Consider the following 72,089-nt stretch of genomic DNA (forward strand, 5'->3'; position numbering starts at 1 on the left):
TGGAGTTAATGATCTTTATGCTTTGAATATTTATGCTCCAAATAATGATGATCCTTCTTTCTGGCAGAAGATCACTAAATTACTTTCCCAAACGCCTCATAAAGGTAATTTATTAGTGGGTGGAGATTTTAATTTGCCGTTAGATCCTCTGTTGGATAGGAATTCTGCTTTCGCCCTCCTAGAGCTCACAAGCAATTGTTAAATATGTGCTCCTCTGCTAATCTTCATGATATCTGGCATCTTCATAATCCTACTGGCAGTGAGTTTTATTTTTTTTTCCTCTCCTCATTCTAGTTTTTCTCGTATTGATTACCTCTTGGTTCATTCGTCTCTGCTACAATCTTCGTCCTCGCCGTACATTCATCCTATTCTTGTTTCAGACCATGCTGCGGTTTCTTTTTCCCTCTTAGATCTTGCTCCTAAGAAATCCTCCCCTTTGTGGCAATTAAATACGGAGATTCTATATGATGACGCTACTGTCCGCGCCTTGCAAGCTGAAATTGAGCAGTTTTTTTCTGTTAATGAAGGTTCAGTTGACTCTCCAGTGGTTTTGTGGGACGCATTTAAATGTACGCTTCGTGGTTACATCATTAAAGTTATGGCGAAGAGGAATGCTGTCATTAAGAAGGAACTTTCTGATTTGGCGGATAGTATTAAACAAAATGAACTTCTTTATCGACAAACGAGAGACTCACAAGTTTTACAGTCTATTAAAACTTTAAAATACTCATATAATGCTCTTGTCACTAAGAGGGCTCATATTGGGGTTCAGGCACAAAAGTCTAAACGGTTGCTCTTGAAGAATCGTGCTGGTAAGATTTTAGCTGCCACATTAAAGTTTCAAGATTCTAGTTTTAAGTCCTCTGAAATTTCTTCTATCTCTGATTGATCCGGCCTTAAAAAATTTCAAACTAAGGAGATCCTCGAGGTCTTTCGCGATTTTTATAATACTTTGTATACTCCTACTAATCCATCGTCCTTTGAGGATTGTCAGGAGTGTTTAAAAACTATTCCTATTCACTCTGTATCTGAGGAAGATGGGGAGAAATTAGGTGCCTCAATTACAGCTGAGGAAATTACTCTTGCTATCAAGGCTACTCGGTCTGGCAAGGCTCCGGGACCTGATGGTTTTACCATTTTGTTTTATAAAACTTTTCTCCCTTTCATGGTCCCTCGCCTAAAGGCCCTTTTTGATGTATTCATTCAACAAAGTGCGGTTTCGGGTACAGCGGCGGATGCTACTATAGTGGTAATTCCGAAGGAGGGGAAGGATATCACGGACCCTAAAAACTTTTGTCCTATTTCCCTACTTAATATGGAGGCGAAAATTTTTGCCAAAATTCTTACTAAACGTTTGGAGTCCTATATCCCTTCTCTGGTTCATCCATCACAGATGGGGTTTGTTAAAGGTAGGCTTGCTAGAGACAATATTCGTACCTTTCGTCATATTATAGGTGCAGCTAAACGTTCTACGCTTCCAGCTGCAGCTTTAGCCCTTGACGCCGAGAAGGCTTTTGACAAGGTCTCTTGGCCTTTTTTTACATGTTGTTCTGTTCTTAGTGCTCATAATCTTGGGGATTCCTTTATTAACATGGTGATGTCTCTTTATGCTCAGCATAGAGCGAATATTAGAGCAAATGGGGCTACCTCTGAGTTTTTTAGTCTTCGTCAGGGCACTCGTCAGGGTTGTCCCATGTTCCCGCTTTTGTTTTTACTGGCTATTGATCCGCTCCTGAGGTTAATTGATCTCCATCCAGCCATTAAAGGGTTTACGTTTGGTTCACAGTGCATAAAATCAGCGGCTTACGCAGATGATGTCCATATTTTTTCTGATGATATTGTTTCAGCTATTCCTGCGATCACAGATACGATTGCTCTTTTTTCTAAGGTCTCTGGGTATACTTTAAACAGAGACAAGACGGAGATGTTTCCCCTCAATGCTTATTGTTTTCCAGCCCATATGGGTACCGCTGGTTTTAAATGGCAATCTAAACAACTCAAATATTTAGGGGTCTGGTTTTGTAGTACTTTATATGATACAGTGGCCTATAATGAGGCACATACCTTAATTAAAGTTTGCCATCTTTTGTATACTTGGTCTCCTAAACATATTTCTTGGTGGGTCGGGTTCAAACTTTAAAAATGATGATTACTCCTATTATTAACTTTATTTCGTCTATGCTCCCGATGAATTTATCTCCTTCCTTTTTTCGTGAGATTGATTCTATAACCTCTTTGTTTCTTTGGAATGATAAGAGGGCTTGAATCGCATATAAATCCTTGAGGAAACCTTATGATATGGGTGGTTGTAATTTTCCAGATTGGAGAAAATATCAAGTGTCTTTTTTGGCTTCTCAGGGAGCTTTGTGGTTTTCCTCACTTCCTGGTCATACGCCTTCTTGGATGTGCATCGAGCAGGCTCTCTCTTTTCCTCTTCCGGTCTCTTCATTTTTAACCACGTCTTCATTATCTATTTCTTTTTCTCGTGCTAATATATTGGATACCGTTGCAGCAGTTAAATCGGTCGATAGGAAAGTGGCTACTCCGATTCATAAATCTAGGTGGTCGTCTTTGTGGCGTAATCCTAAAATAAAGGTTCTTATTGATCCCCCACTAATTCAATATTGGTCTTCTAAAGGTATCACGTTGGTCCGTCATCTTTATGACTCCAATGATGACCCGTTACCCTTTTCTTCTTTAGCTCGGCCATTCTCACTCTCTAATCTGGATTTTTACACTTTCTTGAAAATTAAAGTCGCTCTTGTCAAAGTGCGTCTAGTTCCCAATTCCCCTCTGATTACTTTATTTTCTTTGTGGCTCAAATCTGGTCACATTGCTTCACACATTTATACATTTTTAGCCTCAACTTCCTCGGATTCATGTACTATTACACAACAAAAATGGTCCCGTCACTCTGGTACGGAGATCACTGAACATGTGTCTTCGGACACTTGGCAGTTGATAGGTACATTCTCTCTGCGCAATAAAATTGCTCCTTCTTTATTTCAATTCAAATTCTTTTCCATCAACCTTCTTCATTGGACTCCTATGCGGCTGTGTTCTCTCCATTTAAAAGATGATGATTTATGTTGGAGTTGCGGATTGGCTGCTGGTAACTATCCCCATATGTTTTATCATTGTTCACTTCTAAAACCCTTTTGGGATCTTATTCATAAACATCTTATGTTAATTTTTCAAATGAACTTTCAACTTTCCTTTCCTATGATCTTATTGGGACCATTGGCTTCTCGGGAACCTCTGCCGTTGGATACCTTAGATATGCAATTGTTGGATCTTTTACTGACTGTGTCAGTTAAGGTGATTCTTATGGATTGGAAGTCTTTCGCTTCCGTTTCTTATCACACATGGTGGGCATGGGTCTCCTTTTTAAGAAGTGCACACACTTCTGTTGATATGGCTCATCTCACTCCTACTATTTCTACTAGCGTATGGAGGGCTTTAGATACTTATATGGATTTGGCCTCAAGGGGGTTGGTTGACCAATATCCCTTTGTGACGTCCGACTGACTGGTGTTTGTGGTTTTTTGTTTTTCTGCACCACCAAGAGAGATCCTTACTTTACATCTTTCTTCTTTCTTCCTCTCTTCTTCCTTCCTTCTTTTCTTCTGTCCTGCTCCCTTTTCTCTTTTTCTTCTGTCCTTCTGTTTTTCAGAAAATGAGACAGTTCCTGTTTTTCTTATGATTCATTACTGCTACTATGTTCCTTAACTTTTATTTCGTCTTAAGATGTATGAATTGTGGCAATTTATCTGCTATTGATGGCATAATATGACGAACTTGTGGATCTTTCCTTATCTTTAATTTTGGTATCATTATGAATTGTACCTACCTGTTTGTATCTTTTTAAAACCTTAATAAATTTTTCAATTATAGAAATACCAAGCGACTCCTCATCTCAAATCCAAATTGATACAAAGTATAATATATGGTCCTGTACTTAGTGTAAGGCAGGACCAATTTGATATTCAAACAGTAAAAAGTTGAAGTATATCACCGGTACAGCAGAATAACTCTACAGTAGGAGGATATGAAAACTATAAATCTAAAAAGCACATCAATCAAATTCATACACATAACCTATCCTCACTACATTCCTCATTCGAAAGCAACTTACAAACGTCTATCTCTATATCAAACATGCAATCGGATAAATGAGACCTTCAGATCGATCTCATGACCATTATGGCAACACACATTTCCAGTATTAACTCCAAAAAAGATATGCTTATCAAACAGCTTGTGAAATCCCAAACACTTAAGAGCATGGATCTTCAAGGCAATTTCAAATGCAATCAAATAATAGATACATTAAGTTCTTTGCCATCTATATTATCAGACATGCTGAAGAAATGAGACATAAGGAAGATCATACATTTTCTCAAATGCAAATCCCAAAGGAACAGATACAACAGCAGGCACACTTAATAGATAACACAATCAAAAAGGAAATACAGAAACAATTGGGAGGACAACGAAATGTGACTGATTGTGCCAGCCCAAATGGAATCCAAAACAAGCCATCCCCGATTAATTTACCATCAAATGGCCCACAACCTTTACCTATGATACAGAAACCTTATTTACTCAAGTATTAACAAAAAGACAACAAATTGTGCTAGAAAGGGAAGAACAAACACGAATGGTTCGATGAAAAAAAGATGTAAATAGCAAGAAATTCTATTCAGTGTTCAATGCCACCCAGAAAAGATAATTCTTCCAGAAATAACGTCTCAGAAGAAAAACTCACACTACTGGACGGATCATCGGATGGAACATTGCGGGCTCCACTCAACAAGGTAGAAAATACAATTTGTGATGACACCGAAAAAAAGTTGAAGACAAGCCAGAAGGATAAAAATGAACAAATCCTACCCAAACAAGTTGTGTATCCAAAAGAAACAGATGCAAATACATTTTTAAAAAAGGGCAATCTGACAGACTACTTGCAAATGGAGACATCGAGTTCCGGCGATCAAGATGTTGAATATGACACATCATCAAAGAATACAGAGTCGGCTGGAAAATATAAAGGTTCCATCTAGCAATTTTTCTGAACAGAACCATTTGGAAAGGGCCATAGTCACCAATAGCAGTACAATTGAGGCTTCTGCAGTTTCAATGATTTCCACACACAATAACAAAATAAAAAAACATGAATGTGTAATAACATCAAGGGCGGAGAAAACAATTGTGATCACATGCCCCGTATTAGAAAATATTACTGTGAACGAGCATCAGTGTGCAAGAAAAATCGCTCCGGCCCCCCCCCTTGACGACAAAAACATAAGAAATGAGACTGCAAAACATGCAGGTCATGAAATGAAATACTGTCTGAACACATTTCACCATCTGAAGCAAAGGATACCAGTGACCAGTGGCAAATCTCCCCAGTGGGGAGAGGAGATAGCCTAACGGTTAGGGCGGTCGACCTCAAATCTGGGGAACTGGGTTCGACTTTCGGCAATGACACTGAACAGCCTGTGATTCTGGGCAAATCACTTAATCTCCCCGTGCCTAGCAAAAAATGAATGTGTTCTTGAATGTGTCCTCATGTAACGCAACTGGTGCTATGTAAAGCACTCTGATACCTGATACCTTCGGGTCAAGTTGTAAAATAACAAAAATAACATTAATTCCTCTATACAGTTCAAGAGGCAAGCAAGATATTTTAAATAGAGAAAATAGTTTGAGGCTGCTTGCTGAGGTACGACCATTACGTTTTATCAAAACAACAGATTTATTATCGATGAAGTTTTTGCCGAACACACATAGCGATCAGCCTGAGATTACTGTAACATCATGGAAGCCGGAAAATATAGCAAATCAAATTCTTAGTGCCAAAGAGCAATTCGAATCATGGGGCACATCAATTATGAAACCTACTCCGCAGCGCTACCCAGTTCCAATGGCACATTGGGATAACAGATATAGCGTTCATACTCCTGTATACTTGATTTGGCAGTACGCCCGAGGATCAACGGGCACAGGAATAGTAACACCAACAGAAAGAAGACAGAATCACAGGCACTGGTCACTGCTAGTATAAAAAAACTCAAATATCCAATGACCAAATATTCAATCAATCACTCAAGCATACAAATTTGTATAGCGTGCTACTCACTCGCTAGGGTCTGAAGGCGCTGGGAGGGGGGAGGAGTCGCTACTGCTCGAACAGCCAGGTCTTGAGTTGTTTCCTGAAGGCGAGGTGGTCCTGGGACAGCCGTAGGTGGGTGGGGAGGGAGTTCCATGTCTTGGCCGCCAGGTAGGAGAAGTATCTTCCTCCGGCGGTGGCTTTGCGAATTCGTGGGATGGAGGCGAGGGCGAGGCTGACGGATCGGAGCTGATGGGTGGGTGTGTAGAATGTGAGGCGGTTGTTGAGGTATTTGGGGCCCATGTTGTGGAGAGCCTTGTGTGTGTGGGTGAGGAGTCTGAACGTGATTATCTTGCTGACGGGGAGCCAGTGCAGATCTTTCAGATGGGCAGAGATGTTGCTGTTACGGGGGATGTCCAGGATGAGTCGTGCCGAAGTGTTCTGTATGCGCTGGAGTCTTTTCTTGAGTTTGGCTGTGGTTCCAGCGTAGAGGGTGTTCCCGTAGTCCAGACGGCTGGTGACGAGGGCCTGGGTGACCGACTTCCTGGTTTCGGTGGGGATCCACCGGAAGATCTTTCGGAGCATGCGCAGGGTGTTGAAACAGGATGACGAGACGGCGTTGACTTGCCTGGTCATCGTGAGGGAGGAGTCCAGGATGAAGCCCAGGTTGCGTGCATGGTCTGTAGGCTTGGGGGCGGGGCCCAGGGCCGGGGGGCACCAGGATTCGTCCCAGGCAGAGGGGGATGGGCCCAGGATGAGTACTTCCGTCTTGTCTGAGTTCAGTTTCAGGCGGCTGAGCTTCATCCATTCCGCGACGTCTTTCATTCCTTCCTGGAGGCTGGCTCTGGGGGTGGCGGCGTCGTTGGTGAGGGAGAGGATCAGCTGGGTGTCGTCAGTATGTAATGTATAACACATGACAGTGATTGGGTGAGATTAGCATGTCCTATTGAAAATTCAACAGGACATGCTAATCTCACCCAATCACTGTCATGTGTTATACATTACATATCGACTTCGTAGTGATTATTCATCTCTTTCCTTCTTGTAGAGTAACCCCCTGACGAAGGGCTCCCCCATAGCCCGAAATGCATTGGGATTTGTTATCATGAAGTGATTCACAACCTTTGTTGAACAGACTGTTAAGATAAAGCATACATCTTTGGCTACCATGGAAATAATGTGTTGAGCCACAAATCAAGAATTTGAAAACATTTTTTCGAAAGAACTTTATTAAAAACACTGAAAGTGAACAAGACTCCATAGTCTATTTGCAGTGCTAGGAGAAGCCTGCCCCACGGCAGGGGCAGCTTTGAAATAGTTAAAGGTTATAGTACCTCAATTAATATGACAACAGTTGCACTAATTGCGGAAAAAAATAAACACCTAAAGAAAAAAATACAACTCTGCTATTGATCTGAAAGGTGCTTTCGATCGAGTGGATCGACCACTCCTATGAGCTAAACTAAGATGGTGGGGTATTCAAGAAAGATTATTAAGAGCAATTGAAACGCTATATACAGAGGCAAGGTTTCAAATTAATGTGGGAGATGGGACAAGAATATCAAGGAAAGTACCAACTACAAAGGACCTTAAGCAAGGGTGTATGCTAGCACCACATTTGTTTAACCTCTTTACTGCTGATTTATCTACCCAGCTGGACCAAGTAAATTTGCACGCTCTAAGGCTAGTCCCATTAATGATATCCCATCTGTTATACGCTGATGATATCGTGCTGCTGAGTCACACAGAAGTTGGACTACACAGATTGATGAAAGAAACTACGGCATATACAAAACTCATTAAATTGGAAATTAATATTGCTAAGACTAAAATCATGTCTATAGGAAACAATCCCTATGCCTCACTAAATATCAAGCTGGGCAATGCAATCATAGAAGAAGTCAGCACTTACAAATACTTGGGTTTCAATTTTGATGAAACTTTTAACTCCCATACACACCAGCAGTACATGGTTAGAAAAAACAATGCTGTAATGCACTCATTCTGTTTACTTGTAAAAAAACTTGATGGCCCCTCCTATCAACCACTGCTTTCTGTTACCAAAGCAAAATTGCTTCCAACGCTAACTTATGCAAGTATGGTGATGCATGGTAAGGATTCCAAAATGTTGCATAGACTACAAATAAAAAAATGAAAAATGGTCTTATGTCTCTCCTGTAATGCTTCTCCTGCTCAAAGAAGATATCATTTTATTAAATCCATACACAAAATACGAAACAATGAGTCCAGCCCTTTATTCAGCGCTTTATGGGAATCTCTGATTAACTATGTGAATTCAAGTTACAACAAATATTTGCTATTATCATTACAAATATCTAATACGGGTGACTTATGGAACTTGAATCTGACATTCCATTTTTTTGCCAAGCAATGAATACAGCAGTAAAAATTAATTCGCAAGTTGATGATTAAAACATATTGCCCTGTTGAAGCTCTTTTTAAAACACTTCACTTCAAGATTTAGCTTTGATCTAGACTCCTCGCATTGCTCTAAACTAAATGTATATAAGAATTTTATTGAATTAGTAACATTCCAGAAACCTCAGCAATATATCGCTTTTAATCTTAATCATGGCGTTAGAAGAGCGATCGTTCTGCTCCGGTTTGGCATATTACCAGTCAAAACCGTAACATCTAAATGGCACTTAAAGGAAAGCCCGATATGTAACTTGTGTAATGGCGGAGAGCAGGATCTAGAGCATTTATTGTTTGTATGCCCAAATCCAAAAGTGGTGATGGCAAGGAAAAAGTTTTTGCAAGCTATATACATCAAATGTAAAATTAATTTAGCAAAGGAACTGATCGTTGTATGTAAATTTCACCCGAATGAATTTGTCTGTCATAAATTTTACACATTTTTAAAATCATTTTTAACTTTGTATTAACATGAGAAATTTTAAATGGTGTAAAAATTGAATTTTATGCTTAAAATATTTGTGGTCCTCAGTTGAGTACCAAAGCAAATAAAAATAAATAAACTTGAAACTTGAAACTTGATTAAAACATATTCTCTCAGCGATCACATGCCTGGATGCCTATTCAAACATATGTCACATTGCAACCTGCAACATATTACATCTAACCTATCCAGCATATCTCAAGGAAAGATTGTTGGCTATACGCTTAGGAGAACTGCCATCCATAATAGATAAACTGCAATGGAGATATAAAGGCCCAAAAACGTGCAGATTATGTGGTGCCCTAAAAGAGGGCTTCTTGCATTTGGTCTGCATATGTCCCATACTAAATAATGTACGACATATACTTTTATAGGACCTATTAAATGAGAGAGGGATTCGCACATGTAGAACTGCTATCATGAGAAGCCTGGACCCCACAGACCCTCAGCTAAACTGCAAACTTTTGAAGTTTCTACAAATACACGAGAAAGCAGTTAAACAGAACTCCAAGCAGATAACATCAGTATGAGGAACTTGGCCTATATTGTGAGAAAAATACATTGATATGATATTGACACAGCTGTGGGACATTGATATTTGGAGCTGCGGATATTTTTTTAAACAAAAATAGTAGTTCATTTCATACTGATGCACATGCCACTTTATAATAACTGAGAAGAGGTTAGGAATTGAAGGAATTTTATAATAACATACCGCAAAGAAGACCAATATATATTCCCGTTTTGTGGCAGTATTAATCAATGCTTTTAAGAAAACTGATCATTTAAATATGTACACTTAATTTCTATTAATTGTAAAACATTGTGGAAGTTTTTATTAACTAATAACAATAAACTTAAACTAACTTGTACACTATTTTTTAATTGTACACAAAACGTATTGTTCTCACTAATATATAATGCAAAACACATTTGTACGAGAACCAAATGGAAAAAAGTTTCTAGTGTAGGTACTTGGGAAGTCTGCACACAGCAGGAAGAGAAAAGGAGGGGTGTACATCCGCTCAGGCAGTGGTGCTGCAGACATTGAATATTCACTATCTTGAGTTAACACCTCTCCTTAGTGAGAGTTGGTACCTGGACCTCTCGGAGGCGGTGCCTCTGATATACCTTTTAAATGGCATGTTTATGAGGATGCAAACACTGTGAAAGCCTGCACTTTCTTCCCCATGGCAACTACTGGCATCTCTTCAGTCCCCCGCTGCGGCTGTCCTGAAATCACCACCAGTGCTATAAAGGCACAGTATGCTATCTATGCATAGTTCTGGTATGCTCATTTATAGTAAGGTAGATTCTGTTGTAAAGCACCTGGGGCAGCCTGGGACTCCTTCTAAGCTATGAAATCCAGGCCTGATTAGTGCATAATGTGCTGAAAGATAAGTTGCTCTGAAATGCACAGCGCACTGCAAACATGCATCTCAGCCCAGTACATAAAAGTGTGTCTCCACCACCCAGATCACCCCTCCATGGGGAGCGATAAAGTAGCCTATGTCTTGTGCATGAAGCTGCTCATGTCTGATGCATTTCAGCCTTTGCGCCATCCTTAGACATCCACTCTCCCCTACCAATCAATCAATCAAAGTACTTGTAGAGCGCGCTACTTACCCGTGAGTATCCCAAGGCGCTGAAGGGAGGAGGGGTGTGCTGCTACAGCTCGAAGAGCCAGATCTTGAGGAGTCTTCTGAAGGTGAGTAGGTCTTGGGTCTGCCGTATGTGGGTAGGGAGGGTGTTCCAGGTTTTGGTGGCAAGGTAGGAGAAGGATCTGCCACCGGAGGTCGTTTGTTGGATGTGAGGGACATCGGCGAGGGTGAGGCTGGCGGAGCAGAGCTGGCGGGTGGGGTGTGGAAGCTGAGTCTGCTGTTCAGGTAGGCTGGTCCGGTATTGTGGAGTGCTTTGTGTGCGTGGGTGAGGAGCTTGAAGGTGATCCTCTTGTCGACAGGGAGCCAGTGTAGGTTTCTCAGGTGGGGGGTGATGTGACTGATGTGGCGGGGGATGTTGACGATCAGTTGGGCGGAGGCGTTTTGGATGCGTTGCAGTCGCCATAGGTGTTTGGCTGGGATTCCTGCGTAGAGTGCGTTTCCGTAGTCCAGTCTGCTGCTGATGAGGGCCTGTGTCACCGTTCTTCTTGTTTCGGTCGGTATCCACTTGTAGATCCTGTGGAGCATGCGGAGGGTGTTGTAGCAGGAGGAGGAGACGGCGTTGACCTGCTTAGACATGGAGAGGGAGGAGTCGAGGATGAATCCTAGATTGCGTGCGTGGTCGGTGGGTGTTGGTGCTGTTGCCAGTGTGGTCGGCCACCAGGAGTCGTCCCAGGCTGAGGGGGTGGATCCGAGGATGAGGACCTCTGTCTTGTCTGAGTTCAGCTCCAGGCGGCTGCTCCTCATCCAGTTGGCGACAGCCTTCATTCCCTCGTGGAGGTTGGTTTCGGCAGTGTGTGGGTCCTTGGTGAGGGAGAGGATGAACTGGGTGTCATCGGCGTAGGAGATGATGTTGAGGTCGTGATGGCGGGCCACTAGTGCGAGGGGGGACATTTAGATGTTGAACAGCATCGAGCTGAGGGATGAGCCCTGGGGGACGCCGCAGATGATGTCGGTGGCTTCGGATCTGAAGGGAGGTAGATGGACGCTCTGGGTTCTGCCGGAGAGGAAGGACGTGGTCCAGTCAAGGGCCTTCTCTTGGATTCCGGCTTCTAGGAGGCGTGTCTTTAGAGTGCGATGGAAGACCGTGTCGAAGGCGGCCGACAGGTCCAGGAGGATGAGGGGTGATGTTTCGCCGTTGTCTAGTTGGCACCTGATGTCGTCTGTGGCGGCGATGAGGGCTGTCTCGGTGCTGTGGTTTCATCTGAATCCGGACTGGGACGGGTCCAGGATGTTGTTGTCTTCCAGGAGGCGGGTCAGTTGCATGTTGACGATTTTATCAATGACTTTAGCCGGAAATGGGAGCAGGGAGATGGAAGTTCTTGAGTTCCTTGGGGTCTGCTTAGGGCTTCTTGAGGAGGGCGTTGATTTTGGCGTGCTTCCAGGTTTCCAGGAATGTCGCTATTTTGAAGGAGATGTTGATGACCTTCCGAAGTTGTGGTGCGCTGGCTGCGTCTGCTTTGTTGAATACGTCGTGTGGGCACGGGTCAGACGGAGATCCTGAGTGGATGGAGTTCATGACCTTGCGTGTCTCGTCATTGTTAACGTTGGACCAGGAGGTCAGGCGGTTGGCGCTGGTGGTGTTCACTGAGGAGGTGGAGTCTGGCGTAGTCGGGGCGGTCGTGGTGTTGAAGCTGTCGTGGATGTCAGCGATCTTGTGGTGGAAGAAGATGGCCAGTGAGTCGCACAGTTCTTGTGAGGGCGGGATGTCGTTGGCGTTGGTGCTGGGGTTGGAGAGTTCTTTTACAATGCTAAAGAGCTCTTTGCTGTCATGTTCGTTGTTATCCAAGCGGTCTTTGAAGGAGGATCTCTTGGCTAATCTGATGAGGTGGTGATGTCTGTGGGTAGCATCCTTGTGGGCTGCGTGGTTGTCTGGAGTGCGTTCGTGGAGCTATGTCTTCTCCAGTTTTCGGCATGCGCATTTGGAGGCCTGGATCTCGTTGGTGAACCATGTGGCTCTCTTGCTGGTGTGGCTGTTGGAGGGTTTCTTGAGGGAGGCGAGGGTGTTGGCACAGTTGTCGATCCACTGTCTGAGGTTGAGGGCTGAGGCATCAGAGTTGGTGGGGTCGGTGGGTGGGTTCTTGGCAAGGGCGGGGAGTAGCTGGTCTTCGGTAACTCTGCTCCAGCAGTGGCGAGGCAACTGTTGGGTGTGATGGTGCGTGGTTGGTTTCTTCAAGGTGAAGTGGATGCAGCGGTGGTCGGTCCAGTGGAGTTCGGTGGTGTGATTGAAGGCGACGTGGGAGACTGTGGAGGAGATGGGGTCAAGCATGTGGCCGGCAGTGTGGGTGGGTGTGGTGACGAGTTGTCTGAGGCCGAGGTTGGTGAGGTTGGCGAGCAGGGTGGCAGAGTTGGGGTTGTCGTTGTTCTCGAGGTGGAAGTTCAGGTCCCCAAGGAGGATGTAGTCTGTGGAGGCGAATGCATGGGTGCTGGCGAGGTCGGCGATGGAGTCGCTGGACTGAGCCCGCAGTCCAGGGGGTCTGTAGATGAGTGTTCCACTGAGAATGGTGTTGGGGTCAGTGTGTATCTGGAAGTGAAGGTGTTTGGCGGTGTTTATGGTGTCGTCTGCATGGGTGGCGACCTTGAGGGTGGACTTGTGGACGATGGCTATTCCTCCTCCGATTCCATTGGTGCTATCCCTGCGGGTGATCTTGTAGCCGTCCGGGATGACTATGGTGATGTCGGGCGCCGAGGAGTCATTCCACCAGGTCTCGGTCAGGAAGCCCAGGTGTGGGGCGGAGGTGTTGAGCAGATCCCAGAGTTCGACGGCGTGTTTGCGTACAGAGCAGGGGTTGAGAAGTATGCAGTGGAGGTGGTTGGGTCCGGTCCTTGGAGGTTTGGTGGTTCTGTCGCAGGTGAAGCTGCAGGTGTGGCAGGAGAAGGGTCCATGGGTCGTTTCGGGGCGGCCTGGAAGCAGGCGTGGCTTCGGCCGGCATTGAGTGCGTGGAGGCTGCTGACGTCATAGTGGAGTCTGGTGTCGTGGCGCTTGTAGGGTCCAGGGGTTCTGGCGCTGGTAGCAGTCCAGGCGAGGACGGGCGCTGGCGGGCTTGCCTTAGGCATGCCAGCGGCGCGCCCGCTGCGCGTGGCTGCTTCTCCGCCTGCATAAGAGGAGGCTTGGGAGGGAGGAGCAGCTGGGAGGTGGGAGCGTGGAGGCTATTGGTTGTGCTGGGGGCGGGGCCGCAGGGAGGCAACGGCGGGGGGGTGGGGGAGAAGACGGTGGCAGAAGGGGAACCAAGAACGGCAAATCAGCAGGTCTGCAGGCGACGAGTGGCGGTGTGGGGGCTACCTGCCTGCAATTGTTCAACCAAAGCACACGTCTCTCAGCTCTAGAAAGTTGAAAATAAACTTCTCCCCTGAAACTCCACCCCAGCATACATCAACCACATCTGTCTAAATACAGACTTCACTTCTTAAGACAGGTAATTTGAAGGGTAGTACAGACACATCTCTGCACCAACAAGTGAAATCACTTTCTGTAATGTACAGGCGAGAAGCTGCTTGCTTCTGGGATGAGTAGACAGTGCAACAATACACCTGATTCTTAGTGAACATAGAGCCAGTACGAAGGGCTTTAATGCACATTATGAGATATACTTTCTCTGCTGTGGTGCTGTCATCATGTACTACCAGGAGCAAACTTTAGGCATGCTCAGATAAATCACCCTTGGCCTTGCCAGTGATTACTTTGTAGGTTGATCACTCCAGCTGATCTGCTGAGAGCCTGTCTTGTAGTTAGTGTTCATATTGCAGAGTTATAGAGCCCTGTTCTGTACAAGTGGTCATCTCATCTAAAAGCATAGTGCCCTGATTGCATAGATGTAGCATTGTGAATTCCATGATTGTCCCGTCATCTAACTGCAGATATATTATCTTGTATTTTATGTGGGCCACTTGATTGTGCCAAATTTAGCACACTGTACTTCATGAGAAAAATTAATGGACAGATGTAGGGCCCTGTATAAAAGGATTGGAAGTATAGCACTATATCCTGCAAGGGTGACTGAAGTGCACACTTAGGGGCAATTATACAAAAAATGAACGCTGCTGTAGCATCAATTTTTTGATGTATTGGCATTTTGTTTTATTGCCATATATACAAGTTGCCGCTAACTCCACTTAGCAGCAATTTTTCAGCATAAAGTTGAATTTTCAAGATCGCCACTTCTGTTAGCGGGACTTAGCGAAAATGAGATGCAAGGTAGGTGTTCCCGTGAAAAAACTGCAGCTAAACACGCAACACAACATTTACAAGGAAATCAAAGTATGTCGATAAACCCAAAAAGCTGCTGCTATGTCCAATTAGAGGAAATTTTTTAAGGCCAGAAAATAGCTGGTCTTAAAATTGGTGCAAACACTTGGACCCACATATAAGATGTCTGGATGTTGGACAGAGCTGCCAGAAATATTGCTGTGCTGCCCAGAGCCAAAACAAATTGTCAGGAATGCACCCTATCAATAGGATAGGGCGCATTCCTGGACCCGATAAATAAAAAGTGTTGCATCACTGCGATAAAACATCTATTGGACACTTTTCACTGCACCCTCCTTGCAACAACATGGCTGCGCCATATTTATTGTACTGCCGTCCATGTCCCAATCAATGACAGATAGGTCTGGAATCCTGATGTATCTGTCAGCGTTAAAGTCATGCATTGCTGGAGTTGTGTCGCAAGCATGACCCAATTCCAGTAATGCATGGGGCCAGCCTATCCCTATGGCACTGCGTCAACCATATGCCTGCCATGAATGTTGCAGTGAAATCTTATAGATTTCACTGCCCCACTCTGACAAAACTTTGTTGCTTGGGAATGCCCATCCTTCATACATCATACCTGATGCATGCATAATGTGGCACAGTGCTTTACAAAGTCACACATATGCCGAGATCCTGCATCTCACCAGAACTCCCGAGGCGACTCCGGGAGCAACGCTGCTTTTAAAATTACTTGGACACTAGTCTACTAGTTCTTAGCCCGCCTACCTGCTTCGCTGTTTGGCGCTACGGAGCCAGCGCTTCTGCTCTTCCTGGCTGCTCCTGTCCTGCTCGCTGACCCAGACCGCCACCGCTGATCGCCCCCTCCCTGCTGACTCTTGGAGTGGGACGGGCGGCTCCACCATCTTGGGCGGGTCTGGGCTCGGCGCTGCAGTTCTTTGGCCCCTCCCCCCTCGTCAAGTACTTCAGGCGGTCAGCTGCTAGCGCGCCTATCCTGCATCTCACCAGAACTCCCGAGGCGACTCCGGGAGCAACGCTGCTTTTAAAATTACTTGGACACTAGTCTACTAGTTCTTAGCCCGCCTACCTGCTTCGCTGTTTGGCGCTACGGAGCCAGCGCTTCTGCTCTTCCTGGCTGCTCCTGTCCTGCTCGCTGACCCAGACCGCCACCGCTGATCGCCCCCTCCCTGCTGACTCTTGGAGTGGGACGGGCGGCTCCACCATCTTGGGCGGGTCTGGGCTCGGCGCTGCAGTTCTTTGGCCCCTCCCCCCTCGTCAAGTACTTCAGGCGGTCAGCTGCTAGCGCGCCTATCCTGCATCTCACCAGAACTCCCGAGGCGACTCCGGGAGCAACGCTGCTTTTAAAATTACTTGGACACTAGTCTACTAGTTCTTAGCCCGCCTACCTGCTTCGCTGTTTGGCGCTACGGAGCCAGCGCTTCTGCTCTTCCTGGCTGCTCCTGTCCTGCTCGCTGACCCAGACCGCCACCGCTGATCGCCCCCTCCCTGCTGACTCTTGGAGTGGGACGGGCGGCTCCACCATCTTGGGCGGGTCTGGGCTCGGCGCTGCAGTTCTTTGGCCCCTCCCCCCTTGCCACACCCCCGGACTCTTTCCCCCATGTGTCGCTACTTAATGGTTACCCAGTCCCGGCCGCGTAGCGGACGCGCGCAGCGGGCGCGACGAAGGCGCGCCGAAGTTGCGCCTAAGTTAAGCCCGTCTGCGCCCGTCCGCGACAGGCCGGGACCAGGGGCCACACCCCCTGCCTTTTCTTTAGCTTATACCTCCGCACAACTCCTAGCTTTCAATGCTGTTTCCCCACTTTCACCCCCACTCTTGCGCCACCTTGACACACTTGGTATTCTCGTCCCTCCTTCCCCTCACTTGACTCCGCTTCTTTCTAGCCCCAATAGCACTTCCCCCCTAGCTACTGATCCCCCCTCTGCCTCCTTTTCCTCCTCCCTCTCTGCCTCTGCCGCTGCCGCTGCTTCTGCCATACTGCTTAACACCCGCTCAGCGGCCAAACATCAGACGGCTCTCTTTAATCTTCTTACCTCCGACTCCCCAGATTTCCTTTTTTTGACCGAAACTTGGTTCACCGCTGACTCCCTTCCCGACCTCTTAGCCATTCTTCCCGACTCCTATTATGCCCTCCGGGCTGATCGTCCGGACGGCAAGGTGGGGGGAGGGGTGGCGATGATCATTCGGTCAACCCTTAAATTCCAACTTCTTAATTACCCCCCTATTTCTAATGTGGACTACCTAGTGGCCCGCTCTCTCAATCTACCTGTCCCCCTCACTGTTGTCCTTGTGTACCGTCCTCCTCAATCTATGCCCTCTTTTGTAGCCTCCATTCAGGACCTTATGGCCACCCTTGTGGTCAATAATTCTTCCGTCCTATTGCTCGGCGACTTTAATTATTGGCCGGGCGACCCCAGGGAAGACCTTCCCTCGAAAGATTTCTCAGGCACTCTCCAATGCCTAAATTTCACTTCTCATATCTCAGTTCCCACTCATGTCCAGGGTCACATCTTGGACCAAATCTGGTCCTCTCGCCCTATTGTTTCACCCCCTCTTGTTTCCCCTTGCGTCTGGTCGGATCATTTTTCCATCTCTTTTGCCATCCTCCTGGGAGTGGTTGACAAGCCTCCCCTCCCTAAGAACATCTCAGCCCGCAATTGGAATCGAACGGACCTTGACTCTCTCTCGCTCACTTTGGCTTCATCTGTCCCTACCCTCACCAATCTTTCTCTTGATTCTCAGGTCAATGCCATTGGCACATGGCTTTCCTCCTCCTGCGACCTTGTCGCTCCGCTTAAAAAGATCAAGGCGATGCGTCCTCATGACGCGCACAAATGGTTCTCTCCAGAACTTAAAACTCTTAAACTCGACCTAAGGCGGTCGGAACGCCACTGGAGACGGAACTATTGCCCCTTGTTGCGCGCCAAATACAAATCACTCCTTGCTGAATATAAAAATGCGATCCTGGCGGCAAAAACCGCCTATTTCTCTGAGAGAGTAGCTCTCGCGAATAACAAATCCCGTGAAATCTTCTCTCTGGTCTACAATCTTGCCACCTCTGATCGCTCCACCCCCAGTCCGGTTCCCTCACAGTCCCTCTGTTCTTCACTTAACGATTTTTTTATTGATAAGATCGTTAAGATCAAAGCTAACATTCCCACACTGCCACAACCCCGCCCCACCTGTCTTCCCATCTATCCTCCCTTCTCTTTCTCCTCTTTCCCTCCTCTTTCTACTGAACTATTTCTAAATCTACTGATCAAAATCAAGTCCGGTTCCCCCTTGGACTGCGCGCCAGCACGCATCCTTAAAACCCTCTTCACCACTTGCTCTGGACCTCCTCTTGCCCTCCTTAATTCCTCTCTGGCTCTTGGATCTGTCCCCTCCTCTTTCAAATCTGCCATAGTCCTTCCGATTTTAAAGAAAACTGGTTTAGATCCCTCTCTTCCCTCCAATTTCCGTCCCATCTCTCTCCTTCCCTACCTGGGCAAGATCCTCGAGGCTCATGTCACTTCTTGCCTCTCCTCTTACATTGAGGAGAACAGCCTCCTTGCATCCCATCAGGCAGGATTTCGCCCGGGCCACTCCACGGAGATGGTGGTCCTCGCAGTCTTGGATGAGCTTAAGGGGAAGGCTGACTCCAATCTCCCCCAGGCTCTGGTCCTTCTCGATTTGTCCGCTGCGTTTGACACGGTCGACCATGCCATCCTTCTCGACCGTGTCAGCGCAGCGGGCATTCGGGGCGTGGCCTTTTCCTGGCTGGCGTCCTTCCTTCAGGATAGGTCCCAGGCAGTTCATCTCTCCGGTTTTTCCGCTCCTCCCCGTCCTGTCACTTGTGGAGTTCCCCAAGGCTCTTCTCTCTCCCCTCTCCTCTTCAATCTCTATATTCACCCCCTCATCACTTCTCTTCTTGAGCTGGGGGTCTCTGTGTATAACTACGCAGATGACCTTCAGCTCGTCTTCGATCTTTCTTCCTCCCCTGACTCTCTTCCCAAGTTCTGTTCCACTTTAGTTTTCATTTCTGACTGGATGTGCGCTAACCAACTGAAGCTCAATCCAGATAAAACCGAACTTGTTCTCACCGGTGGCTCTTCTAACCCCTGGACTCCCGCACATTGGCCCCTCTCTTTTGGTCCCCCCCCTGTTCCCTCTTCTTCTGTCCGCACTCTTGGCATCAAAGTCAGTCATGACTTATCCATGCACAGTCAGATCAGCTCGGTTGTGTCCTCCTGCTTTCTTTCTCTCCGTTTAATCCGGAAAATCTCCCGCTTCTTCTCCTCTGATGCTCTCAAATCCATAGTCATGGCCCTCGTCATCTCTCGCCTTGACTACGGGAATGGCTTGTATGTGGGCATACCTGCTTACGAATCTCGCCGCCTACAGGCCATTCAAAACCAAGCCGCTCGTCTCATTCTCTCCCTCCCCAAATCCTCTCATATCACCCCGGCTCTTAAATCACTTCACTGGCTCCCTGTTCGTCTCAGATCCTTTTTCAAACTGGCCTGTCTAGCATTCTTGGCTCACTCTCGCTCCGCACCCCTGTTCATCAACTCTCTTGTCTCTTCCCATGCCCCTGTCCGCACCCTCCGTTCTTCCTCTCTCTCTCTTCTTCACACCCCTCGTTTCCGCAAATCCAGAACCGGGGGAACCCGATTCTCAGTCCTTGCCCCCCAGTTTTGGAATAGCCTTCCTCTCTCTATTCGCTCCATTCCCATCTACTCCCACTTTCGCAAAGCCCTTAAAACCTTCCTCTTCCTTCAGGCATTTCCCTCTTGAATCTTTCCTGGGTCCCCTCTGCCGAGTTTCTGATCAGGTCCCCAGCGCCAGGAAGCCGCTTGGCCATCGCGCGCTTTATTAAATATTTTATTCATTCATTCATTCAGATGTGTCACTTTGTACATATGTTGCAACATAGTGCAAAATTCATGCTTCAAGTACATCAAGAAAATGGCCCAGTTGCGGTGGTAACATTTTCGGAAGGACCTCATGAATAAGCGCCCCTGTATTTTTCCCCTACGTTGATGCACAATGGCTGCCATGTGCCAATGCAGGTACCCTTGCATCATGGTGCAAGTGTGACTGGGTTGCAGAGCTGATTGAAGGTGTGCAGGAAAGGACACCTTCCTGCACAAAACCTATCAATCCAGGATATTTCCTCGTTCCCTGTGAGCTGCAGATTGCTGCACACATTGAAATAATAAAAAAACAGGAGATATGAAAACATTTATCCATGTAGCACCTCCCAAACATCACCCTTGGTGTGGTATTAGATTTGAAAACATTCCGAAGGTTTACGGTTTCTCGTAAAATTGGTTTGGCGTGGGCACTCCCACAGCAACACCCATTGAATGCCCCTTTCACACTGTTCAATGTGTGAAAGGGGCACATATTCACAAGTCCATGAAAAACCACGTAAAGTGGCTTTGCTTGGCCTTGTGATGTCACAGAGTTGCAAGAGTGCCGCAAGGACCTAATAAATGAGGCCCTTGGATAATAGAAGAACTTCCACAATTCATTCTTGGCAAGGTCAACGACACCATGGACCTCCTGCAATTGCAGCTCGGAGCATCAAGGAGGCTACAACCACCACCCCTGACATGCGTTGCTCACCTGAACAACTGCTACGTTCCCTTTCGGTGAGAACTGGATCTGATTCCCTCTAATTGCTGACCTCTGTACAATGGAACTTCAGCAACAAGAAGCTGGAGACCAGGAACCACAGAAAACAGAGACTCTCCGGAGCTGTCTATAACCGTGGAATAAGGAGAGACACACAACCAGACAAGATTAAATTAGGTTATCTGCCGTCTGAGGACTGCACAGACTCCGCACCAGGTGACCACGTCGCAGCAGAGCTCACATCGCTGGGGGAGCATTCAGAGGAAGTTTTGGGAACCTGTTTCTGAGTGAGATTGCGCATCATCCCTAGCGCATGCAGCACCTTCTGCCTCTCTTGTATAACCTACTGCAGATTGGGGGTGACTCGTAGTTGTGGCAGGGATACCTGCCCCTCCTACAGCTCCCAGTACAACTGGCTCTATGAATGACAGAATGACAGTTTGTTGCGCAGACCCTTCACTCCCTGTCCACAGCACTTGGTCACCACTAGACTGCAGACAGGTCAGACTTGTTCAGCGGAGTCAATGATTAGTGTGTCAACATCTGAGATCACTTGCAGCCTTTAGGGGTAGAGGGGAGAGTATTGATGCCCAGCTCTCAGATGCATCACTTAACTGCTAGAGACGAGCCCCTCTGCCTCTGCCCCCCCCCCCATGACGTAGTCAGGGAAGAAAATAACTATGGCATTATCCACTTTTACCTCCTCCAGCTTACGTAGCTCCCTCTGGGCAGCGTTACAATCCTTGTAGGATGAGGAATAGAAGGGATCTAGGACCTCTCCCTGACAGTGGATGGCTCACTCACACTTGATGGACATGCTCCACAACAAAGAATGGGGAGAGTGTACCTGCTGGCAGTAGGTCAAGCAACCATTTCTCAGTATATGCCACTGCATCAGCCCCTTCTTCTCCCTCAGGCAGACTCAACACCCTCATCTCGTTATACTGGCAGCAGCCCTCCACATCCTCCTCTGTTCTTTCCAGTGACTTCACATGTGCCACTAGCTGCTACACCTTCAATGTTGTGCTCAGGTTAGACAGGGGGACTTTGGCCAGTTCAATGTTGTGTACCTTATAAGTCAGCTTGTGAAGATCTGCGTACTTCTGGGTGAAGTTGACTGTGATTTTCCCTATGCGGCCCTCAAAGGAAGTGCCCCCTTGTTCAAAGAAGGTACACACTGCGAGTACAGAATTAAGTTTGGAGTCCAGGCTTCCCAATGTCACCCGCCCCAGCGGACAGCGATGACCAGCCGCTTGGTTCACCGACATGGTCGCCTTCTGCTTTTTTAATAGTGCTAACCAGATTCAGAGATCAAGCTGCGTGTAAAAGGGCCTGGGCCTGAAACAACCCCTGTGCCCCTGGCAGCCACTGCCAGCAATGGCCGATATCAGTGACTAGAACCAGTTAGTGGAGTCCCCCACCAGTCTGCCATGCCCTTGGTGATGTAGGTCAGCCAAAGCACAGGGATTGCTCAGGGCACGCTGTTCACCAGCCACAGGCACTAGGCCTGGGTACGACCAACTACGGGGCCTCCTCGCCTCCGTGTCCCGCCTTATCCTCACCTGGACATCAACACCGGGGCTCAATCTGCTACACTCTCTCCAAATCTGTGACTCAGCAAGCAGGAGCCTCAGCCAGGTGGGATTTCACATGTGGGTACAGCAGTGGCCACAAAGTCCGCTGGGGAACCTCCCAATGCAGATGATGCAACAGGGCCCCTTAGGCGTGAAGTTGCGGCACTATACCCACACAAGTTTGGCACAGTTCGAGGTCCTCACCCTCCACTGCATCCGGGCAGCACCACATACTCCAGCCTGTGATGCAGAGACTCCACAGCACCGCCGCCTCCCACTCCGGGTCTCAGACTCAGGCCCAGCGAGGCCTCTGGGCCCCAGAGACTGTACGTGCTACCAGGCAGCAGCTGCTATTGGTGTCGCAAGGGAAGCGATATGCAAAGTGCTGCATCACCGTTTTTCCCAGCAATGCACTTCCTTTCATAAATTAGGCCCTGATTCTGCATTTTCTCATCCCCTGAGACTCTGGCTGGTCATCCTGACTATTGGGGGTTTTGGTAGGGTTGTTGACCTGTGCTGAATTTGGCCCTGGCTGCTCCATTCAGAATTCAATTGTTTTTTTTAATCTTAGGTGTATTTATCAGGCCTGGGAGTAGTTAATGGAATTTTGCTATGCAAAACTCCGCAAAGTTCTGCGAGTGGCGGAGTGCAGTACGAACTGCAATTTGTGCTGGTATTTCTGCCACTCAGGTAGCTTACAGAACTTACCGTTCCCGATCGCAAGCAGGGAAAAAACTCTGATGCACATCGCAAAGCGGAGTTTTCTGCACTCCGTGAACTCCGCGGAGTGCGAAGTGCAGAAATCTCCGCAAAATCCACAAACAGAGCAAATTTCACAGGCCACGTCTAGTATTTATAGACTTTTTTTTGCATCTAGAGGCTGAAAAGTGACGTTGGGCTGACTAACGTTATTTTTTTTGCTGCTAATTGGCCTTTTGTCACTTTACTCTCGCTAACATCAAATATTTTATCGCTTAGGCGCTCATGTTAGCAGCAGTTTTCGCTGCCGCTAGCTGATACAATTGTCATTGTAAGACAATAGGTTTTGCGATGGCGTTAAGAAAATTGTCACAAACTAACTCAAACACTAGTTAGCCGCAATTCTCGTAAATATGTCCCTTAGTGCCTCGGGCTTTAGAGAGCCAGTTTCATGTGCTGAGTTGTATGTGCCCCATATAATGAGAAATAATGATTGAGGCGCCTGAGACACTTTGCGGTTGAGAGTTCCTCGTGTGTGGCTCTGGTGCACTAACACTTGGTTAAAACACCCATTTCCTGATGTAACACTCTAAGAGATGAACAGAGTCAGTGTATCTCCTACTTTCTTTGAGTCTTCGGTGAGTTTTGACCTTGATGGCACAGATAGGCACCCCGGCATGCACATCATTTAGTGGATCTGACGTCCTCCTTTTCATCTCACTGAAAACACTTTGTGGGCTCTGGGTGCAGCAGCCTGTGCCCACGCTGCAGACTGCATCTACAACAGCACTCTACCTGCACTGAGATGATCCAGAGCCAAAGAGAGGCAGACACATAGAGAGAAAAGCATAGATACAGGGGTTGGGGCATGAAGGGATAGTGTAGAGGAAAATGGGGGTGGGGGGATGAGGGATCATTTGTATTTTGTATTTGTATTTACATTTATAAAGTGCACAGCTACTCAACAGGGTCTCCTGGCACTGGACATGTGGAGGCCGCCACAGCTAAGCAGAGATAAAGGATAGAAATAGAGAGGAAGAAAAGAGAGATCTGAAAGAGTCACTAAACAGCAACGTCTTTAAGTTCCTACGGAAGGCCAACAAGAGCTGACAGTTTCTACGGTCTATTGGAATGGCATTTAAGACCCTGAGGCCAAGACAGGAGAACGAGCGACCCCTCATATGGACCAGCCAAAACCTGGGAACTGAAAACAATAAAAGACTTGATGAGCGCAGCTGTCGAGCCGGAATGTAGGAAGGAGAAAGGCCCCATTTGACACGAAATATGTAGCAGAGGGCCTTAAACTCAATGCGCTTACTTATTCTAAGCCAATTAAGTTGATGGAGCAGAGGAGAAGTGGAGGCAGATCTCGACAGGTGAAAAAGAAGATGAGCAGCAGCATTCTGGATGACCTGTAGCCAATGTAAAGTGGCTTTATCAATGCCCAAATAGAGGACTTTGCCATAGTCTAACCTGGATATCACCAGGGCCTGCAGAGCCATTCTATGAGCAGCCAATGGGATTAACCAAAGGATTTATTTAATCCATCTGAGAACAGCAAAGCAAGATGAGGCTACCCTGGAGACCTGAGTTTTAAGTGAGAGCTTTTGATCAATAAGAAAGCCTGATTTTTAACTTTGGACACATGGACAAGCACAGTGCCCAAATCATCAGGCCAGTGTTAAATACCACACATCTCAGGGTTATATCCCAGAATGAGTACCTCAGTTTTGGAACTGTTAAATTACGGCATTACTGGTCAGCCAGGCAGACACATTCCTCAAGCCATGCTTCAATAAGGAAAGATCTTGGAGCTGAGCAGCAGAAAGGGAGAAGACGATCTGGGTATTGTCAGCATAGGAGACGATAGTCAGACTTGACTTTTCCACAATGTCGGCCAAAGGGCAAACATATCTAAATAAAAAGTAAAGGGCCCAAAATAGAGCTCTGAGGAACTCCAGAGGTTAACTCTAATGTGTGCAATCTCAGATTCTTAGAAAAAAAACTGAAAAGTACGATCACTAAGAAAAGACCTTAGGCACTTCAGAGCCAAGCCCATAATCCCACAGGCTTCAAGGCAATCTGACTGAATGGAATGAGACACCATGTCAAACGCAGCTCTCAAATCCAACAGGATGAGCGCAGAGGTTCTCCCTGAGTCAAGTTGTGATCTGAGATGCTCAGTGACCACTAGGAAAGCAGACTCAGTGCTGTGACCACGTCTGAATCCAGACTGAGTTGGATGTAGCAGATTGGATGTTGTAAAAAAAGAGGAAAGTAAGGTAATAAAATGGCGTTCCAAAATTTAAAAAGAACACAGAAAGAAGAGAGATAGGACGAAAAATGGACCAACAAAGTGGGTCAAGACCTTCATTTTTTAATAAAGAAAGGACAAGAGCATGCTTCCACCCCTTTGGTACCAAACCTGTACTTAAAGAATTATTAAGTAAGTTAAGAATCACAGGAAGGATCGTGTCATCCAAGCGACTGAGTATAGAACGGGGAGAGGATCAGCAAGAGAGCCAGACTTGATAGAGCTCAATGACAACTTCAAGGAAGGCAAATCTAGGAGAGGTCAGGAGCTGATCTATTCAGAAGATTCAGACACAGAGGTCTGGGTAGAATATTTCTGATGCTCTTTTGTAAACTTCAATATTTGAACATCAATGAGAGTCTGCAGAAACTTTCAACAATGTGAATATGTGTGGCACCAAGACTAGGCTTGCAAGGGGTCCAGTGGGTGGGACATAAACCTTGCCGAAGAGATGGTCATGTATCCGTGGGGTAGGTGAGGCTAGAGAATGGCTGATTTGCCTCACATATCACTATCCTAACAGGTTACACATGCTGCTCTAGTCCCCCTCTTATTAATATACATGTCCCCAAGAACTGGCACACCCAGGGCTGAAGAAAAAAAATGTGGGAGACTGAGATTTTTTTTGTTAAGTGTTGCCACAAACTTCCAAATCTGTCACAATTTTCACTGCTAAACTTTAAAAAAATGCTTTTTGAGCCAGTCAATCAATCAATCATACCATTTGTATAGCGCGCTACTCACCCGGGAGGGTCTCAAGGCGCTTAGGGGAAGGGGTGTGCTACTGCTCGAACAGCCAGGTCTTGAGTTGTCTCCTGAAGGCGAGAGGGTCCTGGGACAGCCGAAGGTGGATGGGGAGGGAGTTCCATGTCTTGGCAGCCAGGTAAGAGAAGGATCTTCCTCCGGCGGTGGCTCTTCGGATGCGTGGTACGGCTGCAAGGACGAGGCTGGTGGACCGTAGCTGGCGGGTGGGCGTGTAGAAGGTCATGCGGTCGTTGAGGTACTTGGGGCCCAGGTCGTGGAGAGACTTGTGTGCGTGGGTGAGGAGCCGGAACGTGATCCTCTTGTTGACGGGTAGCCAGTGCAGGTTCCTCAGGTGGCTGGAGATGTGGCTGCGTCGGGGGACATCCAGGATGAGTCGGGCGGAGGCGTTCTGGATGCGCTGGAGTCTTTTCTGTAGCTTGGCTGTGGTTCCGGCGTAGAGGGCGTTTCCGTAGTCCAGTCGGCTGGTGACGAGTGCCTGGGTGACTGTCTTCCTGGTCTCGGTCGGGATCCAGCAGAAGATCTTGCGAAGCATACGCAGGGTGTTGAAGCACCATGAGGAGACGGCGTTGACTTGTCTGGTCATCGAGAGGGAGGAGTCCAGGATGAAGCCCAGGTTGCGTGTGTGGTCGGTTGGCTTGGGTGCGGTGCCCAGGGCTTGGGGCCACCAGGAGTCATCCCAGGCAGTTTCAGGCGGCTGTCCTTCATCCACTCGGCGACGTCTTTCATCCCTTCGTGTAGGCAGGTTCTGGCGGTGTCGGGGTCTCTGGTGAGGGAGAGGATCAGCTGGGTGTCGTCGGCGTAAGAGATGATGTTGAGGTTGTGCAGGCGTGCAATGGCTGCAAGAGGTCTCATGTATACGTTGAAGAGGGTGGGGCTGAGTGAAGATCCTTGCGGAACGCCGCAGATGACTTCGGTGGCCTCGGAGCGAAACAGGAGGCGGACTCTTTGTGTTCTTCCGGCGAGGAACGAGGTGATCCACTCCAGTGCCTTCTCTTGGATACCGATGTTGCTGAGACGCTGGACTAGGGTGCGGTGGCAGACAGTGTCGAACGCAGCGGAGAGGTCCAGGAGGATGAGGGCCACTGTTTCCCCCTTGTCGAGCAGGGTCCGGATGTCGTCGGTGGCTGCGATGAGGGCGGTCTCGGTGCTGTGGTTGGCTCTGAAGCCGGACTGAGAGGGGTCGAGGGATCCGTTCGTCTCAAGGAAGGCGGCCAGCTGTCTGTTGACGATCTTCTCGATGACTTTAGCAGGAAAAGGGAGGAGCGAGATGGGGCGGAAGTTTTTGAGGTCGGTGGGGTCCGCTGTTGGTTTCTTCAGGAGGGCGCTGAGCTCGGCGTGCTTCTAGCTCTCCGGGAAGGTGGTGGTGTTGAAGGAGGTGTTGATGATGTTCCGGAGTTGGGGTGCGATGGTGGAGTCGGCCTTGTTGAAGACGTGGTGTGGGCAGGGGTCGGTCGGTGATCCGGAGTGGATGGTGTTCATCGTGCGGGCTGTGTCCTCGGTGGTCACCGTGGTCCAGGTGCGGAGGGTGGTGGTAGTGGGGGGCGTTGGTTCGACGGTGGGGTGCGTGGAAGGTGCGCTGAAGCTGTCGTGGATGTCGGCGATATTGCGGTAGAAGAACGAGGCTAGGGAGTCGCAGAGATCTTGTGACGGGGTGATGTCGTTGGTGCCGGCGCTGGGGTTGGAGAACTCCTTGACGATGCTGAAGAGTTCCTTGCTGTCGTGGGTGTTGTTGTCCCGTTGTTCCTTCAGTGATTTCTTCTTGGTGGTGCGGATAAGCTGGTGGTGCATGCGGGTGGCGTGTTTGAGGGCGGTCATGTTGTTGGTGGTACGGTCGAGGTGCCAGGCTTTCTCGAGGGTGCGGCAGGTCTTCTTGGAGTCCTTGAGTTTGTCGGTGAACCAGGATGCCTTCTTGCTTCTGGGTCTGCTGGGGGGGGGTTCTTCAGTGGTGCGAGGTCGTCAGCGCAGGCGGTCAGCCACTGTGTGAAGTTCCGGGCTGCTTCGTTGGGGTCCGTTGCGCTGGCGGGTGGGTTCTGGCTGAGAGAGGTGGTGAGCTGCTCGGTGGTGATCTTACTCCAGCTTCTGTGGGGAATCTGAAGTGGGTGGTGGTGGGTCGTGGTTCTTCTGAAGCTGAAGTTGATGCAGCAGTGGTCGGTCCAGTGGAGTCCGGTGGAGTGGCTGAAGGTGATGTGCTTGCTGGATGAGAAGACGGGATCAAACGTGTGGCCGGCGTAGTGGGTGGGGGTGTTGACCAGTTGCTTGAGTCCGAGGTTGGCGAGGTTGTCCAGCAGGGTGGTGGTGTTGCGGTCCTTGTTGTTCTCCAGGTGAAAGTTGAGGTCTCCAAGGAGGATGTAGTCGTCGGAGGGCAGGGTGTGTGGGCTGATGAAGTCTGTGATGTCTTCGCTGAATTGTGTGCGTTGTAGACGTCTGTAGACGAGGGTGCCTCTGAGGGTCGTCTTTGAGTCGGTGTGAATCTGGAAGTGGAGATGTTCGGCTGCGGCGAAGGTGTCGTTGGGGTCGGTCGTGATGCGGATGGTGTTTCTGTGGACGATGGCGATGCCTCCTCCTGATGATCTTGTACCCGTCCGTGATGGCGATGGCGATGTCGGGTGCAGAGGAGGCGTTCATCCAGGTTTCTGTGAGGAAGGCGACGTCCGGTGATGTTGAGTCGAGGAGGTTCCAGAGTTCCACGGCGTGTCTGTGGACGGAGCGGGTGTTGAGCAGGATGCACTTGAGGTGGTTGCTGCTGGTGCTTGGCTTGGCGGGTGCGGTGCAGGGTCGGAGGCAGGTGAACTTGCAGGTACAGCAGATGAAGGGTCCGTGGGTGCGTCTCGGGGTGGCGCGGCAGCAGGCGGGGTTCCGGCCGGCATTGAGTGCGTTGAGAGTGGCGGCGTAGTAGGTCAGTCGGGTAGTCTTGCATCGGCGGCGGGAGCCAGGGGTCCTGGCACTGGGTGCGGGCCAGGCGCAGACGGGCGCAGACGGGCTTGCCTTTGGCGCGCCTTCGGCGTGCAATCGGCGCGCCCGCTGCGCGTCACCGCTGCACGTTCGTGGGAGCAACATAAGAAGGAGCCGGGAGGGAGGAGCAGCTGGGTGGCGGGGAGCGGGGCGGCGAATGGGCAGGGGGGGGCGGGGCCGCAGGGAGGCAGCGGCGGGAAGGAGGGCAGAGGGCGGCTCAGCGGCGGCTGGGTCGCCCTGTGGGACAAGCGCAAGGGGAAGAAAAACAAGTGAAACAAAGATTAAGGCACAAGATTTGAAGGCAGCAGAGGGCACTAAGATGGCAGATGTAAAGAGAGGAAGGGGGCAAGACGCTGGAGAAAAACGAGTGAAAACGGGTCAAAAACGAGTGAAAAATAAATAAACTAAGGTGGCAAAGAACGAGGCAGCAGGGGGCACCAGAGGGCTGATGGAGGCAGTAGCAGGGGTGTGTGGGGGCGACCTCGCCTGGTTACAGGCTCAGGCTCAGCCAGGTGTAGTTCCTATGGAACCCCAGCGCCTGGCCTTGGGAGACAGGGTATTCCTACCCTGACCTCTTTTCTTTTTTATGTTTTTGGTTGTTACTTGGCTGAGTCGAGTCCCAAGAAGGGTGCCAACACTTCCTGGTTGAAGTGTTGGCAGCCAATCAGATCTCTACACGAGATCTGGAGGATTCGCGGAGGGGTCCCTAGATATACAAATTTGATTTTCTTTTAATAAAACTACTGATCAGATTTATACCAAATGACAAAAAGGACTCTTTCTGGACCAGAATATACCTTTCTGCCAAATTTGGTGTAATTCTGTTCAGCAGTTCGGGATGTAGTTCTGTTCAAAATCCCCATGGGAATTAACATGGGAAACACTCTTTTATTGATTCTTTTTTTTCTAGTCCCCAGGTTGACAGATTACCCAAAAACTTTCCATGCACAGCTAGATTCAGGGGGCACTTTTTTGGTAAATGTTCGTGAAGATTCATCAAAAGGCGCCAAAGTTATAGTCAAATCAAAAAATGCTTTTCCTCTGGAAACTAGACCCTAACTATAACTACCTACTGGCAACTGCTATTAGGGGATATTACCTCGTGTCAGTCACCAGTAGATATTTATAGTTAGGACTTACCCCCAGATGCATAAAGCACAGATTCTACAAATTCTAATTTGTGAAAAATACAGAATCGCAAATTAGAATTCGCAGAATGGGATGCATCAAAAATGCGTCCCAAAAATTCGATTTGCAGTCGGTCGCAATCGCCGAATGCGAATTTCGCAAAATCGCACAAAAATCACAGAATCTCCTGTTTCCCCAATGCTGAAATTGCGATTTCACAATTACCGAAATCGCAAATTGCGATCTCGCAAATTGCGAGATCGCAAAAACGGGAAGTCGCATTTTGAGCACAATGATGACATCACAACCAGGAAGTAGGCAGTTCCCTCACTCATTCTTAACACAGAGCTGGAGAGAGGAGGAGGCACAGCACTGAGCTCTATCAGACACAACCTGCAGCCCCACAACAGGACATACATCCAACTCCAGAATGTCCCAGGATGCAGCAGGAACCAGTGCAACTGGCAGGTAAATAAAAATAAAATTTTCCGAACAGGAGCTGGAGTTCCTGATCCAGGGAGTCAGCATGGATCATGATAAGCTTTTGGGAAGCAATCCACGAAGGTGCCTAAAGCAGACAAAAGGCGCATTTGGCAGCGCATCAGGGCGAAGGTAAACACCGTAGGAGTGACCCAGCGCTCAATTGATGACCTAAAGAAGAGGGGGTATGACCTCAGGGGCTATGCCAAAGAGCGCATAGCAGAGAGACTGGGGGAGCAACGGGCCACGGGAGAAGGAGACCCCACAGTTGCGGACAACACTCCACTCGAGGACCTTGTTGAGGATACCATCAACCCAGCAGCCTGCGTGGGGGTCACTCAGCTGGACACCTCCCGACCCACACAACAATCCCAAGGTAAGAGCCATGCAACTGCGACCCCGTCCCCTAACAATGCCCATGCCCCCAGAGCTAGCCATTTGATAACCCCAGTAATGTAGTCCATGCACATCAGAAACACCCTATTGCATTGTGGGACCTGTAGTGTGACAATAGTTCCCTGATAGCCACACACAGCCATAACTGTCAAGTGAAACATATCCCTATAGCCAGTCAGGGAATGCAAGCCTGCATGCATGTTGCAACATCCCATGTGCAAGATTCACATCATTAATCATGCACCCATTTACATCACAGGTGCTGCAGAACCAGAGAGCACAGACAGCGTGGCACTCCAAATTGAGGAGACCCCAGAGGAGAAGGAGGGAGAGAGCCATCCTGCCCCACGACCTGGACCATCACACACACCTGCACCAGTACCACCACCTCCCCTTGCGGACAGGGCCACCCCTGCAGCCACAGGAGGAGTGCAACCACCCCATGCGTCATGCATGGCAGTGGAACAGGCCACACCACCAGCCAGGAGGCAGACACACCGCACAGCCACTGTGCAGTCGCAGTCAAGCGGACGGTTGAGGCAGCAGCGCAATGTGGCAACACGAGTTGCCAGGGGGCAACATGCCCAAGATCCAGGGCTTGGGATCGAACGCCGGATGCTAGCTGTGCACCGCAAGCAGGCACAGCATATGGCAGCCATGCAGCTAAAACTGTACAAGACTGCGCGCAATGTCAACCAGCTCACCGAAAGCGTGCAGGAGTTAACGGCTGCAATGAGGGAGAACAGCCAACTCATGGTGTCGCAGCAGGACCTCAACCGCCGCCGCCACCTCCAGCTGCTGACCCGGCTATCAGCATATACCAGGTTGAACCACCTGATCGGGAATGCAACATCCCAACTGTCACGCCGGTCCCTGGCAATGCAAATACAAATGGTGCAATGCTGCCAGGATGTTGCAAGGGCCCTGGAACAGGTCACAACCGCAGTCAAAAACCAGCAGGCGTGTGGCCATGGCCATGCAGGGGGGGTGATGATGCCAGTGAGGGCACATCCAGCCTGAGCAGCCTGTCCGTGCCGGTGGTAACAGAACGACGCCGCAGTACCAGGCCCAGTGGAGCATCACGTTCGGATACTGGCGAAGTGGATGTGGAGAGGCGACAGGGTGTGTCCGGCCAGGGGCGCCAGTGATTGACTGAACATTAGCAGCAGTGCCATGCTGATGTACCAACAACGCCTGCTCTGCAATCATGTGGCTGTATGACGCAATACAGTAGTCATGTTTTTTAACAAAAAAATAATTGATAGATCTTGTTCATAAAATTATAAGAATTTATTTCAAACGCAATTCCTACACATGTTGTTATTTCATGTTGCATGCATGAGTGCAGTGTTGTGAGAGGGGTATGGGTGCACTAGAAATAATTCAGTGTGATGTTGTTGCGGCGCCTGTGTCCTTCAGCAGGATTCTCCCTGCACGCATGATGCACATGTGCAGGTGGGCGGTTGTCCCCCTCCGACTCACTGCCAGAGATCTCTACAGGTATCCTCCACTTGATAACAATATTGTGGAGTATGGCACACACGGCCACGAAGCGGCAGCAAACCTCAGGCTGGTATTTGAGGGCCCTACCAGTCTTATGTAGGATGCGGAATCGGCTCTTTAACATACCAAATGTCCGTTCAATGACATTTCTAGTAAGCATGAGCGGATTTTGCGTATTGGCAATCCGCGTATTTGCGTATTTGCGTATTTGCGTATTTCGAAAATACGCCAAATACGCGGATCCTAGCGTATTTTTTTTTTTTGTGTGTTCGCACGGGTTTCTGCAAGTTCGCGAGGGTTTTATTGTACAAAACGCTCGCGAACGTGCAGAAACCCGTGCGAACACAATGTGCCTACTCATGGCCAAACGGACGGGGCTTCCATGCGAGTGCACATGCCTCTTGTGTGTATAAAAGGTCAGAGGTCGATCAGAGCAGCAGATGAGGATACAGAGACTCCTGGTCACAGGAACAGCACAGGGATTGTGCTCGTGAAAGTCAAGGATGCAAAGGCCTCTATCCAGCAGCACAGCTGACTTTCGACGGTAGATTTGGTAAAGAAAGCACATTGCCCAGCCTCGACGACGCTCTCGATTGTTTCTGGGCTGATGAATGAGTCACTGCATTTGAGCTTCAACTAGTTCCAGCGACCATGTGTGTGTTACTATGCAATCGCGCCGAAGGGCGCAGGGGTCTCGTGAGTGTATTTTACAATGGCGCCAGCAAGCTGCCAGCGCCGTTGTAAAATAGTTACAAAGTTAGCTTGCACAGGAAGCACTTAGATAAAATAAAGCAGCACCTGCTTCGTTTTATCTAGTGGTTCCTGTGCAAGCTAACTTTGTAACTATTTTACAAAGGCGCTGGCAGCTTGCTGGCGCCATTGTAAAATAGTTACATGAGTGGGGGTTCAACTTTTGAACCCGTTACATCCGTGGATTTTTTTTTCCGGATTTTGTGAAAAATACGTAAAATACGCGGATTGCGTATTCACTAAAAATCTGAAAAATCCGCGGACGTAACGGATTTACCGCTCACACTTAATTTCTAGTGTGAATGTGCGCAGCATTGTAACGCCGTTCCTGTGGTGAGGCAGGGTTGAGGTATGGGGTGAGGAGGTACTCACAGAGGCCGTAGGCGCTGTCACCTGAAGGATAGGAGCAGAGGGTCAGTGCCTGTTATGCGTAGCTACATGGTCTTGACGTACTGTATGTGGGCATGTGTACTTACCTAGGAGAGGTCCTTCGCCAAAGTCACCCCTGGCCAAGCGGTGTGTATGCCGCTGTGCCTGAATATGAAAGAATCATGCATGCTCCCCGGGTATTGGACCACTATGTCGGTGATGATTGTCTTTGCATTGCAGACCATCTGGATGTTGAGTGAGTGGTAGGACTTGCGGTTCCGGTACATGTATTCTGTCTCAGCGGGTGGGCAGATGTGGATGTGGGTACAGTCAATGGATCCAATTACATGGATCCTGGAGCCTCAGCCGCCTTGCCACGATGTAGAGACCTGGTATTGTGAATGTCCTCATGCTCCTACTGTGTCTCCTTAAGTGTGTTTGTTTCATCATGCACCTGTTCCTTGTTAGTTTTTTTTTTTTTTTTTTTCAAAATGAACCTCATGGTTACCACCTGGTTTGACTTCTCCTTAATTTGCGACTCGCATTTAGCGATTTTCGTGTTTATCGCAATTTGCAATTTTTGATGAATTGTATTTGCGATTTATTTGCAAATTCGCAAATTAATTCGCAGAATAGGTGGAGATTCGCTGTTACAGATTCGCTAAGGGGGTTCCACATTGATTCTGCGAATTTATGTTTGCAAATTCGCTATTTGGTGGTTTTTTACTTCATGAATTGCGGGAGTGGCAATTGCGATCGCAATAGCTTTTCGCAGCTATTGCGATCGCAATTTCGGTTGATGAATCTATGCCTTAGTTTCCATAGGAAAAGCGTGACTAGCCTATAACTTGGATGCCGTTTAACAAATCCTCACATACTTTTACTAAAAAAGTGCCCTCCTCAATCTAGTTGGCCATGGAAAGTTTCAGGGTGATTTGCTAAGTGGGGGCTAAGAAAAAGGGAATAAAAAAAGTGCATTTCCCATAATAATTTTCAAAGAGATTTTGAACACAGCTATAGCATATCTAGATTCAGGAGGGCACTTTTTAGGGAAAATGTTGTAAAGATTCGTCAAATGGCACCAAAATTATAGGCAAGTCCTAAAACACTTTTCCAATGGAAACTAGCTTCTAACTATAACTACCTACTCGCATCTGCCAGTAGGTAATATTACCTACTGGCAGTTGCCAGAAGGTAGTTAGAGTTATAATCTAGTTTCCATCTGAAATGTGTTTTTGACCTGCCTATAACTTTGGTGCCATCTGATGAATCCTCACGAAAGGTTCCTGGAAAATTGTCCTCCTGAATCTAGTTGTGCATGGAAAGTTTTTGCGTGGTCTGTCAAGCGGAGGATAAGAAAAGGGAGGGGGGGGTCAAAAAGTGTGTTTGCCATGTTAATTCCATTAGGGATTTTGAACACAACTACAGCCCAAACCGCTGAACAGAATTTTACAGAATTTGGAAGAAACCTAGATCTTGGCACAGAAAGAGTGCTTTGTGTTATTTGTTGTAAATCTGTTCAGTAGTTTTATTGGTTTTAAAAGAAAATCAAATGGGTTTATCTATGGATACAACCCCTCCGTGAATCCTTCGGATCTCGTGCACACACTGATAAACCCAGTCAGGTGGTTGCCAGTAGTTAATTATAGTTCGGACCTATTTTCCATAGGAAAAACGTTTTTTGACTTGCCTATATCTTTGGCACCAGTTGATGAATCTTCACAAAATGTTCCACAAAAAGTGTGCCAGTGATTCTAGTTGCGCATAAAAAGTTTCCGCGTGATCTGTCAGGCGAGTGCTGAAAAAAAGTGGTAGTCAAAAAAAGTGTGTTTACCATGTTACTTCCCTTGGAATATTTAGACATGTCTGCAGCCCGAAGTGCTGGACAGAATTATTTGATATTTGGCAGAAAGGTAGATTTTGTTCTGGAGATCATGCTTTTTGCTACTTGGTGTAAATTCATTGGTTTTTAAGAAAATAAAGGAAATCCAAATTCCTATATCTACGATTGTGACTAATTCGCAACTTTTTCTGACTATTCACAAATGCGTGAGCAAGCAGGAATGGCTTGTCACAACCTGAACAGAAATTTGAGACTGCCATTTTAGTTTATCATTATCGTCCCCATAAAGTGAAATGGGTGAAACTTGTATAAGGGTTCAAGTTGAATGTAACCTGACCCCATGGGTGGGATATAGGTGTTTCTGGGACACAGTATGGGCAGGAAACATTGAAGAAAAGGTAGGACTTGCGGTTCCGGTACATGTATTCTGTCTCAGCGGGTGGGCAGATGTGGATGTGGGTACAGTCAATGGATCCAATTACATGGATCCTGGAGCCTCAGCCGCCTTGCCACGATGTAGAGACCTGGTATTGTGAATGTCCTCATGCTCCTACTGTGTCTCCTTAAGTGTGTTTGTTTCATCATGCACCTGTTCCTTGTTAGTTTTTTTTCTTTTTTTTTTCAAAATGAACCTCATGGTTACCACCTGGTTTGACTTCTCCTTAATTTGCGACTCGCATTTAGCGATTTTCGTGTTTATCGCAATTTGCAATTTTTGATGAATTGTATTTGCGATTTATTTGCAAATTCGCAAATTAATTCGCAGAATAGGTGGAGATTCGCTGTTACAGATTCGCTAAGGGGGTTCCACATTGATTCTGCGAATTTATGTTTGCAAATTCGCTATTTGGTGGTTTTTTACTTCATGAATTGCGGGAGTGGAAATTGCGATCGCAATAGCTTTTCGCAGCTATTGCGATCGCAATTTCGGTTGATGAATCTATGCCTTAGTTTCCATAGGAAAAGCGTGACTAGCCTATAACTTGGATGCCGTTTAACAAATCCTCACACACTTTTACTAAAAAAGTGCCCTCCTCAATCTAGTTGGCCATGGAAAGTTTCAGGGTGATTTGCTAAGTGGGGGCTAAGAAAAAGGGAATAAAAAAAGTGCATTTCCCATAATAATTTTCAAAGAGATTTTGAACACAGCTATAGCATATCTAGATTCAGGAGGGCACTTTTTAGGGAAAATGTTGTAAAGATTCGTCAAATGGCACCAAAATTATAGGCAAGTCCTAAAACACTTTTCCAATGGAAACTAGCTTCTAACTATAACTACCTACTCGCATCTGCCAGTAGGTAATATTACCTACTGGCAGTTGCCAGAAGGTAGTTAGAGTTATAATCTAGTTTCCATCTGAAATGTGTTTTTGACCTGCCTATAACTTTGGTGCCATCTGATGAATCCTCACGAAAGGTTCCTGGAAAATTGTCCTCCTGAATCTAGTTGTGCATGGAAAGTTTTTGCGTGGTCTGTCAAGCGGAGGATAAGAAAAGGGAGGGGGGGGTCAAAAAGTGTGTTTGCCATGTTAATTCCATTAGGGATTTTGAACACAACTACAGCCCAAACCGCTGAACAGAATTTCACAGAATTTGGAAGAAACCTAGATCTTGGCACAGAAAGAGTGCTTTGTGTTATTTGTTGTAAATCTGTTCAGTAGTTTTATTGGTTTTAAAAAGAAAATCAAATGGGTTTATCTATGGATACAACCCCTCCGTGAATCCTTCGGATCTCGTGCACACACTGATAAACCCAGTCAGGTGGTTGCCAGTAGTTAATTATAGTTCGGACCTATTTTCCATAGGAAAAACGTTTTTTGACTTGCCTATATCTTTGGCACCAGTTGATGAATCTTCACAAAATGTTCCACAAAAAGTGTGCCAGTGATTCTAGTTGCGCATAAAAAGTTTCCGCGTGATCTGTCAGGCGAGTGCTGAAAAAAAGTGGTAGTCAAAAAAAGTGTGTTTACCATGTTACTTCCCTTGGAATATTTAGACATGTCTGCAGCCCGAAGTGCTGGACAGAATTATTTGATATTTGGCAGAAAGGTAGATTTTGTTCTGGAGATCATGCTTTTTGCTACTTGGTGTAAATTCATTGGTTTTTAAGAAAATAAAGGAAATCCAAATTCCTATATCTACGATTGTGACTAATTCGCAACTTTTTCTGACTATTCACAAATGCGTGAGCAAGCAGGAATGGCTTGTCACAACCTGAACAGAAATTTGAGACTGCCATTTTAGTTTATCATTATCGTCCCCATAAAGTGAAATGGTTGAAACTTGTATAAGGGTTCAAGTTGAATGTAACCTGACCCCATGGGTGGGATATAGGTGTTTCTGGGACACAGTATGGGCAGGAAACATTGAAGAAAAGGTTTTTCTGCACCACACATAATATTTGCGAATTTGCCGCGGTACTTGGTGCATCCCGTGGGTAACGGTGCAACAAATTCACAAATATCACTTGATAAAACAAGAAAATAAGTATTCAAACACCCACCCTCAGTCTCACTCACACATCCACTGCTGGACTCACTCAGATACTCACACAATCACTCACAGACCCTCTTGGACACTTAGGCACCCACTCAGACACTCACACGCCTACTCACAGACCCAATCAGACACTCATGCACCTACACACAGACTGGGCCAGATACTCATTTCCTACTCACAGACTGAGTCAGACACTCACACACTCATTCACAGACCCACTCAGTCACTCATGCATCTACTCACAAACCCCCTTAGATACTAATCTACCCACTTACAGACCTACAGACACTGAAACCCCACTAACAGACCCACTGAGATACTCATGCACCCCCTCAGAGACCCACTCAGACACGTATGCACCTACTCACAGACCCACTCAGATGCTCATGCACCAACTCACTGATCCACTGAGACCATCACTCACACACTATTACCCACCTACACACTCATCCACCCACTCACAGGTACACTCAGATAATCTTGCATCCACTCATATCCCACTAGACACTCATGCACTAACTCACATACTGACTCACACACTCATGGAGGTAGTCACAAACCCACTCTGGCACTCTCACACCCACTCAAATACATACTCTGACACTTACCTAGTCACTCATGCACCCATTCAGACACCCACTGACACTCATGCATCCATTCACAGATCCACTCAGAGACTCACACACCTACTCAGAGAGTCATGCATCCATTCTCAGACCCACACACTCTCACACACCTACTCACAGATCCAATCAGACTCCTTCACCCACTCACAGACCCACTTAGACTCTCATACACCCTATCACAGATCCACTCAGAGACTCATGCACCCACTCCGACATTGATACATCCACTCGCAAACTCACTCAGACACTTAAACACCCACTCATAGACCCACTCAGTCACTCACACACCCACTGACAGAACCACTCAGACAATTAAGCACCCACTGACAGACTCACTCAGACACTCTTACACACACTCATAGACCTACTCAGACACACACGCATCCACTCACAGATGCACTCAGACACTCAAACAACTGCTCACAAACCCACTCATGAAGTCATGTACCCAGTCGCAGACCCACTCAGGCTCTCATGCAGTCACTCACAGACCCATTCAGAAACTCATGCACCTACTCACTCACCCACAGAGACACGCATGCACTCACTCACTTATGCATCCACTCACAGATTCTCTGACTCTCATGCACTCATTGACAGACCCCCTTAGACACTAATGCACACACTCAAAGACACACTGAGACACTGATGTACCCACTCAGACACACATGCACCCACCTACAGATTTAATCTGACTATCATGCACCTATTCACACACCCATTTATGAACTCACGCGTCCACTCACAGACCCTCTCAGAGACTCATGCACCCAATTACAGATTCACATAGAGACTCATGTACCCACTCACAGACTAACTAAGACACTCCCCCTCCCGTTGACAGAACCACAAATACACTTATTCACCTACTGACAGACCTACTTAGGCACTCATACAATTAAGCACCCACTGACAGACTCACTCAGACACTCTTACACACACTCATAGACCTACTCAGACACACACGCATCCACTCACAGATGCACTCAGACACTCAAACAACTGCTCACAAACTCAGTGGAGAAGTGTGGCTCAATGGTTAGAGCAGGCAGACCTTGATGCAAAGCTCTGGCCAGGGACCAGGGTTTGATTCCCGCCTCGGCGGGTCTCCGGCTCATTAATTCCCCTGACTGGATATTCTCGCCTCAGTGCCTGTTCTGATCATGGGTCCCATGCTGCAACTCTGGGCAATAGCTTGCTTAGCCTCCACAACGGCCCCAAAAGCGCTGGGATGCCTGGCTGCACCTGTGGGGTGCCCAGGAGTGGACATTTCCCAGGAAAGCCAGGAAGGGTTCCTAAGCGGTATACGGACAGCGCCGGGACACCTCCGGTGGAGGTAGCTGTGTGCTTTACAAATTCCGACATTTACTCATATACCCATTCACAGATGCACACAGAGAGTCATACATGCACATATAGAGTTATTTATACAGTGACGTACCAGTGTAATGCACAGAATCACTTATATAGGTATCCATTTTTAATGTTCTGGTATATATTTAATATCTGCTTTTGTTTTGCGTATTTTCCCTAATGTTGAGTTTTATGTTTGTTGTGGGCTAAGGGTAGGATTTTGGGGTATTTTAATGATGGTGCTGGTTTCCAGGACAGGAGTTTCTGCCTGGAGCCTGGTGTTGCAGTGCATATAGCCGGGTTCTGAACTGGGATGGTGCATTGAGCTAAAAAACGGTGATGGATCAAAACCATGATCTCTTGACTTGGTAAGAGTATTCTGCATCATTCAGAAACTCTGTCCATCACCACCCCCTTTTCCAAAATCGGTTTTATCCACACTATGTGTGGGAGGGTATGCTCAGACGTGAGTCCCTTGCTCATTGCACCATCAGGATTCAAGCAAGCTGGGCCGAAGAAGGCTGTGATGCCAGAAACCGGTCCCCAGAAGCTTGTTTCCTTCCCAGTATAAGAATTGGCTTGGTAGTTTGGTTTGCCCTGTTCCCATCATGCACTGGGACAGGAACAGACTAATTTGCATATAGCCGTGTTCTGAACTGGGATGGTGCATTGAGCTAAAAAACGGTGATGGATTAAAACCATGATCTCTTGACTTGGTGAGAGTATTCTGCATCATTCAGAAACTCTGTCCATCACCAACCCCCTTTTCCAAAATCCGTTGCTAGTGAGAACAACATTTTCTCTGACACCCTTACCTGCTGTCTTCCATTCACATGATAATGAGGACAGGATACAAACCCAAGCGTGTAAAGCACAATGGATAAGCTCTTTCTCCTCTGCCCACTATGCTACTTTAAAATATTGCCTTGTTTGTTTTTATAATGTCTCCTTTTTTTCCAACTCTTCTATCCAATTATTGTTTTTAATTCTTTTCATCCCCTCATTATCCTTTTTTTCTCCATATTTCATGTTATTTTTTTGTAACTGGCTTTCTCATATCTGTACTAGTCTATAGTTTTCTTTTGCTTTGTTAGTAATCCTTCCCTCTTCCCTATATGTCTTGTGACACTGTAAGACTAAGAACAGTTTTTGGTACTCTAATGTCTTCTGTGAAGATTGCAGACCTAAGTGAGCTAGAATTATCAATATTATTCACCGCACATGTTTGCTGAGAAGGTTTTCTTTTTCTTACTCATGCTCTAACAGTTTCCGAGGGAGTGGCCATGGTCATGGACTCCCGCCAAAGTTGTTCTTCAATTAATTTATACAGTACACCATCAGTTTCCATCACAATGTAGTATGGCTAGAAACTAGTAAGAGGTCCCATTGCTTTTGCCAACCAACACCATATGTCTGTATTGGCCATTATTCCACCCTTTTATTGCACTTCAATGGCTCAGAGAAATCATCATAGGCTATAGTTCTGCCCCTCCATTATGAAAATGTTTTGGTTGGCTTGACTACCTGTCTTTTCTAAAATTGTCAACCAACCAAATGCCCAAAGTGATCATTTTGAGAGAAGATACTGCTAACCAAACTGTAGTAATGTATTTCAGTTGTATTTTTTTTTTATAAAGAAAAAATAAGGGGAGGCGTATCTTGCATCTAAAAAATGTCATTTTGTTTCTAGCTGCAGAGACCACGGTGCCCTGGCCAGTTCTGATGCGGAGATGGTTTGAGGGTAAGACACAGCAGTGACAGGGACGCGTGGTGGTAAGTCATATTGCTTGCTATGGATGGATATGTTATTTATTTATTTATTTATTTTAAACGTATTGATTTTTTAAGTCACGAACATAGATACTTTGCAAAAGAACTACGAAAATTTACCACTTTGATACTCTTAAACATGAACATGAACATAGGTATGGCACATTGTAAGGAAAAAAAAGTACGATCATATTATCAGAGAAAAAACTAGAGAAAATACAATAAATCCCTAATCCCATTGGATACAGGACCATATCCTATTGAATCTTTGCCGGGACCAATGGACTTGAGCTTTCGAGATTTCCCAAGCAGTTTGCGAGGGCCACGAGATTTGCTATGCGGCGGCATGGTCCTGCGAGAGTTTGCAATCGCAAACACGTCATCCTAGCATGCCAGCGGAGTTCCGGTGTTTTTTTTGAAGATCACGATACCAAACGCGCAGGATCGACCGCAACTAAAATCTGGAGAAGGTTCTATCTCAGAGCAGCCCAAAACCTACTCGAAATTATTGTATGGAGGTACAATTCCTCAAATTTACATTTGCCACACTTTTTTGTGCAAAGAGTCCTTTTTCTTTATTTTTTCAAGAGGAAGGGAGTGCCCCAGAGTCTCCACCTTACTGTTCCTGTCCAACAGACTCCTCCCAGTGCTTTGTCCATCTCCTGGTCACTTTTCATTTGGATTTGGAACTGGAAGGATCACTATTTGAGTCTGTTGCATGATATATATCATTGGATTTGCAGACTTTGAATTTGAGATTCAACAAGGAAGTTGGAAAATTGGTGTTGTTTATTTGATTGGGGCCATGCACCTAGATTTATTTGTACTTTTAATTGTTTTAAAAAAAATGTATTGTGGTAGGTGGCCTGTACTTTGAGTAGGGGCCTAGTTGTTTCTTTGTAACACATTTTTCTTCTTTTAAAAATGAAACAAGTTGCACAGTTTCCTACATTTTTCTCCATGTTTTGAAATCAATTTGCAATATTTATTTAGTTCACTATGTAACCCAGTAGTCTGCCAAAATTGGCATTTCTCAGCCAGTAGCCCCAGACCTACTCACATGGGTGCATGAAATAACTGTTTCTGTTGAATTTAAACATCATTTTGGCCATGGATGGCAGTGGATTAAAAATATAAAATGTGTGTTTTGTGGTATTTCACCTTTTTGTCTTGTGTGGTAAATGAAATACCTTTGTTGGATGTGTGTGGTTGTAACTTGCTAACCTTTTTAGCCTTGTGGATTTTCATTTTTGGCATTGTTGCATTAAAGATGTGTTGTTTAGCATGACTCCTTTGTCTGGCCAGTTTGTGAGTGTGTTTGTAATAGTGGGCCAGTATTTTCCTTGGCTGAGCCTCCCCATGTGTCCAGGGGTCATTTTTTAAAGTCTGTGTCCATATAGGCCTGCTTGAGTTCATTGTTTTCCAGGCCTCCTGCTTGTTATTATTTTGACCATGTGGCTGGCGGCCAATTTGTGGAGGCAGTTAGTGTGTTTTTGCCATATGCCTGCATTTCTTCACTTTGTTCTGCTTACTGCTTCTTGTTGTGATGGCCTGGCATTGTGGCTGGCGGTCATCTTGTGAAAGCCGCCAGTGTGATTTTGCCATAGGCCTGCTTTGTCTTCCCTTTGTAGACCTATTGCTTATTTGTTGTGGCCTGGCCATGAGACTGGCGGACGATTTGTGAAGGCAGCCAGTGTGCTTTTGCCACAGGGCTGCATAGTCTTCCCTTTGTAGGCTTATTATTGCTTGTTGTTGTGGCCTGGCCATGTGGCTGGCAGCCCTTTTGTGAAGGCAGCCAGTGTGCTTTTGCCATATGCCTGCATTGTCTTCCCTTTGTAGGATGATTAATTGTTGTTGTGGCCTGGCCATGTGGCTGGTATTCATTTTGTAAAGGCAGTCAGTGTGCTTCTGCCATAGGCCTGCATGCCTTCTTTTGTGGTAGCCATGTCTTCTTGCTGGTTGTTGTTTTGCATGCGGTTTTTTCTTCTTTTATTCAGCAAAAATGTAGCATAATTCACTACATTTTCTCCATGTTTTCAATAAATTTGCAATATGATTTGAATTGATTCACTATGTGGCATAGCCTGCCAATTGGTTTTTAAACCAATAGGCCCAGAGCTACTCATGGTTGCATGAAACAACAGTTTATTTGGTGTCTGTTGAATTGACATCATTTTGGCCATGGATGGCATTGAATTAAAAATACAAAATGTTTTTTGTGGTATTTCACCTTTTTTCATGCCGTTTTTGGCATTGTTGCCCTAAAGATATGTTGTTTAGCATGCCTCCTTTGTCTGGCCAGTGTGTGAGTGTGTTTGTAATAGTGGGATGGCATTTTCCTTGTCTGTGCCTCCCTGTGTGGCCAGGGGTCATTTTGTAAAGTCTGTGTCAATATAGGGCTTGTGGAGATCATTGTTTTCTAGGCCTCCTGCTTGTTGTTGTTGTGAGTATGTGGCTGGCAACCATTTTGTGGAGGCAATTAGTGTGCTTTTGCCATAGGCTTGCATGTTTAACCTTCCTTTTGATCCTCTTGGATTATTGCTTCCATCGATTGCCATTTGTCAGCTTCAGCTCCCTAAATGCTGCATCCCACATGATGCACAATGCCTGACTATTTCATTTGTATTTTTGTTGTTGTTCTTCTTCTTTCCTATCCTTCCTGAGTGTACTATACGGTACACTATGAAAGCCCTTGCTGTTGTCAAAGAAGTCTCACACGCGGTTACACTGTATTGTTAATTGTTTTAATAATTGAGGTGATAATAAAATTAATAACACTGACAAGTGTGACCACACACTAAATTATATTATATTTGTTTGTGCTAGTAATTGAACCACAACAATGCCACGTTTCACTAATGTTCTTCTTTCTTCTTTGCTTCCAGGTGCCCAAAAGAGGAGGAGACAACATCACCCATTGTACTGCCAGACAGAAGGCCTGCGCACAACATCACGTGACGTGTGAGAAGTCAATTTGTTTCTCGGCATGCTAACTGACATCCTCGAGATGGCCCCAAAGAAAGGTACCAGATCCAGTACCAAGAAAGTTGCCAGTGAGAAGAAGAAGGCACTGCCACTTACCACCACTGGTATGTCAGCCAAGACCTTTTTTGGAATCCAAAAATGGTGCCTGCAGCAGTGGTGTTCGGGGAGCAAGCTAAGAGACGCACCCCTGCATCAGTGAACCCAGCCCACCAACCTAGGCCCAAGCCCATATCTGTCGCAAAGGCAGCCAGTCTATTCACAGCAACATCGATGTGCAGTGATGTTGAAATTGACTTATCAATATCACAAAGTATTACCCAATCAATGCAGTAAACTTAGATAAGTGCTAACAACAGCAGTAACTACCTCCAATAGTAGTTGTTCCACCCAAAGTAGGGACAGTTCATGAGATCAAGGTTCCTGCTGAGAAAGAAGAAGAGCAAGCCACTCTTTCAGAAGATCCATTGTCTTCCAGATCCCGAGCAAGGAAAAGGAGGGTTAGTCCATCAACTTCTTCTGCAAGCCTCCTTTGTGATGATCTAGATGCCACTTGGATCCCTCCTCAGTGTGATAGTGAGACACGCCAAGAGGTAAGGGGTAGGTTGTCTTGAATTTGTGGCAGCCATCTGCCCAAAATGGAAGGTTCCCAGCTGGTCCTATTTCACCAGAGTTGCTGGTCCAGCACTACATCCCGCCATGCTGGAATTGCATGGAGAAGCTTTACAGCAGAGTGCTGTTCACACTATCCTCCTGACAACAGACATGTGGACCAGTTGCCAAGCCACTGGTTACATGTGCATCACTGCACACTGGATCTCTTTTGTGGGAGTTCAATATCATTGCATCAATACTTAAAAAAAAAAAAAAGAAGACTGAGTCAGTAACTTCTTGACCATCTGCAGAAGAATCTGCACACATTTAAGCCATTCTTTTAATGCCCAGAAGTAGCTGAGCATCATTCAATGACATAATAGAATGCCAGTTAAAGCACTGATCCAGGAGGTGCCAACATGTTGGAACTCAACTTATTACATGCTGGAACATCTGTTTGAGCAGTACAGACCAATCAATGAATATGTCATGCAAAGAGGGAATGCAACTGTTAAAGGCATGACCATTGAGATGGAGCAATGGGGCCCAGTTAAATACCTGACAGAGATTCTGCTTCCTTTCGAGGTCTTCACACGTGAAGTAAGCAAGAAGGACTGTACCATGGGCCAAGCTATACCATTTTTGCACATGCTACAGGAACAGCTAAAGAAGATGGCTGCAATGTATGCAGGTGTGGAGGAAAAAAGAAGCATATGAGTTGGTGTAAAGCTTAACCCTTTGCTTATCTGAAAATACAAGGGTGCATAGAGGCATTGTGTCATTCAATCATTACATTTGTGCCACATTTCTTGATCCACAGTCCAAAACATTACTGGACACTTTCATTCCTTTTTCATATGGGGAAGTTGCCAGCTACAAAACTTGGCTAGCTGTGCAAGCCAGTCAGCTAGAAAAAGAACGGTCAGTAATTAAATGCCCGCTCCTTCACGGCACAGCAAGTACTGCAAGTTAAACTTCAGAGCCTGAGGGCAGTGTGGTGGGCTCAAAGAAGCAAAAACTACCAAAAACACCATGAACAACATCAACAACAACAAGAACAGGAGCAACAGGAGCATCAGTCCCAAAATTGGCACACAAATGGTTTCTACAGGCAGGGCTTAAGTCAAGTGAGGAGGCAAAAGCAAAACAGACAAAGCAAAGCGGAGCACCCATGACCATTGAGCGGATGGTCCAGGCCTATCTGGATGACCCAACAGAGGTATACTTTGATCAAAACCCATTGCTTTATTTGTATGGGAAAAGGTGCCAATGGCCAGTGCTCAGCAGGCTTGCGATAAACTATCTGGCTTGCCCCATAGCAAGTGTCTCTGCTGCGCGTGTTTTCAGTGCTGCTGGTGCTGTTCAGACAGTGAGAAGGACCAGTCTCTCGCCCCAAAACGTGGAGAGGTTAACCATGATCAAAATGAATCAGCACTTTATACCACCGGATTACACCATACCTGAAATACCATAGCAGGAAGACAATAACAGCGACTTAAGTCATGTAAGTAGTGAGTAAGGTGACCTACTTCTGGGTGAGCCTCCAGAGTTTGAGGGCGAGCTCTACTTCCCTGACAACTAGGTATTCAAGTAACTTTCTTTCTTTCTTTGACACCCCAAAAAAAGCCCTAAAATATAGCTAAGAAACATTATTTACTTTCTTATTTGTGTGTCTGTCACTGTCTTTATGGTTCACAAATCCATCCCAACGTCTTAATTGCTTGACTGGAGTTGCAAATGTGTGCAGTCAGTGAAGAAGTAAGTCCACAGCTCCTGACTCGCCCTAAAGCCATTTCCCTCAAGCCAAACATTGGATGAAGAATACAACAAATGTGAAATGCATGCCTGCCTTCAAACCTGGACCCTGACTATATATCTATCTATCCTTTCCTAGCCTAGAGGGACTGCCCCAGAAGAACTGGTAAATTATGGCATGCATTGCTCGCTGAGTGATTGTCGTTTGTTGTGAATGATGTTGAAAGTGACTTATCAATATCACAAAGTATAACCCAATCAATGTAGTAAACTTAGATAAGTGCTAACAACAGCCGCAACTACTTCCAATAGTAGTTGTTCCACCCAAAGTAGGGACAGTTCAGGAGATCAAGTTTCCTGCTGAGGAAGAAGAGCAAGCCACCTACACACAATAAAAGTGTTGTTCAATTACCAAAGTGTACTACTGCAGGATGATCCACTGCATTTTTTAGTTAGGACGAGTCAGGGAGTCACTCAGGACACTGTTGGTACGGAGCTGGACAACATAGCATACTCGTAGTTAGAGTCAGGAGGATCAGAGATGATTGATGAAATACCTCAGGGCATGAGGTGGCCTAAAGGTAAACAACAACGCCAGACCTACATGTCTGTGTGGTGGTGGTGGCAAGTGTGGTGTGACTGACAGTGGTGCATTGATTCTTTACTTACTTTGGAAAATGATATGTTGCTTTGTGTGTGTGTGCCCACTGTGCTAGTTATTCCTGTTGCTGGTGGTTAAGCATGGGCGTAAAATCCGCTCCGATCGCGTATTTTTCGGATTTTCGGCAAATTCGCAATCCGCGAACTCTCGCGAATTTGTCGAAAATCCGTGAATCCGCTCGCGGCGGATTTTTTGCTTGGTTGCGGCGCGCGGCGTGGTGCACGGCGTTCACTTTCCGTCATTTAGCGTTTGCCGAGTTGTTTTTCTTTGCGAGTGCCGCTCAATTTTGGATCTTGCTGCGTGATCCCGCGGGAGTTTGGCGCCCGCGAATACGTAATCGTGGCTTGCCACCTTGCACAGCACACCTCGCGAGAGTTCGCAATTGCAAACACGTAGTTGCGGCGGAAAGGAACAATCTCGCACTCGCGAAATAGAGATTTTGCAATTCTGCACAAGAAAATCACCAGCAAACAGGATAAACCTTCAGAAAATTATGATTTTTATCAGAATCACTGCTCAGGTTGACATTTGCATGGCCTTTTTTTTTGCAAGGAGTCCATTTTTGGGGGGGGGGGAAGGAAGTGCCCCACAGTCTCCAACTTCATGTTCCTGTCCAGCAGGCTCCTCCCAGTGCTTTGTCCATCTCCTGGTCACTTTCATTTGGATCTGGAGCTGGAAGGATTACTTTTTGTGGGTGCTGCTGGATATTTGGATTTGAGGCCTTTTTGACTGTCTTTGGATCACTTTTGGATTAGAAATCAACTTTCACAAGTAAGTTTGTTTGGGGCATTACAGTTGCTGCAAGTACAATTTTGGAACTTTTTCAGAACATTAAATAAATTATATTGTGGGTAGCCACAGTATCCAGTAGGACCAGGGTTGGTTAGGGGTGCATGATACAACTGTTTTGTTGAATTTAAACACCATTGAGGCCATGGATGGGCTGGGATTGTGCTGATTTTATTGTTTTTTGTCGTTTTTTAGGGGCTGCTGGTGTGGCCTTTTGCCCAGGGGTGGTGGTGCATGGACTGAGTGTGCCTGTGGTGTGGTCTCACTCTCTTTAATGTAAACATCATGGATGGCATTGGATTGTGGTGATTTCTGGCTGTTTTTCTGTTTTTTGGGGGTGTACTGTTGATGTGGACTGGCCATGTGGGTGGTGGTGGTGGCCATCTTGAGTGCTGCTGGCTGGTACAGGCAACATGTGCTTGGGGTGTAAGGGGCCATTTTGAGGAGAGGCAGTGTCGGAGGCCTGCACTTATTTTGCCTACTTTTCATCCATTATGCCCAGGGGTAGTGAGTGTTGCATGGGCCTAGTGTTTCTGAGGGGTGTCTTCTTGAATTTAAACACCATTGAGGCCATGGATGGGCTGGGATTGTGCTCATTTTATTGTTTTTGGTCGTTTTTTTGGGGCTGCTGGTGGGGCCCTTTGCCCAGGGGTAGTGGTGCATGGACTGAGTGTGCCTGTAGTGTGGTCTCACTCTCTTTAATGTAAACATCCTGGATGGCATTGGATTGTGGTGATTTTTGGCTGTTTTTCTGTGTTTTTTGGGGTGTACTGTTGATGTGGACTGGCCATGTGGGTGGTGGTGGTGGCCATCTTGAGTGCTGGCTGGTACAGGCAACATGTGCTTGGGGTGTAAGGGGCCATTTTGAGGAGAGGCAGTGTCTGAGGCCTGCACTTATTTTGCCTACTTTTCATCCATTATGCCCAGGGGTAGTGAGTGTTGCATGGGCCTAGTGTTTCTGAGGGGTGTCTTCTTGAATTTAAACACCATTGAGGCCATGGATGGGCTGGGATTGTGCTGATTTTATTGTTTTTTGTCGTTTTTTTGGGGCTGCTGGTGGGGCCTTTTGCCAAGGGGTAGTAGTGGTGCATGGACTGAGTGTGCCTGTAGTGTGGTCTCACTCTCTTTAATGTAAACATCATGGATGGCATTGGATTGTGGTGATTTCTGGCTGTTTTTCTGTGTTTTTTGGGGTGTACTGTTGATGTGGACTGGCCATGTGGGTGGTGGTGGGTGGCCATCTTGAGTGCTGCTGGCTGGTACAGGCAACATGTGCTTGGGGTGTAAGGGGCCATTTTGAGGAGAGGCAGTGTCTGAGGCCTGCACTTATTTTGCCTACTTTTCATCCATTATGCCCAGGGGTAGTGAGTGTTGCATGGGCCTAGTGTTTCTGAGGGGTGTCTTCTTGAATTTAAACACCATTGAGGCCATGGATGGGCTGGGATTGTGCTCTTTTTATTGTTTTTTGTCGTTTTTTTGGGGCTGCTGGTGGGGCCTTTTGCCAAGGGGTAGTAGTGGTGCATGGACTGAGTGTGCCTGTAGTTTGGTCTCACTCTCTTTAATGTAAACATCATGGATGGCATTGGATTGTGGTGATTTCTGGCTGTTTTTCTGTGTTTTTTCGGGTGTACTGTTGATGTGGACTGGCCATGTGGGTGGTGGTGGGTGGCCATCTTGAGTGCTGCTGGCTGGTACAGGCAACATGTGCTTGGGGTGTAAGGGGCCATTTTGAGGAGAGGCAGTGTCTGAGGCCTGCACTTATTTTGCCTACTTTTCATCCATTATGCCCAGGGGTAGTGAGTGTTGCATGGGCCTAGTGTTTCTGAGGGGTGTCTTCTTGAATTTAAACACCATTGAGGCCATGGATGGGCTGGGATTGTGCTGATTTTATTGTTTTTTTGTCGTTTTTCTGGGGCTGCTGGTGGGGCCTTTTGCCAAGGGGTAGTAGTGGTGCATGGACTGAGTGTGCCTGTAGTGTGGTCTCACTCTCTTTAATGTAAACATCATGGATGGCATTGGATTGTGGTGATTTCTGGCTGTTTTTCTGTGTTTTTTGGGGTGTACTGTTGATGTGGACTGGCCATGTGGGTGGTGGTGGGTGGCCATCTTGAGTGCTGCTGGCTGGTACAGGCAACATGTGCTTGGGGTGTAAGGGGCCAATTTGAGGAGAGGCAGTGTCTGAGGCCTGCACATATTTTGCCTACTTTTCATCCATTATGCCCAGGGGTAGTGAGTGTTGCATACTTGCATGTCCCTAGTCTTTCTGTGGGGTGTCTTCAATGTAAACATCATGGATGGCATGGGATTGTGCTCATTTTTCTGTGTTTTGTCGATTTTTTGGGGTGTATAACTGAACTGATGTTCCTCTGTCTTCCATTGCTTTTAGGTGCACATGACTCAAGAGAACCACCAGTGCCAGGAAGAAGTCCTGCAGCGGTGTGTGTGTGCAGCATAACCTCAAGCGACGTCACGTCTGGACACAGACAACTCTGCAACTCGTGCAACTGCTGCCTGCTGTTCTGACCTGCTCTGAAGAAGATGGCCCCAAAAAAAGTAACCCGTAGCTCCTCTAGCAAGAAAGGTGCCAGTAAGGAGCAGAAGAAGCAAGTTACCAAGGAGACTGGTGTGCCGCCCGCCCCTTTTTTTGGTGGTAAAAAAAAAAGTATGCCTGCAGCAGCAGCGGGATCTGCTGGGGACCAAGCTGGCAGCAGCACCCCCGCTCCATTGGGCTCAGTGCCACCACCACCACCATGCCAACTTAAGTCCAAGCCCTTGAGTGCTGCAGAGGCAGCCACTATAGTTGTTCAATCACCATCGACCAGTGATGTTGGCTCATCGCAAGAAAGCAGCAGCAATGTCCCTCAATCAACACAGGTTGTTGTAGCTCATCTGACGAGTGTTGAACAACCACAGCCGCAACAACAATCACATGTGCAAGTACAAGCCCAAGTACATGTGGAAGGAGAGGCAGCGCAAGGAGATGCGCAAGCAGAGGTGCATGGAGGGTCACAAGTGCCCACAATAGTTGTCCCTCCCGAAGTAGGGGCACATCAGGAAATCGACAATCAAGGCGAGGTATCATTTGAGGAAGCCACTCCTCCTGATGATCCTTCATTGTCTTCCACACCCCTAGCAAGGAAGAGATCAAGGGTGGTGTCTACATCTTCTTCAAGCACACCTCCTTCTGATGATACGGATCAAACTTGGGAACCAGCAGCACTGCCGTCTGAGAGTGAGGCACACCATGATCCGACAAAGGTAGTTAAGCGTAAAAGGAAGCTCGTCCAAAGTCTCAGAGTTATGGAGTGTGATGAGGCTCAACAAGAAGTGGCGGATACTGCTGCTGATGAAGACTCTGCCAACGACGACCCAGTCATCATAAAGGTCACTGCAGCCCCAGCGGGCATGCAGCAAACAGACATTTTGACCCTAGCCCGAAGAGCTGCTGAGCGTGATGATGATGATGTTGTCGATGAGGAGGCAGTGGAAACACCACAATCATTGGAGTTAAGTAGTACACCAACTCGTCCCGCTTCCATATTTCTTTCTGGCAAGAAGAGACCTCCATCCACCTCGACCTTAATTAGTGGCGGTGAAAGTGCACAACGTACAAAAGTTGGGCAATCCAGATCCTCCACTTCATCTGGCATTAGCTTCATGACCACCACCACCAGTATCGCCGCCTCCTCCAGGTCCAACAGACACTTCAAGTCCCCAGTTTGGGACTTCTTTACTGTTTGTCAAAAAAATCCAAAGTTTGCCATTTGTACCCTTTGTAAGGTTGCAGTTAGTCGTGGTAAGCCAGGTACCAACTATGGTACCGGAGGCCAGAGAGGTCATCTTAGGAGACAGCACACTGTCCAATGGTTTGCGCACCTAGATGCGATCAAGAAAGGCCGAATTCAAGGAAACGTTGATGTTGCATCTGATGATGACGAGGAGGAAGAAGACGTGTCAAACACTTCCCTTACACCCAGTACCCCTGTCAGCAGCACACCCAATGTGAGGCACACTAAGAGTGTTGGAGCGAGTGAGACACCAACGCACAAAAGTTCACCAGCGAGCAAAATTGGGTCAACAAAGTCATTATCAGCCCGTAAATGCTTGGTCCAGGGCAACATTAGAACAATGCTTACTTCAGACGTGCCATATGAACGCAACCACCCACTGACGCGTCTGTATAACACTAAGCTGGCTAAAATGCTAGCTGTGGACCTTCTCCCTTTTTCTTTTGTAGAAGCGGTAGGTTTTCTAGAATTAGTGGCAACGCTCTGCCCTAAATGGAAGGTTCCTAGCCGGTTCTATTTTGCCAGAGTTGCGGTTCCAGCACTACATGAAGATGTGCTGGAGGCGATTGGGGCAGCTTTGCAGAAGAGTGCTGTTCACACAATACATCTGACAACAGACATGTGGACAAGTGGCGCAGGCGCTGATTACATGTGCATCACTGCACACTGGGTCTCTTTTTCAGGTGTTAAAGCAAAGCTAAACGCAGGTGTTGACCCGGACAAAGTTTTCAAAGCTGCTCGGAAACATGCAACACTAGCCATGTTTGGCTTGGAGAAAAGTCACACATCCCAAAACATTTTGGACGAGTTTGACAAAAAGGTCTTGAAAATGCTATCCCCAAAAAACGCCAGATTGGTTATGTTTCCACGGATAATGGCGCCAATGTAGTTAAGGCCATGGCGCTGGGTCGCTATTTTAGAGTGCCGTGTTTGGCGCACTGTATCAACCTGGTAGTTCAAAAATTCTTGAGTGATAGAGACAGGGCAGCGTTCGCGGTAATGGCCACCTGCCGCAAAATGTGCAACCATTTCAGCCATTCTTTTAAGGCCCGGAAGCATCTGAGGAGGCTGCTACTTCAAAGTCGAATACCAGTGAAAGCACTCATCCAGGAGGTGGCAACACGTTGGAACTCAACCTTCTACATGCTTGAGCGTCTGTATGAGCAGTATACGGTACTCGATCACTATTTCTTCACAGAGGGTACATCTCAGAAGGAGGACATGCGGATGGGTGCGGCGCAATGGGACATAGTTAAAAGCCTGACAGACATGCTTCGTCCTTTTGAGTTCTTCACGCGTGCAGTCAGCCAGGAGGACTGTAATTTGGGAAAAGCTATCCCATTGTTGTGCATGCTGGAGCACCAACTGATGGCGGTGTCTTCTGAGTTTGAAAAAGATGAAAAAAAAAAAGACCATTTTATTTTGTCTGAGAAATTATTAGAGCGCCTACGTGGTGATGAACGTCTTCAAAAGATCAAGTCAGAACAGCATTACATTTGTGCTACTATTCTGGATCCACGCTACAAAAAGGCGCTGGCAGGCGAAGCATTCTTTCCTTTTGCTGATGCAGATGTTCAAAAGTACAAACATTGGTTAGCCTGGTCAGCCAAGAGGTTTGAAAAAGAACGGCAGGTTATTGAAGGAGAAGACAGTACATCAGCATCAGCAGGCCATCCCCAGTCACAAGAATCCACTTCTGCACCTGTGGCTGGGGCACAAGTGACCTCTCAGCCGTTAAAGACACCGGCAAGTGGATCATCTGCACCACACACAATGACAACACTAACAGTGGCTGCGGAGGAGGATTGGCTAAGTTTGATGGGGTATGGTTCTCGAAAAAATGTCACAGGCACAGCAAAAAGTAAGCAAAGTGGAGGAACAGTTGATGACCTTGAGTCGATGGTGCAGGACTATCTGAATGACTCAACAGAGGTCTTTCTTAATGATGAGCCATTGCAGTATTGGCATGGGAAAAAACAATTGTGGCCAGAGCTCTCCAACCTGGCTATAAACTATTTGTCTTGCCCACTCGCAAGTGTGTCTTCTGAACGTGTTTTCAGTGCTGCTGGTGGCATTGTAACTCCCAAACGGAGCCGCCTCTCGCCCCAAAATGTGGAGCGGCTGACAATGATCAAGATGAATCAGCACCTCATACCACCAGATTACAAAGTACGAGAAAGCACGCCGCATGAAGACGAGGAGGACGGCAACGTAGATGAGGGGATTTGTTCTCTGTTCGGTGGCACTGACCTCATCCTGCCTGAATTCGCAGAGTGTGATGATGAAATCTTCTTCTTATTCCCTGACACAGAGCCCTGAAAATGAGACAATGAATAAAGAACTTTCTTTTTCGTCCTTATTCACTTTTATTCCTGTGTGTCTCTCTTTCTTTGTTTTGCACAGTTAATTTAATTCAAACTTTAATCACCTAATCCCAAAAACAAGACCATCAGCAGAACTGTCTTCACTTGTTTGCTTATTGATTTGAAGGTGCCGCAGTCTACATTCCTCAGGTTCACAAGTTCTGAAGAACATGCTCCTCTATCCTCCTCCTCCAGACTGCGATTTCCCTCAAAGCAGAGTGCTGGATTACGCCCAATGAAGAAAGACTCAGCACTTGTGGGGGTGTTGTACTTCTTTGCGGGTGAGTTGACGGATTTGGGCCCATTGCTGTGAAGCTCTAATAATGGACAAAAGTGTTTTGGACCAAATATGAGGTGGAAATTTCTTGCCGTTTTTGCTGACTTGCTTGCCTTTGAGGTGCTGTTTGGCGGGGTTCCGGGTGTTTGTGGGTGATTTTTGGTGTCTGGGAGCACTGCTGCGACAGTCTAATCTTGATTGCATTTGCTTTTCAGGAAATCCGTGGTGGAAAACAGGAGTTATGATGATTGATGATGACCTAGCTGCACAGCGCCGCGTTTGGACCGAAGGCCGAGAGATATTGTAAGTATGAGATTTAGCTTTTTCGCTGTTTGGGGGTGTTGTCGGGTGGTTTTTTGCAGGTGGGTTGGCGGGTCTTGCCTGGGGCATTCCTGGGAAGGCCTAATACCGGATAGAAGTGTTTTGGACAAAATCCATAAGGAAACACCAGTTTTGGCACTTTTTGTAAGTTAGGGTTCGTTAGGGTTCGCCCTAGCAGCAGGATTGCATGTGTTTCGGGGGGTTCTATTGCAACGCAGTTCTGGGGTTTTAGAGCACTGTTGGAGCGATGCTGGCTATGGATACTTTTGCTTGCTTGCAAGTGGTTTGAATACAATCCACGGTCTGTATTTGGGCCTACTGTTACTTTCAAAGTACGTTTTGTCACCATTTTTCTGCTAGGCATCGTTTTTGGAGATCTGATTGGGGGTCTTCTACATTTTTGCGACTGGCTTTAGTAAGGGTCTTGGTGGGAGCATTGCTGGGAAGGTCAAATTTTGTTCTAAAACACAGTTTACAGTACACCTACCTTGAGGGGAAAGATCCGCTATAATATTTTGGCCATACTTATTTATCCTTAAAAAGGTGACTCAGACAGAGCACGCAATTTCAAAAATATTGTACTGTCTATTAGGGAAATCAAAGTGTCACTTTTTGCACCACACAGCGTACATACCTTTCATTTATTTATCAGTGGTATTGTAATAGCACTTCCTGTTTTCCGTTCAATAATTACAGGCCGGGTTTCAGTCAACATCCGCCAGGCAGGCAGTGGACAGGGTGTCTTCTGTCAGTGGTCACCAACATTGATGGACGAAGCGTCAGCTGGAATGGAGGAGTGCCGCCAATAAGAGGAATTGTTTGCTGCATGCAACTTACTTACCAAATTCAACAGGACAACTCCAACAACATACGCAATACAGATACAGTATCCATTGTTTTATTCTATGAGTGTGACTGCATGTGCTTAGCTTTAGTTTGTACCCAAAGATTCTCTTTATCTTCAATTATTGTTTGTCCATGCTGTGCTTTTTTTTTCTTCTCTCAACAAAACCTACCCAAAAAGAAACCCCCATTCCCATCCATTTTCCAAACCCTAACCCTCTTCCCTTGGAGACTCCCAGGAGGAACTATCTCACAGGGAAAGCCAGGACGGGTTCCCCAGCGGTCTATAGCGCTACGAGGCCTGCGGTGCGGGTAGCAGTGCGCTTTACAAGACACACTTTCACTTTCACTTTCACTTTCTTCCCCCGGGCTGTGTTGTTTTGCTTGATGTCTGACTAAAATGACATCAATAATTCCACACACTTGCTGGGGAGGATAAGGTCATAGCAACAGGCTGGTGAAGGAATACGAGGATATCTTCTAGACTTACTCAGCGTCAGTACTATATCTTCTAGTAGTAGGAGCCAATGTCAAATAAATTCAACGCAAGTACTAGTTATACTTGCAAGCAAATACTTTACCATTTGTTAGGCTACATTATGGCACTGTTCTAGTGTACTGTCAACTGCTATATTCTCGATGGTACCGTAACCGTTGTAATGCTACAGTAAGGACAAACCAGGTTTCGTTTTCTTTTTTTCCATAGGCATGCAACTGCCACTGTGTCACACCACTAGTACCACCGCAATGAGGAAATTTCACCCGCCCAGGATTGCCAACGTTAATCCACATTTCACGTGGAGCCAGCCCTGGGCCTAGCCCTAATTTCTAACACAAATTACAGGTAAGATAAGCGTTTGGTGGGAGGTAGTATAATGGAGTATTATTTAGGACTAGACGAGAGATTGACGGTAGTACTACTAAAGTCCTACGACTGTTCAGGAAAACAAACTTACTGTTACACCCCCGTCCCCCACCCACCAGACTGAAAAGCAGTAAAAAACAGGTATGGTCAGATAAAGTTTAAAAATGTATATTTATGTAGCCCTAACAAAATAATCTCCCTCAAGACCCACCCTAACCCCAACGATTGTCTTTGAAAAGTCCCAAAACGATCCCAACTCCCAAATCCCACCCCCCAAAAGTCTATAAAAAAAGGGCAAGGGACACTCCACTACTGGAGGGTGCTGGACCTGGTGCATTTTGCGGCATGGGCATCATACTCCTTGCGGAGGGTGGCAAGCTCGAAGCGGAGGCCCTCTACCAAGTTCTTATAGTTCTGGACCTCCTGCTCCAGGTAGGACATTCGGACTCCTAGGCGGCGTTGGCGTGCCTTGCAGCTCCTGTGGGGGGCAGCTGGTCTTTCTGTTGCTTGGCGGTGGCGGTTGTCTTTGTTAGCCCGGCTCGGTCCCGCTGGAGCACTGCGCATGCTGGCGTCCCGTGGGGTCACGGAGGAGGATGCAGCGGTCCCAGTCGAGGATGTTGTTGTTGCACCGGTCGACTGCGTGTCCTCCTCCTCCTCCAGGGCCACCAGCCGCCGATATTCGGCGACAGTGGCATCCAGCCTCCGTTGCCGGGCTATTCGCGCCTGCTCCCTCCGTGATGTTGATTTGGAAGGAGCAACTATATGAAGAAAGAAAGACATAGTCTGTAACCAACGCTCCTTAGCATTAATAACACAAAGTGATTGAGCCGAAAGTTGGGTCACAGTACAAGTAGCAAATTGAAAGCACAGTACATAACTATTGAGGACAGTATCTATGTAACCTCCCACTTCTGCATCCTTGCTCTAACATTAGTGGTAGTTTAATGAACAAATTCTACGACCACTATGGACTTCCATTACAGTCGACTATGACAGTACACCAGTCTTATTCTTCTTCTTCTCTCTTGTTTAGGAAAATTGGTACGTTATCTTATGCAAGCCGGCAGAATGGCAGCACAGTGAACTTGCACCCGAGAAAACAGTTGCACACCATGATGAGTGAGACAGACTTGCGTTACTGTACCCGTCCAGTACATGCGGGTGGTGAAGCTATTACTTTTCTATTACGGGTGGCACTGAGAATACTCTGTTACAAGGGCTACTGCTTAATTAATTTACCTTTCACCCTACAGTGCAAATGAGTACTAGAAAAGGAAAATGAAGAAGCTAAATAATTTGATTATCTATCACTTCACATGGGACGTATTTGATGACATATGGGATGACTTTAGGTGCTTTGCTTAATATTGAGTGAACAGTGATACACCCACACATGAATGACGCACTACAACTAAACTAAAGTTATTAAGAGAGGTACGGAGTGTCCACCCTAATAACCAGATATATGCTGTGCTTGCAGTTGCAATACAAAGTACTGCTACTATTCATGGTAGTATTGGACACATTTACAATTTCTTTTCCTTGCCTTCCCTACACTGGAACGGACGTGCGGGTGCGGTGGTACATGCTCTTCAAGGTAACACTTAGTTCATCCAGCGACCATCTACTCTCTATAGATACACATGTGCTATCTAAGAGTCAGAGAATACCATGCTCCAGGCATCCATTCATTCAAAGTATACGCACACATACAGTTTCTGTTTCACCCACCCAGGCTGATGTCCTTCCACCCATCCTTGCTTCATCATTGACCCAGCCATGCACCATACCATATTCTTTCCTTCCCAGCCACCTCGGGGGCCAAGCAAACACATATCGTTCTTCTTTGCCAGCCATCATACAATTTCGCGTCCCACTTACTTACACCCTTCTTTCGCTTTTCGTTCATCCCATCCATCACGTTCGTCTAAGAACTTATTGGGATTCTTCTCACCAAAAACTTCACAGCTAAGTCGAAGTACATTTCGAGGAGGCTACTACCTGGTTGATTTGTAATACACCCGTGCAGAAAGCACACTATGCAGTCTTCAATCTCAATAAGTAAGGAATATATAGCTTACCTGTTCCCGCCACCACCGTGCGAACCCCCACAGGACCGTCCGCCGGCTCTTGCACCGCCTCCTCCCCAGAGTCCTCCGAGTCCTCCTCGCCCAACACCGCCACCTCTGCGCTGGCCCCGTCACCAGATGTTACACCTACAAAGTACATTTAAGAATGTTAGAATACACCACTCACTACTATATAATATTTGGTCTAGGAGAAATGTTAAAAAAACAGAATACAATGTAATAATTTGTGACTGTCTACTCTAAAGTAAAAATGTCCCTTTTTCCAGGGAAGGCTGTTGTCTTGCTGCACTTTTATGCACAACTGATGAATGCTTGCTTTTTATTTTTAACACGCACCACTTTTTCTCCTAACAGACAGAAGCTTGACTCCTAAGAACACGACCAGGATCAAGTTCAAACCAGGTGAGAGCTCGGCTTGACCACAAGAAATGTGTCCAATTAATCGTCAGCACTAAGCACTTTTCCGTTTTCAGTTAAATAGTTTTATGACAAAGTAGATTTTAATAAATGTGTTTACTTTTAATAAAGCTTTTAAACTTAAATAGACTCTGTGGTTTTTGGTCCTCCAGACTAGAGTGGATGAGCTAAAGGTTTTGGAATTTTTGCAAGCATGAGTGCCTCTGACACTTCTTGACTGTGCTGTGACTCCGTACTCTCTTGTCCTGCGTACGATAATCTAGAGATCATTGGGGATCAATCATCGGTGACTTCGGGACTCGGGAGCTGAATGACTCTGCCACACTATCTAGTCAGTAAGGAGACAGTGCATAGAGCTATTGCTGAATAGAATGGGAGTCCAATGGAATTGCCAAATGTCCAATCTTAGTTAGCTACACAGACAGACTAATAAGAATAATCTACTAATACCACAGGGAGTCATATTCGAGCCAGGATAAGAAGTTATATCCAGTCTACAAGAAGATCAAAGACGATTTAGAAAAAATCGAATGAGGAACGCTAGGAAAAAATAGGTACTCTTTATTACAATTAAAACTTACTGGGGCCAGCAAACGAGCCCTCGCCTGCCCGATCCTGGCCTGCATCCTGAACAGCACCCTCCTCCTCCTGTGTCCTCTTGCCCTTGGGGGGAGCTGATGTACAACATGAAAGAAAGAAAGACCAGAAAACATGGATGAGATTTGTCAACCAAATCAACCATTTCAAAAGAACAATAACAACATTTTTTGGAGAAATAGCAAATAGATAGACAACTATTCCACGGGATCTATCTCATGTGGTATACTACGTTATTCGTATTGCCTGATTTGCGGACCGTTGACTTAGAAAGTTCCTATGTAACTCAATAAACAGACTACTAAAGAGGTTTGCCTAGGCCTGGCACTGCAGGCAGCAGTCCGCAGCACGCGAAGTGACAGACAAAGTCCATCCTGCTTGCAGATCAGTGAATACTCAAACTATCAATCCACCCACCACCACCACTATTTCTTCTTATAGCCATGTGTCTAAAGGAAGGACTGGACTTCAGTCTGTTGGGGCTGATTTAGAAGTCCCTTGCGGCTCATATTCCTCCATTGTTGCGTGACTTTTGTGACGCAGCGGCAGAACAAAAGACTCGCCATGGTGTTGGTGCGGCGTATATATTAAAAAAAAAAATATGGGCGATGCATCACGTTGTAAAGCCCTGCGCCATCAGGGGGCGTTCCGGCGCAAGGGAGGGCGTACCTGCGCAGGGACGAATCCTAAAAGTGGCTGAGGGAAATCTACAAGATGTCAATCAGTCACTTTTAAGACAATGATGCATGAGTCAAACCCTGCGCGCTTGAAGCCGAAGTACGGCTTGATGCAGCATTGGGGAGATAGGGTACCCCAGAGCATTGCTGGAGCTGCGCCATCGTTGGCACGCAACTCCAGCAATGCGCCGCCTTTACGGCACAGATGCGTAAGGCTTCTGTGACGTTTTGGGCCAATGGGTGGTGGTGGCATGGCACACAATTACTGCCGCATCCCTGCTACTTTGCAGGGATGCGCCGGTAATTGAAGATATGACCCTTAGTGTCTAGCATTACGCAGTTCTTATCTTTACACTACACTCATACATAATTTCTCAGGCCAATGAAATGAACACAATTTACAAAACAAATAAGCATAGTAGCAAGCAAGGCTACTGAGAAGGAGAGCAGTGCACCTGAAATGCATAGAAGATTTTGAAATATAATTTACCTACAATGTAATCGGCAGCAATATTGCTCTTGGTAAAGAACAAAGATTTGCAAATAACAGAGCCGGATAAAACAGAGTAGTGATGAATAGCTACTACTACTCACCAAGCCCGGGGACCTCTAAGCCGAGCGCGTCCAGCAAGTCCCGTTCCCGGTCCATGACATCGGTCCAGCGGTGGGTGGCCTGGTTATATGTGCGCCGGACCCCAGAGAGCTTATACATGGCCCGGCACACCTTCTCCCACCGCTTCCGGCGCTCCCGGATGCCATAGCCAGTTGCGATCTTGCCGCCTCCCAGGATCGTCTTGGGGAGGCGGCGCTGGACGTGGAAGATGAGCGCGGCCACCTCCTCCGCGCTGAAGATCTCCCGTGGCACCACTTGCTCCCCCCTCAAACGCCCGCACGGGAGCCGGGCACGGGGTGCGGGACCCTTCCCCTTCTCAGGGTGCTTCCCGGCTCCCTTTACCATGGTCTGGGCAGAAATAAACTTAAATGATAAAGAAGAAATAGAATAGTGACGAAGAAAAGAAAAGAGTTTAGAAAAGTAGTTTAAAAGTAACTAAAAGTAGCAGAAAACACAAAAATATACAGCTAGAAAAATAGAGGGATAGATAATAAGTAAAATAGATTAAATAAACTTCAAACAAGCAAAGGATGGCAGAGATTCAGAGAGGATACAGAAAGCATGCCCAGAACCATAGCAATGAATGAGAAACAAGATGGCCGCGCCCGTTCACGACCGCGTGGGTAAGTTCGCGCGAGATTTTCCTCGCGAGCACGCGCAAAATTGTACTAGCTAGCAGCACAGTTTGCGAGATTACACATAGCGGCCGGAAACGGAATTACGTCACGCAAACAAGATGGCCGCGCCCGTGTACGACCGCTAGGGTAACTTGGCAAATGTATAGCTACAAGCGCCTCGCGAACACGCGCAAAAGCACGCGAACATACACGTCGCAAAAAAAAAATTAGTGTATTCGCAAGCATTCGCGGCTTCCGAAATCGATCTCGCACGGATTCGCGCCCCAAAAAACGCGCGAAATTGCAGAAAAAACGATTTTTGCTAAACTGAAAGCAATGAGCAGGTGCAAAAGTTCAAACTTAACATTTGTAACATTCACTGTAGTGCTTCCTGAGGGGCCCCTCCAGAGTTTGCAACTATTCTATGACCCTGCTATGACCCAAACTGCAGGCTCATAGAATAGCTACAAGTAGACCATAAAGGTCCTGTGAAAAAAAAATTCACTGCAATAGAAAGCAATTTAGAGATAAGGAAGGAAGCAGGTGCCAGCCAGACTGGAACTTGCTAAATAACTGACACATTAATCAACCCCAAATTAATTCATGGCAGTTGAAGTAGGGGAGGTGTGCTTGCTTTTTTCACCCCCCATAAACTACAGTGATAAACAAACCTAATGGGTGGCAGTGAGGATGTACCAGAGGGTGGCATGGGTGTCCCAGAGGGTGGCAGTGGTGAAACAGAGGGTGCTGTGAACCTGTGAGATAAACCAGACGTAGAAACAACATAGTCGCGGCCGTTGCGTGCCGAAAAGTAAGTTCGCAATTGCGAAATTGTCCCAAAATCGGCGCGAACGCTCGCCAACACAAAAAACAGGAAAATCCGCAAATCCGCCAGAGTTCGCGTATCTTCGCGGATTGCGAATCCGTAAATCCGCAATTTCGCATACGCGAGATCCGCTAGATCCGCCCATGCTTACTGGTGGTAACTGTCGGACACTGACATGATTTTGCCAGGCTGCCTCTGTAAGTCTTCTTGTTGTACTCCTCCTTAATTATCCAGTTTAACGCTTCTCCTTGATTTTTCAACATCCTTTTTGTTTTTCCATCTACAGGCCCTTTACCTTGCACCATACTGCCAGGCACCCAAGATTGACGGATGGACAGTCCACGAAGGACCAAGAGGAATGTGGAGCTGCAACTCCCAATTTGACAATATTACAGTATAATATTTTTTTTCTTCAATCATTAAGATGACTGTGTGGCTTGTTTTTGTTTGCTTATATTTGACTCCCACAGATATTTTAATGTTATTTGCTATCTTTCAAAGGAAGCCTGGTACAACAGAACATAATGTATGTAACTTGGGTCTCTCTGGGGGATGACAGATAATTGTATAATTAATATACTGCCCTGTACTAGTCTAGTACTACTCATCACCATGCATGCATTTCCTTTTTTCCCTTAAATGATGGTGAGCTGCCACGATGAAAGTGTTTTCAATTTGTGGTATTTGTATTTGTCAAACCTTTCCTTAAATCCCCCTTCTCAACCATTCATTAAACCCTAGCCCTCTTGAATTTATACCAATAATTGATCACACACTTTCTGGGGTGGATGTGGTGAAAGCAGCACTAACTCAAGGCAGAGCGAGGATCTTCTTCTGTTATAAAGATATATATATATAGATTAGATTGCACACCCATGCTCAGTATTCAATATTCAATTTTTTTTCCAGAGGAACATAATCCATCATAATTAATTGCCAACATCATCATCCTTTCAGCACTAAAGGTTATGCTTGTCCACTTCATAGCTCGAGTCAACTTCAGTTTGTAATAACTTGTACCAGGCTAGCCCACCATTCTGTTTTATTTTACTGTAGCATTGCTTATCATCATGGTTTCTTGTTTAGCAGTCTTCTTCTTTTGTACTGTATTTCTACTAGTCATTCCCTAGTGTCCCACTGGTGGCTCTGTCATTTTAGTTTGTTTGCAAATGCTACTGTCTACTACTACTACAACCACCATGGCACCTTGGGAATCATGGCACCAAACCATCACCATGCAGGCATCGCTTTGCCTAATCATCAATCACAGGAAAGAGAAGAAGTGTCGGGGATGCAATTGTGTGTATACTATGAAAATTAATTAGTTCACACACCCTTCCATAGGGGTTGTAGTTGTAGACTGCATAGACTAGAAGGAGAGACTGACAGTAGTAGGACAAGTGAGGGTATCGCATCTATCTGTTGGTGTGTTGCACTATCGACAGATTTAAAAAACTGGCTGTGGTCCTGCAGCAATGGAAACAGTGCGAAGTAAGAGTAACCCTCTAAAAAAGATTTACATAACATGTACAACTATAATTATTGTGTTTCCCTAACACATATAAACTAGATGGAAAGAAACCCACAACACCTCACAGACCCCTCTCCCTAACCCCAACCAATGTCCAGTAAATAAATGCAAGTCCAAATAAATTGCCCATAAGAGCAAATGTCCATACAAAAAAGAACACCCAAGTTTTCCCCAACTCTCACATTCCCACCCTCTCCACAACAAGTCCCACCCACCCAAAAAAAAAGGATTAGAAAGGGGGCAAGAGACTGAAGTCTAGTGGCAGGCTAGCCCGATATTGTGCCCAGGAAGGTGGAAAAGCTCCTCCATCCTGCCCTCGAGGCTCGCCATCCAAAGGATCATGCAGCGCTGAAAGTTTTGCAGCAACAACAGGGGTTGGCAGCAATGGTTGACTTGGGGCAGACGGTTGCCAGACCACGCCGCCATACCACCAGAGGTACTGGGGGGACCTGACTGGGGCCTGGGGCATTGGAGGTTGAAGCTGCTGCCTTCTCCTCTGCCAGAGCCACCAGCTGCTGATATTCATCCTTGATGGCCTCCAGTTTCCGTTGCCGGGTCTTGGCTGCTTTCGTAGGAGCAGCTATATCAAGAAAGAAAAGACAATTGTAAGCAGTACTCTTAGCAAAACAGTACCACTAAATTATACACATAAAATTATAGTGGCACAGTAGCATTAGCAGTACATAACATTTGTTGCATCCTCACTTCCTCTGCCCCTAAGATTGGAATGTGATTAGAGTTTCAGGCATTAGGCACTATGGAATAGACAAGTGTTCTTCTCTCTCTTGTTTAGCTAAATTAATCTTGTAGGCATGCCAGCTCAGTCAGCTTGCACCCTAGACAGACATCCTTGTGTCACAGACTTGCCTTACTTTCCTACTGTCTGTAGGTGGGGAAGCTGCACTACACAATTATGTATTTTTCTATTGTTGCCATACTCTGCTAAATCAATGGCAATTGCTCAATTTCACTTTCACCCTGATTACTACAACAAGGCAGATGACATGATTACTAATATTAAAGATGATATATGTCACAATGTCATGTGACGTGAGGTACCTCTATTGTTTGCTTGTAACCATGCAGCCAACGACGATAGGCCAACCATGGCTGACACGGTCGAAATGACATGGGTAGTGAGCAGGAGTGGGCGTTAGAGGGTGGCGATTGATGATGGGTGTGTGCATACACAATGTATAGGTTGTGCTTGCAAGCTACTGTGAGTCGTTGAAGTATTCTGAAATACAACCTCAAACTTTTGAATCAAAAACCTTGAAAAAAAAACAGTCCTTGTTTATTCTTCTTCCCAGGGATTTTTCCATTTATCACTGCATTGCTCTTCTAGCATTACTTGTATTCTTCACCTTTGGCTTTGCTACTCTGGCACTGTTTAATTTTCTTTTACATTCTGTTTTTACAGTCTTCACCTATGATACCATCCAGGCATCCATCCAAACATGGCTATCACTCTCAACAAACCTTTCACCAGCAACATACATTTGTCAATTACCCACTGATGCATCCTTGTTTGCTTGCCTTTGAGTTTGACCCATCAAACCCCCTGGAGGAATCATCTCACCCATATAGTTTCACACATCCAGTCAGGCATCCTTTCTTTTACCTTTCACCCATCCTTTAACCACACCATGCATCTTATCAGCCAACTCTGTGCATCCTGGGCCCCCTTCCTTCACCCATGCATACTTCTATGTAGTGATATATTTTGTCACCCATCCATCCTCCTTCCATCTTTCCCTTTTCCATCAACACATCAAGGTTGTCTGAATCTGTGTCTTCTTAATAAAACTGTCTCTGCTGCGTTAAAGATAGAAGAGGCCAGTTGTTACTCAACTCCCACTAATGCTAATGCTAAGTAAAGGGTATCTTCTTCAACTGTTCACAACAACTTAGTATCAACAGTACAGTGTACACCTTTGCAGCGAGGGTATTGTCAATAAGTAAGGAATATGACTTACCACTGCCCACCACTGCTGCTGGCTCATCCCTGCAGCTGCCAAATCAGCTCCCTCCTGGCTTGCGTCGCCTTCGCTGCTGGCCCTGGCACTAGTGGTCGGTACATCTCGAAAAAACATTTCACATTTTTTAGATGCCATATATGCCTCCCCCTATTAATTGTTTTCACTAGCAAGATTGATAACACAATACATACAACAAACACATCACTACAATTTATGTATAAGAGTAGAGTCGAAAGTATGTCCTATCACAAATAATAAAATATCCGGTTGGGCATTTTGTTGGTGGCAATTTTTTTAAAACCTCTCAAGAAGAGGACAACTCAAAGGACAGGACTCAGTGGCTAGAGCTATTAGTGAATCTGAGTTTTTGAAAAGAAAAAGAGTGCCTATCCTCTCTTCCTCCTCATACTGCCTTCCAGCCGTGGTGCACGGTAATCAGTTGTTTACCATGAACTGAGCATTAGAAAGTAAAAGAAAAGAGAGTCTTCTCATCTTAACAAACATGCATAGAATACCTTACTTGGGCATGCAATCTGCACAGCAGAGTAGTAGTACTAATACTACTATTCGTAAAGACCAATGGGTTCTCTGACTCTTACAGTACCACCACTCGGCAGTCCACAAGATATATAAGGGGAGATGGAAAGCAGACTGAAAAAAAAGAAGAAAGCACGCTACAGACAAACTAATACAGAGTCAGAGCAGAGGCAGTTTAACTTTATGTAAAAAAACAGACACTAGAAAGATATAAATAACTAAGCTGCTATGTTATACAGGGATAACAAGAATTTAGAAACAGATCGATCGAAGAGGATTTAGGAAAAAGTTAAATTAGGAAGACAAAATATTTTTTCAAAATAAGGAGCAGTAAAAGTTAAGGAAATATGTATAAGTATTAACAACAGGAGGACTTACTGGGGCCAGCAGAGCCATCTGAAGGGGAGCGTTGTTCCTCCTGGTAGGCACCTCCAGCTCCCGCACCCACCTTGAAAGACCCCGTCTTCTTCTTGCCGCTGGATTCTGATCATGTAAGACATAATTAAAGAGACAAAAAATATTGGTGTTAAATAAATATTAAATAATCGCTCCAAAAAGATTTTTTGACAGGAAACTGCAATTGAAATACCATTGACCTTTCTTAAATCAGATTGACTCGTAGTAGATTAGAATTGCAGTCGCGGACCATCCAATCTTTATTATTTCACAGTTCCATTCTAATTCCTGAATCCTAAACCTACCTAGCCGACCTATTCCAAAGACTTTGGAAGGAATTGCAAAAAAATTATATTTGCTTTTAAGTTCCGAATTCCGATCTTCTTAAATGCATAGATGTGCGCATGCATATTGCATCTACCAAATTGGTTGGTTGCTGTTCACTCACTATACGAATTACAAAAGGTTCTTCTAAAAGGACTCAGTAGTCATGGACGCGTCACAAGGGCCGCTAAATTACCATCTAATTTTAAGTAACTAACTAACTACCACAATCTTAGTGACAGGACACAGTGAGCGCAAAGGTGCAAACAAGTACAATTAGGAAGCGCCAAGCAACGGTCTAGAATAATGATCACATATTATAAGATTTTTATACTTAACTTACCTGCATGTGAGCAGAAGCATTCTTGCTATTTGGGAAAAAAATAATATTCATATATGAGAAGGAGTTATCTGAACAGTTAACATCCCCCAGTTGCACAGCCCACTTCAAGTTGAGGTAATTAATCAAATACACCAAGGTTAGTGTTCTTAGGTATGATAAATTTTAATTGTCAATATGACGTCATAGTCCGGGTTTCCATTTAATTTCAAAGGAAACGTGTCAAACAAAACCTGGTTGATGAATACATTCCAAGTATGCAAATTAGAGGGAACAAACTCAATGCATTTCGGGCAAGCCACTCATCAAGGGAATTTAGTCTGAAAAATGAAATGGAAAACAGAGAATATAATGGACATGCGATAGAAGTGGGACAAAAGGTGCTCGTGTTGAACCATGCTGGATATGCGTGGTCGTGGTAAAAAGCATGCTATTAAAGGGAAACATGACCATAGTGAAAAGTGAAAAAAGTTGAGAACAACGAGACATTAGGTCAAAAGATATGAGTCCATAAAGTCAAATGAACCAATCAGCATGGAGAAACAAGAGGTTCAATGTACCTGTGTTATCAGTTCCTAACGTACGGGAAAAAATGGTAAAGCCAACAGAGTGTGAAAATTGAGCTCCATGCAATTGAGTAAACTGATAATTCGGAGAAGAAAGCAGTTGAATCAACTGTAAATCAAATTCCAAAACAGGCGTGCATCTTTTGAAATACAAACATCTACCACATACCTCCCCAAAAAATATTTGCAATAACATAGAACACACAATAGTAATTATGATTAGCTAGTACTCACCAAGCCCGCAACCTCAACATCCAGCAGGTCCAGCAGGTCCTGCTCTCGGTCCAGGATGTCAGACTACCGGTGCATCAGTTGGTTATGGGTGCGCCGGACCGCAGAGCAGCAATACACTGCCCAGCGCACCATCGCCCACCATTGCTGGCTCTCTCAGAGTCTGTACCCAAACCTAGGCCTTCCGGAGGTGGGGCGGGGCTGAAAAGAAAATGCAGTAAATAAAAACATTAAGTGAAGAGAAGAAGAAAGGAAGTAAAAAAAATAATAAGCCAGTAATAGAAAAACAGTACAAAAACGTACTAAAAAAACACACAAATAGTAGTAAAAACACAAACTATACACTTAAGAAGAGAGAGGGATAGATAAGAAATAAAAAAGATTAAAAAAAAGTTTTTGGAAAAATGAATTGCAAAGATTTAGGGAGGATTCAAAAAACAGGCCCCAGAACCATAACTCACTTGTTAAACAAGATGGCCATGCCCATGTGCGACCGCGTGGTGAAGTTTGCGTGATATTTCCCCAGAACATACCATCCGTGTTCCAATATGTCAGAACCGTCTCTCGTACTTGGGCAACAAACATCTCTGGCCACTTGCGGAACTCTGCGTGGTGCTGCAGAGTTATTTTTACCACTTTACGGAGTTCTGCATAGCGCCACTACACAAACTCCGCCAAGGCTTAGTTTTATATGTTTGATTGATCTCTTTTATTCCTAATCTTTTGTTGGTAATGCTGCAGAGCTTATTTCTTTGAAGTGTTGATTTTTGTTAAGGTTTGTAAATCCGTTTTAGTCTGTAAAATAGGCAAATAATGGAAATGCATGTATTTATTATTTTTACATGTTTTAGTTATTTTTAAGTTTAGTAAGGAGGATATGTATATTTTGTAGGTATTGTACTTACTTTTGATATGAGTTGTTTGGTGTGCCTTGTTTGAAGGTCCTTCTTTGGTACTTCAATGTGGTAGAATTTTGTCCTTCACCAAGCTTTGAAGGTTGTGAGGTAATTTTAAATAATCAATTGGCTTATTTTAAAGTGTTGTTTTAATTAGTTGAAGCTTTCTATTGGTTTTTGTTGCTTATGCTTTTATTTTTTTGGTTGTTATAGCATCTGTTTAAATATTTTGGCAGGTATATGTTTATTAGAAAAATTCTGTAAATATTTATCTAATGGTAAATTTTGTTTAGTATTATATGTACGTAACAATATATGTGTTTGTATAAGTTGTATTGCAATTAAATATATTTAGTACATGTTAATACATGTTTGGTTATTTTTATTGGTTATACATTTTATTTGTTATATATTGTTCGATTATTTATTTAAATATTGGTGCTGTTTGGTTATTTGTGAATTATATATATATTTTTAAATGTTAATATATATTTATTTATATATATTTATTTTTAGTTTGAAATGTATTATTATAGTTGTGGTATTTATTAATATGCCCTTATATATTTTTACATGTTTCAATGTTTGTATTTCATGTTTTGTTTGAAAATAAATTATATTTACGCAATGTTTATGTTGTCATTATTGTGGATGTGAAATATTTTTGTTAATTTAAATTGTTTATTTTATTTTTAAAAGACATGTTTACAATATTTTTGCACTCAATATTTTTTCAATAGATTTTTTATACAAAAAGTTTTTTCCGATAGTTTTGTATTTTTAAAGGTAAGCATAGGTAGTGGATATTTTTGCATGCATTATAGGTGTGTCTCAATATTTCTGTAGGCCAATGTTATGGGGTTGATTTTATGTCAGTGAATCCACACACCTCTCATCTGAAAGAGGGGTCTGAAAGGGGTGGGCAGTTCCTCCTCACACTCTACTACGCACACCCATCATCTGTGCTAGGGTTCTGAACGGAGATGCCACTCCCTACCCGCATCCTTTTACGCACGCCTATCATCTACATGTGAAGGATTGTCTACATGGCTCTCACAAGCTTTTAAAATGGAAGGAAAAAGAGAAACATACTGCAAACAACATAGATAAGTAAACTATAGGGTAGCTCTGAAAAGAGAAAGTATTGTTAAAAAACAACTTCAACAAAAAAAATTTCTAACTTTTTAATTTGTTTTTGTATTTTTACATTTTAGAATAGTTTTGAAATAAAACATGAAATTTGGGGGGTAAAAATAAAAAAAACAAATTCTCCGTAAAAATAAATGTAGAAAAAATAACTGTTAATAAATGAACTACAGCCTTGCGGGGCATTTGTGATCTTGGATAGCATGTCATATGCAGACCTGCTTCTATCAGAGGAAAATAATATCGGCTTACATAAGCAGCAAAAAAACTGCTGAGATAAGCAGGGTTTCTATCAGCTTTTGCAGTCAGTACCTGGATAGGCTCAGTGTCTCTAGATTTGAATGTGGTGGAAACCCCTGAAGAGTTGTCTAGCTCCGAAGAATGAGCTAACTCTGCCTGAGCAAGCCATTATGGATGGATAGACCTGAGGTGTTTACCCATGCCTGTGATACTCATACTATAATATTTTTTTCTACCTACACAGCTGTAATCTGTCGTGCAAAGTTTTTATTTATTTTTTTTTTTCTTTGTCCTCATACGCCAAAAAAAGATATTCTCAGAGTAACAGGTTCGTGCCACCCACTACACAGCAGAGAGGCCCCTCCTTAAACTCTGAAGATCTTGATGGATGCTCTTTCTGCAGATACCCAGAGAGTACCAGGCGGTACCAAAAAGGATAGATTCAATTCAGTTCTTTTATTTTTCCAGGCCCTTGAACTGATCTTAGGGTAACCCATTCTGCAAAAAGGCATAATCATTGGACAAAATCGTTCACATCCTATCCAGCCAATCGACACAGGGAATCCAAAAGTGCTTCCTTCTCTTCCAGGCTACCTTATCCAGCTTAAGTGTATGCTTGATTGCCCTGACCCAATCTAGGTATGAAGGTGCAGTGTCATTAACCCAAAGTTTGCATATCTCTCCGCGAGCCAAAATAATTAAATATAGAGATAATTTATTAATGTCTTGAGGGAGTTCCTCATAATTAACAAAAGTTCCAAAGAAAACAAGTGATATACTAACCTGTATATCAAAATTAAACAGCTTTTTCATACCTTCTTCTACCATGGCCCAAAAATTTCTTAAAGCAGGGCAAGTTAAAAACATGTGAAGGTTGTCCGCTTTTTCTTGCTTACACTTTGGGCAACAGGGTATGGGACCCTTAGAAAATTTTGCCAACCTAGCCGGAGACCAGTATACTCTGTGAAGAGAAAAAAGATGGTTGCGCTTTAAATTGGCGGGAGAGACTGTAATATTAAGTAGATCAAAAGATACTTGCCATAAATCCTGCAAGTCGACATCCGAAACTTGGTGTCCCCAAAGTTGAGCTGGCAGAGAGAAATCCCCATCTTCTGCTTCCAAGATTGTCCAGTACAGGATTGATGTTTTTATCTGCCTGGACTTCCTCAATAAAAGTTCCTCCAACACTGTCTTAGCTCCAATTTCCACTGAGATAGCCTGAGCCCAGCTCTTGATTTGTAGATATTTAAACTTAGATAAGTTATTGTC

This window comes from Lissotriton helveticus, chromosome 5_1 (assembly GCF_964261635.1).
Source record: "Lissotriton helveticus chromosome 5_1, aLisHel1.1, whole genome shotgun sequence".
In the NCBI taxonomy this organism is placed as follows: domain Eukaryota; kingdom Metazoa; phylum Chordata; class Amphibia; order Caudata; family Salamandridae; genus Lissotriton; species Lissotriton helveticus.